This window comes from Elgaria multicarinata, chromosome 1 (assembly GCF_023053635.1).
Source record: "Elgaria multicarinata webbii isolate HBS135686 ecotype San Diego chromosome 1, rElgMul1.1.pri, whole genome shotgun sequence".
Classification (NCBI taxonomy): Eukaryota; Metazoa; Chordata; class Lepidosauria; order Squamata; family Anguidae; genus Elgaria; species Elgaria multicarinata.
The window spans coordinates 10,735,022-10,802,396 of NC_086171.1; the positions used below are offsets into that span (position 1 = coordinate 10,735,022).

Genomic DNA, 67,375 nt, shown 5'->3' on the forward strand with positions numbered 1-67,375 from the left:
GTGCTCCATTTTAAGAGGCAGGACTCCACAAGCTGCTGCTGGTGGTGAGCAAGACAGGCTTATTGCTTTCCTACCCTGCTTGTGGCCTTCCCAGGAACATCTGGCTGGGCACTGTGGGGAAACACATTGCTGGACAAGTGAACTTCCTTTTTTTGGAAATGAACAAATTCACACATTTAATCTCAGATTAGAGTCCTCCTTTAAATGGAGATCTCATTCAGCATAGATGAGCTTTTGCACATGCACAATATCAAAGGACATCTTGGGAGGTGTAATTTGGGATTACGTAATGTGTCATGATGCCAGCCGTCACCATGCTATGCACTCCTTCCTGATTGGTTGTTTCCATGCGGCCTCCCTATATGATGTGTACTTGCCTCCAGCAATGGGTATATGGAGAGATGATGGTGTCAGCATCCCTGCTAATAAAATATTGATGGTGCTCCATCCCTTCAAAGCTCTGGCTCCACTACACCACTGCTGCACAATCACCACTAAAAGGAAGGGAAGAGCATTGTGGAGACGGTGACTGGGTTCACATATCACACTAACCCCCTCTCAATGGTTAAATGTGGGTTGTTGTTGTTGAGCCCTTGGTTGTTTGTTGAACCATGGGTTGTTGCTGAACTGTGCGTTGTTTGTTGGACTGTGGATTGGTGTGCTGTCTGAACCCAGAACATTTTCTACAAGGTAGCTTATTAACCATGCAGTGTGGCTTGTTAGCCACCCTGAACAACCCAACAACAAACCATGGGTACTCATAGTGGCTTGTTCGAGAAAAATAATCCACACTGCATGGTTAACAAGCACCTTGCAGAAAATGTCCTGGGTTCAGACAACGGTTTAACAAAAAACACTGTTCAACAACAACCCACTGAGTGTGGATGGGTTAATGTGTTGTGTGAAGCCAGCCACTCTAGAGAAACATTCCAGGGAGTGCAAAGGTAGCACCATTTGGATTTCTGGTACCTGGGGCTAGCTTTGCTGCTCAGAAGAGCAGAATGCGGTGGCCCAAATCAGAGCCTTTGAACCTAAATGGGAGCTCTGCCACTGATTGCAGCAGGATGTGAATATTGCGAATCTGACAACTAGTCGCAGATGTAGGTGGAACAATTCCCACAAGTACTCTCCCCCACCCCCTGCTGCCAACTCCTGTTTCTGGTGTAGGAAGATGAAAGGGAAGGGAAGGGCTTTGCAGGCTGTTACTTTTGCAAAGGATCTTTTTCATTGCACTTCAGGAGAGAGAAGCTGGCTTGCTTTGGTCCCACACAGCCCACCACTACCATCCTGGAACAACATCTGTTCCATTCTGCCTTGGGACAGGAAAAATCTGCTCTTCTTCGGATGAAAACAGATAGTGGAGGCTGGTGGCTCCAATGTCAGTGGGGCAATGAATCCGCTCCATGAGTCAGAACTCTGAAGGAGCTGTCAGGCTGCAAAAACACCCTCCAAAGCATGTCTTTAACAGCTGCTCGAGATGCACATGTTCATCAGGTGACCTTGCCCAACTTCATTCCCATGCTGAGAAAAGCTGAACCATGTAGATTTCTGCCTGTCATGCAACTGCTATAAAAGTGCAGGTGCACTGCAGTTTTTAAAAGAATGGCCCTCACCTTCTTCATAAGAACATAAGAAGAGCCATACTGGATCAGACCCAAGGCCTATTTAGTCCAATGTTCTCTTCCCACAGTGGCCAACCCAGTGCCAATGGGAAACCCACAAATGGGACATGAGCACAAGAGCATTGTCCCCCAGCAACTGGTATTGAGAAGCGTGCTGCTTCTCAGGGCTGGCATCAAAGCTAGGCATGGTTGGGCACTTGCCAATAGCCCACACCCCAGCAGGCAGTGGCTTTGAAGACTTCAAGTCTAAAACATCTGGAGATCTACCTTCTGCCCATCCCTCCTGTAGGATGAGGAAGCCATGGATGGTGACATCTGGAGGAGGAGGAGGAGGAGGAGGAGGAGACTGTGTGCAACAAGACCCTCTCCCTAACTCATTTAAGGCCCAGTCTCGAATGAACCAGGAGCTAACTTCCTACAACCAAAGGGGCCTTTGGGGGATTGAAAGTTCAAAAGGCAGGAGTGAAGCCAGTTTGCATCTGGAAGTGTCTTCTGCTGAAACCCAAGGGACTTCCTGCCATGTAAGCAGAAAATGTCCCATACCTTAGTGACTGAACAACAACACCCGTACCACCCCCCTCAAGAATAAGCTTTGAAACACAAATATCATTGAGTTAAAGTGACCAGTGCCCCACCTCGGATCATACACACACCAGCCCTTCAAATCCACAAGTCAAGCCTGCACTATTAAGGGTGTGGGCCGGCTGGTTTCAGTATAATTGTTTAAGAATGCTCAAACGTTAAATGGTTTAATTCTAAACATCCTTTGTTCCACTGAACACAGTGGAACTTACTTCTGAATACACACACATAGGACTGAGCTGTGAGGTTGCAATCCTAGACACAATTTTCTCAAGGCTAAGTCTAACTAAAGCCAATGAAACTTACTTCTGAGTAAAGTTACATACAATCAGGCTATGAATATGATCACGGTCATTTGTGTGGGTGAGGATAAGGATGATGACATTTATATTTTGCCTCCTCTCTCTCTCTCTCTCTCTCTCTCTCTCTCTCTCTCTCTCTCCCCCCCCCCCCCCCCGAACCCAAGACAGATTACACAGCCCTCCTTCTCTCTACTTTATCCTCACAACAAAGGGTTAGGCTGTGAGTCAGTGACTGGCCCAAAGTGAGATTCAGTGGGGTCTACAACCCAGATCTTCTGAGTCCAATCTTCTAACTACTATACTGGCTCTAGTTTAACACACTAAGCAGAGGCAAATCTGGGTTTGCCATCAAGTGGACATTTAAATAGGGAGCTTCAGACAATATTGGTTCTTTGACCCGGGATGCATTCACACATTACATTTGAAAGTGTATCCTTAAGGCATCGTACACTTAAGAAGCCTACATGTGATGTGTGAAGTGGACCATAGTCCAGGTACTGTGAAAGCAGCCTCACAGGGAAACAGTTGGACTCTTTCTCATCTTCTAGGGCAGCCTTCCCCGACCTAGCACCCTCCAGACGTGTTGGAATTGCAACTCTCATAATTTCCAACCTATCACAGGCTGGCTGGGAATGATGGGAGTTGCAGTCCAACACATCTGGGTGGCAGCAGCTTGGGGGACATTGTTTTAGGGCCTAGAATCATTGTTTTAGGGCCTAGAATCTCCCTTGTATTCTTCAGAGGGGATGTCAGCAGTCAACAGCAGACCTGAGAGATTCCATCGTTGGAAATATTAAGCAGGTTTTCTGATTGTGGGAAGGTGGGCCATTCACTTCCATCCTAATGCCACTGACTTCAGCAGAATTTATGCTTAAGTAAAGGAGCTGAGCTGCTCAATCCCTAGGCATAGGTCCATTCAGAAATAAATCCCACTGTGTTCAATGGGACTTGCTCTCAGTTGAGCACGCATAAAATATTAAGCCTTGCTTTGGCAGCTGTCTACACTGATCCTCAGCCTACCTAAGACCCAGGCTTTCGATTTGCTGGCTTCTATGCCATTCCAATAGAGACTAGTGGCTCCGATTTTGGTGGGGCTGTGAAGCCATTCTGGGTTTAAGCCAGAACCAACCAGAACTCTTAAGGAGGTATCCAAGGTGCTGAACCCATTCCCAAAACAGGTTCAACATCTTGCATATGTCCCTTAGAGTTCTGGCTGGTTCTGATTGAAACCCAGCATGGATTCATGGTCCCACTGAAATCAGAGCCACCAGCCTCCATTGCGCCGATCCACAACTTAAGTTATGCTTTAGTAGTGAAAGAAAGAAAGAAACCACCCCTGTGATTTTTAGCACCAACGTACTTATGCCAAGCCTATGCTTCCTTTGGAAGTAAGCCCCACTGATTTTGATGCAGGTCAGTGTGCACAGAACTCACGTCTTATTGAAAGGAAGTTAATATATATTCAGGATCAGGGTACTGCTGCCAAGCACTTCAAATCCCAGGACTCTGGATTGTGGATCGGGCTCTTCATTTCGCTCTAAGACCGGCTTAATCCTCTAAAATAAAACCGTTTTAAAAACTCCCACCGCAAGTCCGGTAACGGCCGAATGATTTACCTGGAAGTAAATCTCAGGTCGAAATTGCTTCCAAGTAAGGATCGTAGCCTTAATGGGATATATATCTGTGGCTGGGAGAAACCCCGGGGAAATTGATTGTGTGTAATACACCCCAATTGGTGTTTGTGGCATAATTGTTTGGAAGAGCCTTCTTTTTAAGGAATTTCATCCTGATGTACATAGCACACCATCCTATTTTTCCAAGACTAGAAATCTTCATACATAAAGAAATAATGCAATAATACTTCCCCATCCCCATCCCCATCCCCATCCCCATCCCCGTTCTCTCTCTCTCTCTCTCTCTCTCTCTCTCTCTCTCACACACACACACACACACACTACACACATTAGGGCCGGCGGGCGCAGGGGGCGCCTGGAATAAACCTGGTGTGTGAGGATGTGGGGGTGTAGTAAGAGAAAGAAAAATAGATCGAAGGGAAGAAGAAGGGGGGCTCTCTCTTTTTTTTATCCGCTCTCATTTGTTTATCTCTAGATTTCCAAAGCAGCTCCCCCCGCCCCGCACACGCCCCACGTTCCCTACGAATTCATTTGAATAAGCTTTCAAGTTGTAAAATGGAAATGTAGCTCCTGCCCTCTATTTCAGCAGCAGTAGCAGCGTCCTGGCAACAGAGCAATTTTCTATCATCAAGGATAAATGGCATCGAACAGAACATTCTGATAAAAAAAAAAAGAAGAAGAAGAAGAGAAAGAAGAAGCGGGAGAGGGGGTGGGGGTGGGTGGGTTGGGAGAGCTTTAGCCCGAGAAGACCATGATTGCTGCCCTTCCTGTCTGTCATCCCATTACAAAACCTTCTCCTCCAAACCTGAGCTGCATGCTGTCAGAGCTAATAATGTCTCTGTAATAAAGAAGGGGGGGAGAGAGAGGGAGGGAGGGAGAGAAATAGCATTCAGGCACAATGTTCCCATTTATGACATAGAGCTCCTTCTTCCACACACACACCCCACCCCTCTCCGCCTCTTTTCAAAAGAAAGGGACCAAAATTGCAAATATATATCTTTGTTTGGCTGGCTTGCAAATTAAAATGTGGAAGTTGTATGATGCAGCTGTTCTTCATGTCATAGCAAGACATCAAACCCTCCATATCTGACTTCCAGGATCATCATCATCATCATCATCATCATCATCATCATCATCATCATCAAAAAATATAATCCCCCCCCTCTCTCAATGTATTTAAAATAGCCATTTTGATTCAGGATAATGTATAGGGCGGGGGATAAATGAGGATAGAAAGGCTTGTGATTGTGTGTTTAAAAGAAGATGATCCTAGTCGATGGGGTCTCTTTAGAACGTGTGATGTGGGTGACGTGAATGGCTCAGGAGTTCGATAGATACTAATTTGGTAATGGGCCGTTGCAATGCCCTTAAAGCAGGATCTCTGCAGTCTCTCGCTAAGGCAAAGATCCCAATTACTGGGCCTTGGATAATAACAGCCAGATTTGCGACAACACCGTTGGACTGGCTGGCGTTTAAATCGCCGGGTGGAGACCAGTTCACCAGACGTTTAGAGCTCTATCAGATGAGTGTTTTATTGCACGCTTGTTGCTGGGCTCTGACAGTCCCCCTCATGACATGGGCTGCCTCCTGAGTGCCTCCTGCCCCTTCTAGCCTTCTTCACGCAATAACAAAAAAACCCACCCTAGTAAGTCCGACTTATTTTTAAAGATGAAAGTTGCTGCTATCTCCTGCTGTGGGCAGCGGGATCAAAATGGCGCGCTGAATGGGCCACGTGCACGTTGTTTACTTCCTCTTTCAAAAGAGGAAGTAATGAGAGAGAAATGCACAGGCAGAAGCGATGGTAAGCAACTGGGATTTTCCTCTGTGTGATGATACTCTTACTCTAGGGTTTGTCTCGGAAGGAAAGCATTGGACAGTCTTAGGGCACAATCCTAGGCATGCTTAGGCAGAATAAAAAAAAGTCCTACGATTCCCAGCAATCCCCAGCCAGGTGGCTGGTGAATGCTGGGAACCGTAGGACTTTTTCTGGCTGGTGAATGCTGGGAACCGTAGGACTTTTTCTGGCTGGGGAATGCTGGGAACCGTAAGACTTTTTCTGGCTGGGGAATGCTGGGAACCGTAGGACTTTTTCTGGCTGGGGAATGCTGGGAACCGTAGGACTTTTTCTGGCTGGGGAATGCTGGGAATCATAGGACTTTTTCTGGCACGGAAATGCTGGGAATTGTTGGACTTTTTCTGGCACGGAAATGCTGGGAATTGTTGGACTTTTTCTGGCACGGAAATGCTGGGAATTGTTGGACTTTTTCTGGCTCTGGAATGCTGGGAATCGTAGGACTTTTTCTGGCTGGGGAATACTGGGGATCGTAGGACTTTTTTCTGTCCCAGCATGCATAAGATTGGTCCGTTAAACCTATAAGGCTCACGTTGGACATTCTGAAGCTGGTGTCAGTGAATACTTACTCCTGAGTAATAAAATAAAATAAAACATGCTACGATCAAGACCTCACTGAAGGGCCTGTGTGGCTGGCAGTAAACGCCAGCTGACTTGCTTATTTGTGAGTGCTAAAGAAATCATTGGCAGGGACTTATACCTCCTTGCCTTGTAGAGCTGGGTCGTCAATGAAAGAGAGCTAATCTGACTTCTCTGTAGACTAGGTAGCTAGTCCCTTTCATTTTATCTGATTCTGTATTTTAGATTTTGGCCTGCCCATTTAAGGCTTTGGCCCCTCCCACTGCTGGCATGCGCTCAGAAGGTTGATCATGAGATAATGTGGCACTTGGCTAAAACCTCTTTCCTATGTACTGACAATGATTTCAGTGGGCCATATTCTCAAGGTCATTTGACCTGCGGTTCAAGGACTTGTCAAGAAAGTTCTTTTGAAGTGAGTGTTCCTAGGTTACTTTGTGGAGGGTGTGTGTGTTTAATCAGGATTGCTGACTTACTCTGAGTATACAGTGCATCTTAACCTATTCATGACTTAAGTTGATTTCAATGGGTCTACTCTAAGTATGACTAAGCCTAGATCCAGCCAATAGTGTTATGAGTCTTATTTAAACAAATAATGTACATAAAATAAATAAATAAATAATAGTTGTGCTGCTTTGGCTCTCCAGATGAAAAATCTAGCAAGACAGAAGGACCATCTAGGATTGCATTGCTAAACCATAGAAGTGAATGGAGTTGAGTGGGAGTTGATTCCCACAGCTTTCACACGTGCCAGTACTAAACAAGTTACTTGGAATTGAGTTCCCACGGATTCCACTTCATTATACTCAAACACGATTACTTTCATTAACTACTTCAAGAGAAGTGGCAGTTCTTAGTCTCTTGCAACAGAAGTAACATACACAAAAAGCCGGGCCAAGTGGCAATGAAAAGCAGGAGGTAAAAAAGGCCTTTCTTTCCTATGCTAACACAATCTTTCCTATGCTAATTTCACACCCATAGTGCAGAGATTTAAATGGTATTGAATCCAGTGGAGCTTTTGTTTTTATTCACATTTGTTTAGGACCCCAGTGAAAGTGACATAGGAGAACATTCTGAAGTTAAGGTATTGCCTTTAGCTCTTGGAATGGTCTGCTTCTGTGCTGGGAAGTGTGTTCTTGGCTCTCAGTTTTATTTCTCTATAACAATCTTCCTTCTAGTCATTGATATCTATATCAAGATGAAGATTATGAGGCACTTTGAAAGCTAAACACACACACACACACCCTCTCTATATAACTAATAAGGGATTATCCACTATGTAGATAATACCCTTTCAAAAGTTATGCTCAACTTCCCAAAGTCTTCTGTCATTCCTGAAGATGACTATTTAATCCCTACTACACCTGAAAAGTAAAACAATTGTTTTCAGTGGGTTGTATCCAATGTTAGTCCTACTTAGAGTAGACCTACTGAAATGAATGGGGCTTAAGTTAGAGTAACATTGGACAAGCCAGTAATTGGATTTTAATCTACAATGACTAACTAGGATTTGTAATCCTAGGCAAAACATATATACGTATGCCCTTTTCCTAACAATGTCTCAAGGTAAGTTATCTTATATATATAACAAATAAAGTTAAAAACATAATAAATGATCAATGCAAGCCAGCAATGGAACCCAACAACAGTTATGTGGCTTTAATAAAATCAAACACTCCAACTATCTTTTCAGTTGCTCAGAAGCACATTCAGTTTATTTCAGCAGAACTCGCAATTGTGTTACTTGCCCAGGACTGTGAAAATTAGGGGGGAGGAGCACCTCAACACATGACTGGTGGGCTTAGCTGAACATGCTTTGCAAGTCTTAGCTCCAGATCCTATCTGTGAACCAGAAATTTAATGTCAATTATATTTTACCCTGCCCTTCCTCCAAAGAGTTCAGAGCATACATGGCACCTCCCCTTATGTTCACAACAGTCCTGTGAGGAAAGTAAGTCTGATAGTGACTGACCCAAGATCACCCAGTAATATTTGTGCTGCACAGGAATTTGAACCCAGTTTTATCCAGATATTCTACCCACTAAGCCATACTTGCTCTCAGAGGCTTTCTGTATAGGTAGGGTGACCATGAGAAAAGGAGGACAGGGCTCCCGTAACTTTAACAGTTGTATAGAAAAGGGAATTTCAGCAGGTGTCATTTGTATGCATACAGCACCTGGTGAAATTCCCTCATCATCACAACAGTTAAAGCTGCAGGATCCTTGCCCTCTTTTGTATCTGGTCAAGAGGGCAGGGCTCCTACAGCTTTAAATGAAATTCCCTTTCCTATACAATTGTCAAAGATACAGGAGCCTTGACCTCTTTTCCATATGGTCACCCTAGTATAGGGGTGAGTGAGATAGGGATTACAGAGCATTTCAAAGACTGGGTCTATTTGAGTTAACCTGGAGTCAGACAACAATGTCCTAAACACATTTTCTTAAACATAAGTCTTACTGATCTTTGTGAAAAATTTGCTTTGCCAACTCTCTAAGTAAAAAACCTGAACACAGACAACAAAAATAAAAACCAAGGACATATATGTGCTTTCAAGTTTTATGAATTATTAGAAAGTGAAAATGTGTGTGTAAAAGTATGGTGGTGATATCTATATTGCCACTTCAAGTCCAGCAAAGGTAGGTTACAATTCAGCACATATTCTTACAGTACAATCCTATTCATGTTTACTGAGAAATAAGTCACATTGAGTTCAATGGGGCTTATTCACAGATAAGTGGGCATAGTACTGCAGCCCTCAGCTGCAATGTCTGATAGTTACCTGGGAATGAGTCTCACTGAATTCATTGGGTCTTATTGCTGAGTAAACATGTATAGGCTTGCATTTTTATGTCTGTTTACCAAGATTTCTAAAAGAAAGAAGAGAGAATGAGTTAATACTATGTGGGAAGCCCTATATTGCATGTTCTGAACTCCTTCGATGATGAAGGATGAGGTACCAATATAGTATGTCTGGCCCTCCTGGAGTCCCAATCTTGAAGGCCACACTTCCCTTGGCCCTAAACCCTTTACTATAACCATACATCATTTGATGGTTCCCTAGCTTTTGTGCAGTGGATGTTTTTTTAAAAAAAATCCGTTCTAAAACGCTGAAATGTCTCTCCTAAAGCTGGCAGTAAGAGCTTCAAGCTACTGCTGGGGGCTGACTATATGCACAGAAAGCCCCAGGGTGTGTGTGTGGTGGTGCTGTGTCAATTATACCGTGCGGCATACAACAGCCACCTCACAGCCACCCCGAGGTTTTCCCGTGAAGCTGCAAAGAAAAAGAAAAAGTCAGGGACTTACCCAGACTTTTTTCTCCAGAGTGAGTTGAGTACTATCCGCTGTCTAGCTGTCTATCCTCGCTCTGGAGTTATGGCAGAGGTGTGGCTGGGTAGATGGCACCCTCTGATTGGTCACAGTCTGCCCAGGCAGAGGGCTGTGGGTGGGCCCCATCACCGAAAACCCACACTTTTGCTGCTGTGTCGGGATTAGCTGCTACCACCCCAAATCAGCAAAAGCACAGGATTTTGCTTCTCAAAGTGGCAACACGCCTCCATATAGGCAGCCCCATGGGATTTGCTTTTCATTTTGGTAACACCCTCTTTGCCATTGGTCCTACCTCTTTGCAGTGGCATCATGCACCACTAGAATGTGCTCCTTCCTGAACTTATCCAAAACTGAATCAGGCTTTTGGGCTGAAAAGGGTTCCCCGTAATGAAAACCATACATGTTCTTTGAAGGCGTAGTTATAAAAGTCCACACAGACCGTACCACAACTGAGATGAACTTCAGAGGCCAATTAACAACAACACCAGCATATCCTTCTAAGGAGAGAATTACTTCCCTGGCCTAGCCCACCTTTACTTGGGAAAGGGGGCAGTGCTTCCTGCACCTTTTCAGCCACATGGCCTTCTCTCTCTCCCTCTGTTTGTTCAGGGAGCTCTGTTTTTCTTGGCTTCTCCTTGAGAAGCAAAGACCACCCTATCATGCTTGTCTCCTATATGAGAGGTGAAAATATTTTCCCAGTTCCAAAGTCATATGCAATGCTAGACACCAGGTATCTGGGGCAGAGGTCACATGTTTCCTGAACAACACTATGCCATTCATGAAATGTTTAGGGCAATCTGTGATGGTCTGCAGACCTCATTTAGTTCCAAGTATGCACCGAAACATCATAGCCTGAATTAATTTAAGACTTAAATTCTAAGGCTTTGGTTATTATTATTATTATTATTATTATTATTATTATTATTATTATTATTATTATTATCCTCTTAATGCAATTTGTAGGGGTGTGCATGGACCCCCCGCTCCGCCCTGCGGGTCGATCCGAAAATTTCGGATCGGCCAGCTCCGCTCCGCACCGCTCCGCCCATACTCCGCTCCTCTTCGCTGCAGAGCTCTGGCTCCGAATCGGAGCTCCGCAGTGGAGGGGAGTGGCGTCAGGTAAGGCCGGGAGAGGAGAGTGGGGGGGGTTACCAGGCCCTGCCGCCATCGCCACCCATGCGGCGATGGTGGCAGAGCCCGGTAAGGGACCAAGGGGAGGGGGGCCTTACCTGCCTCCGTCCACGGTCCGTCGGCTTCTTCAGTTGAGCCCGCGGTTCAACCAGGAAGTCTGGGCCGCAAGTGCGGCCTAGACTTCCTGGTTGAACCGCGGGCTCAATTGAAGAAGCCGACGGGCCGCGAACGGAGGCAGGTAAGGGAGAGGAGGGGGGGTTTACTGGGCCCTGCCGCTGTCGCCGCATGGGCGACAGCGACAGCGGCAGGGCCCGGTAAACCCCACTTACCTTTCCGGCGGAGCTCCGGATCGAGGCGAAGGATCCGCCTTCACCTCGATCCTCTTCGCCACGCACCGCCGGCCCCGCAATCCTCTTCGCCTCCGCCTTAAGGGGAGTCGAAGCCCCCCGCTCTGCTTCTAATTCTCCAGTCCGATTAGAAGCGGAGCACATCCCTAGCAATTTGAATGCTCAACAGATGTTGGCCTGGTCTATGTATGCCCCTGTGCAGGAGACTGAGGTGGCTGAATACTGAGGTGGTAGGATGGGTGCAGGCAGCAGGTGGTGGGGTTTTTGAGTGCCTCCCCTGTGTACAAAAATCCATGGAATTAGATCACTAGCACAGCAGGGAGAAAGTGAATAAGTTTAGAAAGCAGGTCCATGTTCAGAAAGTCTGAAGAGCATTGGAGAAATGGTTACCAGTCCTCCTGCCCTGCCTGGTCTTAGACTCCCTGTGCTGGGTGGAAGCAAGGAGCTGAGATTCACACAAGAGAAAGAGTGGTGACAACAAGATGCAGAAGTCAGTAAAGAGATGGACTGCAAAAGGTTCGAGAAATTCTTCCAGCACAATCTGGTTCAATGACACCTGTTTTGGCTCAACCTACTAAAACACCACCACTGCTCAAGGCACCAAAGGGAATTACATTTGAATTCTAGGAACATTAAGAACACAGGAAGCTGCCTTATACCCTTGGCCTATCTAGCCCAGTATCTCTGACACTGACTGGCAGTGGCTCTCCAGGGTTTCAGGCGTGAATTTTCCAAGTTCTACCTGGAGATGCTGGGGATTAAACCTGGGACCTTCTGCATGCAAAGCAGGTGCTCTACCACCGAGCCACAGCCCCTGATCATGTCTGCTTGGAAGAAAAAGGCCCCAAGACTTCAGTGGGATTTTGATGATTTTTTTTTTTTTTAAAAAGACTCTCTTTCTTTTCATCCTGGCATGACCCTGACCCTGAAATAAAGCTGCAGCCACAATGGTAGGCATGTTGACTCAGAAAGTGCCAGCGTGGCTGTGGCAGAGTGGTTGGAATCTGGACTGGTCCCTCTTGGCCATGAAGCTCACTGGGTGACTTTGGGCGAGTCACTGACTCTCAGCTTACCCTCCCTCTAAGGGTTGTTGTGACTCACAAGTTGTGAGACTCAAGGCGGAGGATCATGTGCTTTGCATTGGGTCCTTGAAGGAAAAGGCATGTTATAAATGTAACAAATAAAGGTAATAAAAAAGAAGACCAGATGAGTTTAATGGGACTCAGTGGAGGCTGGCTGCTTTGATGACAGGAAGTAAATCCACTCTGGGGCCGAATCTCCACCAAGCAGGATATAGCACTATGAAAGCGGTATATGGTATGTGTCAATGGGCCCCAACAGTTGTCAGTGCACTTCAATACTGCTATAAAGCAGTAGTGTGGCTCCTGCCTTTTATATACCACTTTCATGCCATTTTCATAGTGCAATATCCTGCTTGGTGCAGATTAGGCCTGGCTTTCAGTCAAAACCAGCTAGAACTCTAAAGGAGCTAGCCAAGGTGCTGAATCCAACTCCCAAAATAGTTTCAGCACCTTGGATAGCTCTTTAGAGTTCTGACTGGTCCTGGCTGAAATCCAGACCGGATTCACCACGCCACTGACATCGGAGCCACCAAACTCCACTGATATTCCCAAGTATGTATGCAGCCCAAGGCTGCAATCCTGCTTCATTAAAATCAGCAGGACTTGTGCTGTTGTCTTCAAGAGGAGCTCCAAGAGCTGTAAATCACAAGTGAGCCTGTGCAAGGCCGGATCTACACCTTGTGTCAAATCATTACGAATGTGGAATAAAAAGCAGGGCATAACACTATGAAATGGTATATGGGATGTGGATTATGCCCCAGCAGTTATCTGTGCAGCTCGATACTGCTATAAAGCAGTAGTGTAGATCCAGCCAACTGTTTCAAGCTTTTCTACATCCAAAAGGCATGTAGGGAAACGGGCAGGCCATGTTCTCTGCCCAGTCGGTCTTTAAGAGGCAGCGCTGTGAATCACGGGAAACAAGCAGCCTTCCCCAACCGGCTGCCCTTCAGGTGCCTTGGACTACAATTTCCATCCTCCCCAGCCAAGCATCACTGACTTCAGGCATGCTCCAGAACCCTTTCCCTTTCCACCAGACTAACCAGATTCACTTTTTTCTCAGACAATGGTCCTGAGGATCGCGGTGCTGAGGACGATCTAGTGTGGTCCTCACAGGAGCGCTTGGAAAATTACAGCAGGGGAGGTCGGGGGTGGGGGGAGAGAGGAGGCCAACCCCCCTACAATGTTTTGTACTGGTTGCCTTAGCTACTGTGTTTTGTTTAGCTTTTTTTTTTTTTTTTTTTGCTTTTTTTTAACATAGCTAAAATTAGGGGAAGTCAGGGGTGAGTATTGTGGATTTCATTACAACCCCCCACACACACACTTTCTCTCTCCCCTACAATAAGACTAGCATTGCCATGGATATAATAAAAGGAGTTTCTAGTTCTTCCTCTATTAGGATTGTACTTTTGGGCTTTGAAAGAGAGAGGGTAATTTCTTGGCCAGATTGGTTCTGGGTCCAGTTCCCAGTCTACCCCGCCCCAAAGTATCCAATTTCGGTAACTGGAAGATTGATGGGGGTTTTCAGAGACGCTTGTCTTTCTTCTTCTTCTGTTTTGGGGGGAGAAACTGTCGACATAAGCAAATTAATACTGTTAATTACCCCTCGGTGGAGACTAACCAGATCCTTCCTTGATTGGATTTTGACTGCTGCAATTTTGAGCGGCTGTGAGGGCCAGAGGCACCGCCGGGTCTGTGTGCAATATCAACCCGTTGACGACCGGCGCTGGCTTTTCACGCTTTAAAATCCATTGGAGAAGGAGGCGCTCCAAAGTGGCCGCTTCAGCGGAGCTGCTTGGACGAGGTTAGCGCGGTTTGCTGAAACGAGGCAAAAGCGGCTTAAATCCGCGATTACTCTCCCTCCAGTTTCTCGCCGAGGAATGAAGAAAGTAAGAGCGCACCAAGAGGATTTGTGGATAGGGGAAAACCCTACACTGGGGTAGAGGGATGATTAAAAAAAATCAAAAACATAGTGCAAATAAATCGAGAAATACTTGGGAATGTAACTACAATTGCAATCCTGGAAGTAAACCCTATAGAACACCCTGAAATGGACATGCAATAAATAGGATCAGGTTGCACGTTTGCGCATGGACACTCACCTGAGCCACCTACCCCAATTTGGGACCCTCCAGATACGTTGAACTACAGATCCTATCACCCCATCCAACCTGGCCCATGCTGGCTGGGGATGATGGGACGTTGTCTAAGGCAGCTAGTGGGCTCCAGCTGGTGGGTGCACTCCTACCCGAGACTGTCAGTGGAAGCCTATACATATCTCCTCGGAAGTGAGACCCCTTGAATTCAATGGGACTCGCTCCCAGGTCAGTGAATATCGGACTTCCCATTGAACTGAGTGGGATATTTATTGGGAAAGAGGCTTTGGATCGCTCCGCACACGTCACGTGGGAAACGAGTGGTTCCCTATCCAGACCATGGACACCCTATAACTGCGGAGACCACCTTCAAAAAGGGATCAGGACTCAAGCCAGCTAATCTTGAGTTAGATTTTCCCTGCTCTCTTTTAAAGCAGGAACACCCACCGCCACCAAAATTAATACCACAGTTAATTAATTAATTAATTAATTACATTTTCTATACACCCAATAGCTGAAGCTCTCTAGTAGGTTCAACCAGCCAAGAAACGAATATCTTCCTTTTGCTCTCCTTTCCCTCTTTCCGACTTTGCTGTCTTCTGGAACAACATCATCCGCAGAGTTTTAAAGGGAAGGAGGGAATTTGTCACCCTGCGACCGACGTCCTCCCCCACCCCTGCAGTAATGGGGGCAAGGCCTCATTGGCGAGGAGAATAAAAACGTGGTGACTTCATGACCGGACGGACAATACTAGTGACCCCCCACTTCCACAAATCAACCTTTTCTAAACGTTTGCGTCCAAACGTACAGCTCTGAAACGTGACAGTTTGGATCTTGATTAGGTGACAAAGAGTCCCTAATAAATAAAATAAGGAAGACTTTAAAGTTTTAAAGGCTGTCGTTTAGAGGGTGCTCTTTCTCTGTGGGTGTGTGACTTCCTTGTTGTAAGAGGAAGAGAGGTGTGCAACTCGCAAGTCTGCAGATCCTCATATATTTACACGGTAGAGGCTGGTGGCTCTGATGTCAGTGGGCAATCCATGCTGGGTTTCAGTCAGAACGCTAAAGGAGCTGTGCAACGTCCTGAACGTATTTTAAGAGTTGAGTTCAGGACCTTGGATAGCTCATTTAGAATTCCGAATGGTGCTGACTGAAGCCCAGAGAAGATTCACAGCCCCACTGACATTGGAGTCATCAGTCTCCACTGTATTTACATTAACGGTGCTTGGTGGTGCTGGTGAACTAGCCAAAAATTGACGCTCAACTATTGCCTATATCAATCTCTCCCTCTCTCTCTCCTCTCTCTGTAGTGGACTATGGTCTTCAAAAGCTTACATCAGAATAGACTTAAGGTGCCAAAAGAGTCTTAGGTCGCAATCCTATGCAATTTACACACACACACACACACACACACACACACACACACACACACACACACGTCCTACAACTCCCTGCATTCTCAGGGCAGATTTTTCTTCTGTCTAAACATGCATAGGATTGCGCCTGTTCTTGCTTTCAGGGCAATAGGCTAGAACAGCAGCTACCCTTTGGAAATTATATCGAACTGTGTGTTTCCTTTATTCCAAATCATTTTGATTGAGATAAGATGACACACGCCTAGGATATTCTGTATATTGGCGGATGTATAAATTCAAATAAAATGATGATGATGATGATGATGATGATGATGATGAAGAAGAAGAAGAAGAAGAAGAAGAAGAAGAAGAAGAAGAAGAAGAAGAAGAAGAAGAAGTCTAAACAACATTTATCACACACTTCCTTGTTTTTAATTTTCCACCAGAAACCTTTAGAGTTCTGGCTGGTTCTGACTGAAACCCAGAATGGATTTACAGCCCCACCGAAATCGGAGCCACCAACTTCCACTGATAGAGAGCTGGATGGATGCACACCCACACACCGTCCCTTCCTCACTCCCTCTCACGCACTTGGGCAGGCCCACGCAGGAATCCGTCCTGAAAGTGTCAGAAAGTTAGCATGGCTGTGGAAAGGCAGGCAGGCAGATTTGCGGAATTAAACTGTGTTCAGCGGTAGAACTTGAGGTTGAACTGTCTCTCCTCTCAAAGCATGGCTTTAATTACATGCCTTCCGGCTTAGAACGATTACAAAAGAGATCTTAGCATGAAATGTATTTTCGCGAGGTACAACTAGAGCTACTTGAAAATGCAGTTACTTATTATTTGCATTTGGGAGAAGGGGCGCGCGATTGCAACTCTTACAAAACTCAGCAGCAACTGTATGTATCATCTCCGTTCTTAGACCTGGGTCTCTGGTGTGGGGGGGCGGGGGGGGGAGAAGTCCTTTATTAGCAGTGAGTATATAATGAAAGAAGAAAATATCTCCCTAACTTCCCAGGCCACACAGGCTGGCATGGTCAGAATGGACGGAAACCACAGTTGGAAAGGAATCCATGCACAAAGGAGTGTTCCTCCTAACCCATATTTCCAGTTGTATTAGGCCCATCCAAGGTAACGGGCCTAAATAATACTTCTTTCTTTTACTTTTTAAAAATTATTCTTTTGATTTTACATTTGTGGTTGGAAGTTGAATGGTTTCAGTGTTGTATTACATATGTATTTTTCACAGTGATTTTAAAATTTGGTATGTATTTTTGCACTGATTTTTTGCATTTTTGTTTTATTATTGTTTCCCCCCCCCCATCAAGTTTTATTAGTGATTGTAAGCCACTGGAAGTGCCATTTTTGCTAGAAAGGCACACTATAAGTCAAATAAATAAATAAATAAATAATTTAGAGATATTTTACTATATTTAGCAGTATGCAAGCATTACTAATTATTACGAAGGTCTCACTGCTAGAGATCCTGGTGGTCCTCCAAACAGGACAGCACCGGTAACCTAAGCAAACTTATCAGAAAATCCCATGATTTAGTTTTGAGTAAACATGGTTAGAACTGGGTTGCAAGGGCACCACGTATACCTCTTTTTCATGAAGTGCTCTTAGCATCCTATCACAACGAGGGATACGAAACTGGAGAATACAAGAAGGATATTTTGTCAGCATATTAACAGCAGCTGCTATGTTACTTGTTATACACTTGTTTTATAGAAGAGGTGCATATTACAGTATATACGATGGCACATACAAATGCGCCCCTAGGTGTTGCAACCAAGAAATGGTTTAGGAAGTCTGGATGCCAAGGAAGGTTTAAAAGGCCTTGGCCATGTTACTATATTTTCGTCTCAATTCCCTATCGACCTGCCTTAAGGGAAGAAAGGAAGAAGACAGACAGACAGACACTTGGGAGAAATTGTCCTGGCAGCACATAATGTACTGGAAGAGTATTTAACCAATGCATGCAAGACAATATGAAGTCACAGAGACCGATTTAGTCATTTGGGCTTAACGGGCTTGAAAGCAAACATTTTGCCTTAATTAAATTATGGCTTGCCTATTAATTTTCGACTTTCAAATTAGATATTTGTGGGGGTGTCGATAGAGATATTATTTTAGATATAGTCCTAGGTTCTTCTCACGCGCGCGCGCGCGCACACACACACATCTTCCTCTCTCTCTCTCTCTCTCTCTCTCTCTCTCTCTCTCTCTCTCTCTCTCTCTCTCTCTCTCTCTCTCTCTCTCTCTCTCCCTTGAGTTATTAGATAATGCATCTCAATGGATCACTTGAACGTAATTAAGTTTCACTCCTGTTATGTAGTCTACCGAGAACTCGAAAAAACAGCAACTCTTGGCTTAAGAGGAAGAAAAACGCGCGGGAAGGAAAGCCAAAGAGTTTTGCCCAGTATGGTCGGATCATTAGAATGTCCTGGGTTAAGAAATAAAAGTGGGAAAGGGGGGACTGGAGAGAGAGAGAGAGAGAGGCACACTCAAGCTATCTACACTAATTAAATAATTTCCAACAAAAACACCAACTTTGGGGGGCTGGGGTGGGGGGGATGTATCTAGCACAGTTCCCTTTGGCGCTTGGTAAATGCGTTCCATGAAGGAAGACTAAATAATTGTCTTGGGTTCAACTAGGGAAAACAAGGCTTTTGAAGTTCACTAAAAATAAACTGAAAGCAAAAGAGAAAAAGCTGAAGAAGTGGGGGGGGCGGGAGCGGGGGGGAGGAAGAAAGGAAAGGGGGGCATCTCGATGATTTGATGCAATTAAAGCGTCTGCTGCGTTCATTTGCCGGGGCGATCTCCCACCACCACCACCTTGTAGAGATGTGACAAACTCAAGGGATGCTGGCAGGGCGGGGCGGGACGGGGGTGGCGGCGGCGGCGGCGGCGGCGGCGTTGGTTCGCTCAAGCGCGACCAAGACGTTCGCAGCACGGCCTGAAATATTGATGGGAGGGCCGCAACTTGATCGGAGGCAGGAGGACAAGTACGGCCCGTCTTTGGTTCGGGGTTCCACTCCGAGAAATTGTAGCCTTGGCTCTCGCCTTGAGAGAGGCTTGAATAAATGAATGAGTAAATAAGCACATGCAGAGGTGGACACGGAAGTCTGGCGCTTCTGCCCAAGGGTGCCATGCTTAGGGAAGCGTTGGAATTTGCAGGCGGGCATCCCGATCTCAGGCCCGTCTCCTCGGAAGTAAAACCCAGTTGTAGCTTGATCGAATCCCCCTACCCTCACGTACCCTCTCCTCCTCCTCCTCCTCCTCCTCCTCCATCTCTCTTTCCCGTTCTCATTTCATCAAAGCCAAAGCAAACTTGTGGGCAGACAGGAATCCACCCAAGCGCCTGATCCCCCCGCAGCATTAAGAACTTGGATTTAGGCCGAAATTGTCCCATATCAAAGAAGGAGAGTGGAATGGTAACTAAAACACATCCTGCAAAGGGTGGGGGTAGTCTATAATACAAAGGAATGATGAGGCTAATGGGTCCAATGCTTGAGTTAATGGACTGGCCGCTAAAATGCTCACTTTGGGCCAAGCCTTCTACCTCACAGGGTTGTTGTGACGACAGAATGGAGGGAAGTCATGCAAGAGATCCAGACGGGTGTTGTTTAAAATAAACTAATTGATGATGGTGGGGTGGGGGGCGGGATAGTTGTACTGGTATTTAAGAAATGGCAGAGTGGTACGTTTTGAACTGCAGGTACTCATCATGACAGTCCCCCATAGCCACGCCCCGAAGGAAAGTAAACAATCATTAGGCGGCTATCTTATAACAACAAACCAGTTCTAGCAGTGTTCATCTCTGCCAGAAGCAGGTCTTTTGTAAAGTTCATGGGTCTTAATTGCCCATGCTGGACCAAAACTCCCCAAAGTACTTTATAACAAGGAACAATGCATTCTTGTTGGGGAAATGCATTTTCTCCCAAAGAATGTGAAGAAAGGAGCTAGGCTCGGAAGGAACAGGGAATTCTGAGGTTGTGCGATGGTGTGTGTGTGGGGGGGGGCAGATGACATCAGCGTCCCTGCTAATAAAAAAAAAGTGCTGACGCTGGGTTTCTGCGAGCCCAGTGTTCGCCCTGGGTTCTCCACTGTATTTAACATCATCAACAATAATAGCAGCAGCCGCAGCCACTGGCCATTAGGGTGACCCGTAATCTGCTTCAGGTAATATTTAGAATGAAACCGATATGAATGATAAAGTAAAGCGCTGTGGAAGGGCCCATCAACACCAGCCCTGGAGAAATAGGGCTGAATCCGATTGGCACCAGATTCTGAGCAGTGCATGCTACTTGGAAGTCAGCTTCCCTATTGTCTTCAGCATAACTTCCTTCTGCATGAATGGGAGACACACGAAAGTGTTGTTGTAGATCGTGTGATCACAGCGCTGAGGTTTAGATCCGTGGGGGTGGGGAGGAATCACCCAAATTCTCAGAGCCACGAGCCAGCGAAGGAGCTACTTGGTTCTTTTGTTGGTTTGGGTAAAATCCAACTAAATCCTGTACATTAGAGTCATTAAAGTGAATAGGACTGAAGTTAGTCATGATCCAACATAAGTCCTACTTAGAGTAGACCCATTAGAATAAATGGGTCTTAAGTTTAAAACGCATTTATTCCAATGGGTCTACTCTAAGTAGGATTTATGTTGGATTATGCCCTTTGTTTTCAAATAGAAGCAATGAAAATCCTAAACACCCCTACTGGAAAGTAAGATGTATTGAATTTCAGCGGGATGTTCTTCTCAGTGAGTATCTTCTGGCAATTTGGGTGCTCACGTGCTTCGGTGGCAGATTAGCCAATGTGGTGTAGTGGTTAAAGTGCTGGACTTGGGAGATCCGGGTTCTAGTCCCCACTGAGCCATGAAGCACATTGGGGTGAGTTCAGGCCAGTCACTGACTCTCAGCCTAATCTACCTCACAAGGTTGCTGTGATGAAAAAATGAACAGGGGGAAGACCACGCAAGCCGGCTCGGGTGCCTTGCAAGATGGGTGTGTGGATGCGAAAGGGGAATATAAACTGTAACAATAATAACAATAACAAAGCACCTTGTTTGCACTTGGGGAAGACTGCGCCACTTTAAGCGCACCACAAACTGCTTCGGATCCATGCATGGCATCCCCCCCCCCCTTAATGACACTCCTCATCGAAAGCATCGACCTACTATTACTAATTTCTCCCCTCACCCCAAAAAGATATTCTACTATACTCTGATCTGGTACCCAGATTCGTTCAACCCCCCACCCGCCACGCCGCCCGACATTCACCCCTCTACCCCAACTGAACCTTGCCAAGAAATCATTTTTCCTACCACCCCCCGACACGTCGTCCCCCCCCCGGCAAATGTTAAGGGATATCGGTTTTAAGGCATGACAGCAACGCGCTGCCTGCCCTGCAAAACACACATTGAATTCATCTGAGAGGGGGATCCGGTTTAAATTACACGACAAATCTGTACAAGAGACAGTGGCTGGGTCTCTGTGGATCTTTCCCTTCTGCCTTCGATTATTTTGACCCAGGGTACGCTAGACACGGCGAAGCTGCGTGTGTGATCCATCTGCAGGCTTTTCTCTCTCCCTCCCCCGCTGCCCCCCCTCCACTCCCACCCCGTCCGCCACTTCCTTCACACTAGCGGTATGGAAAGCCCTTGACGCCTGCCAGTCTGTTATAATGCTAGTGGGTTACAATCCAGAAAGCGAGGAAGAAGGAGGAGGAGGAGGAGGAGGAGGGGGGAGGAGGAGGAGGAGGAGGAGGAGGAGGGAGGGAGGGAGGGAGGGAGAGAAAGCGAGCGGGGGGGGGGGGAAGAGCGCCTCCTTTCCTTCATCCATTCTCGGACTGGCAGCGTTTAACTCCCTGCCTCTTCCTTAAAATAGTTCGCTTTCATATGGAGGAGGTGACCTCTTTTTGTGGGATCCTTTCCTTGGCTATTAAGGAGATGACAATATGACATCCTGGCGGCAGGAGATGGAGAGCGAATGTGTTTGGGGGCAAACAGGGCTTGGGGAGGCGCTGGAAATGTGATCAGCAGATGGAGAGGGAGGTTTGGGGTTCTAGCTTCCGAGGGAAGAACGGGAGGAAGGGAAGAAGGAAGAGAGAGAGAGAGAGAGAGAGAGAGAGAGAGAGAGAGAGAGAGAGAGAGAGAGAGAGAGAGAGAGAGAGAGAGAGAGAGAAAAGAAGAAAGAGTCTCCCAGCAAAGGTCTTGTTTTCCTTTGAGGGCTGTGGGAAGGAGATGGACTCATAATGAAGGGCTGAGCAGGCACCCTTTCATTCAGCCACTTCCCATTTAACTGCTCGGAAGAAAGCGGTCTAACAAGAAGGTTAGAACTGCCTTGCTGGAACAGAGCAAAAGTCCCATGGAGTCCAGCAGGCTGTTCCCCGCGTTGGTCAGAGAAATGCCTTTAGGAAGGTCACAAACAGGGCGTGCATTAAAGGGGGAGAGAGAGAGAGAGAGAGAGAGAGAGAGAGAGAGAGAGAGAGAGAGAGAGAGAGAGAGAGAGAGAGAGAGAGAGAGAGAGACCTTGCTCATAATAAGTAGGTTGCACATTGAATACATTTGGTTAGATCCAGGCCCAGTCATGCTTAGCTTAGACAAGTTGATATCAATGGGACAAGTCACAATCCATTTAAGTCCCATTTATTTCAATGGTTCTACTAAGTCTAGATCTAAAACTATATATATATATATATATATATATATATATATATATATATTAGACATCAGTTGTTAGGGGACTGATCACTAGTTGGTTTCATTAAAATAACTATATATATATATATATATATATATATATATATATATATATATACATACACACACAGAGACAGACAGACAGACAGACAGACAGAGATCTAATGTTCAGAGAGATCTGGCAATATAGGGTTGGATCCAGACTTAGTCATGCTCAGAGTAGAACAATTAAAATCAATGAGGCAAGTAAGTCACAGCTAAACATAAGTCTCACCTGATTTCAGTGTGCCTAAGTATGACTAAATCCGAATCCAACCCATGCTTTCTGATATTGGGCGTGGGGGTAGACCAGCAAGCAATACCCTCTCTCTCTCTCTCCCCTCTCTCTCTCCCTCCCCCCCTTCTCTCTCTCAGGGACCATATCACAGGATTATTTTGGTTATTGACATGGTGGATTCTGCGAGTCTGTGAATCGATTGGCCATTTGCCATTCACTGCAGAACCAAGATCTATAGATTTCAGTTGCCCTATAAAAGTAAATGGAGGCTCTTCTGAATTCGTAGTGTTTTTGTTAGGCTAGTGGAAAGGAGATTCAGGTTTTACCCACTCTTGGGTTAGGGTTTTCCGTCAGAGCAAGAAATTGTGACCTGGGCTTTATCCAATGTTACTCTTACTAAGAGTAGACCCATTGAAATTAATGGGATTTAAAATAAATTTACTTTGGATACAATCCATTGGATACATTCCAGACTGTTTTGTGTCCTGACTCTCTGGCACAGGTTAGGCTGCAAAGTAGAAGAAACGAAGGAAGAAGGAGGGAAGGAAATACTTATATTAAGTTATATAAAGTAGAAATATACATAAGCCAAGCTTTAGGGTTCGTCTTAGATTGCAAACAATATGTATCACTTCCATGTACGAGTATTAAATGAAATGTGTATATTTAAAACGGATAATATCAGAACAACAGGACGAAGCATAGAGTTTATCATCCACCTTATTATTTCAAAGGAAATCAAGAGAAGCGATATTTTATCTTTTTGGACCCATTTGAAAAACACTAGGCATGATTTTGTGTGAGAGAGAAAGAGAGATCTATCTATTCTTTGTTTTCTCTGTATATTCACATCTTTAGAAATGGAGGCTGTAGCCTAAGAACATTAGCAGGAAATAAATCCCCATGAAGTCAATGGGACTTACCTTTTAGTGATCAGGGATAGGATGGGGCTCTGATACAGCAATCCTCTGTGTAAGTCCCACTCACTATAACAGGGTTTACTTACAAGTAAACATGGATTGACTCCGGTTGCAAGATGCCCAGAAACTCAATAAACTATTAGTTTTGTGGGTGGGTAGGGGGTGATCTAGGGCTTGGGAGATGCGTAGATCGTATCATTTTAAACATGAGATGTTTTAAGCATTAGTGAACAAGACTTGCAGTGCAACTATATTCATGTCTATTTAGAATTAAGCACCACTGAGTTCAACAGAGCTTACTCTCAGATAAGCGTGGATGAGAATTACAGCCTTGGTTTAAAGCCATGGCAAAATTTCATCCTTTTCCTGGTAGCTGTTTTTACTACGAAAACTGGTGTACACCTTTCTACCACTGTTTTCCAACACTTTTTTGCTTTTTGTTTTTAAGCTGAGTTTCCCATCCCAATTGATCGTTAAAGCCCTAATAGGGAAATGTAGCACTTAATTTGTACACTTTGGTTTGGATCTAGGTTTAGTTATAATTAGAGTAGACCTTTTACATCAGTGGGGCTTAATTTAGTCATGACTTACTTGTCCCATTGATTTCAATGGGTCTGCCCTAAGCATGACTGGATCCAACCTATAAAGTTTTGGGGGACTTTAAAATGAAAACAACAGCAAGGACCTTGAGGACTTTTGCAGCACCTTAAAAACAAAGATGTTTATTTTGGCATAGTATTTCATGGTCCAGAGTCGACTTCATCAGCTGACTGCTCCCCTAACTCACGAAAGTTTATGGCAGAATAAATCTGTTAGCCTTTAAGATGCTGCCAGACTCTTGTTTGATTTTTCAGCAACAGACAAACACAGCTACCCCACCTCCCCTGCCGAAATTGTTAAACTGGGGCAGTGTCTTTCTTTAAAAAAAAAAGTCATAAAAAACAAAAACAAATCTCAGACACAATCCACCGGGGGAAATGATGATGATGAAAAAGATTTAACTTTCTATCCCACCTTTCTGCACTAGGCCTCCAAGGCAGCTAACAACACTAAAAAAAATTCACAAACAAGTTGTATACAAGTTGAAATGTTTCCATCAGTTCAAGAAATTTGGGGGGGGGGGGGTGCGGGGCGGATGGATTGTGTTCCCAAAGCCGAAACAAAACAAAGATAACATAGGTAATTTAAAAAGGGTCCCCCCCCAAATGCTCACCTATCCACTTTAACCAAGGAAATAATAATAATAAAAACTCCAACGTGTTGGATTAACAGTGGAGCAAATCTATGAGCGATCTCGAAGATGCTACCAAGCACTTGAATCGTGTCCGATTGTGCTTATATTGTCCCGATTTCCTGTTGTTATCGGAATGCGTGTATTATCAAAACCCCGGGCAGGGCGGGAGCAGACCGGTCGTGTTTCAAGCGTTCACACGCGACTGTGTGGTCCTCCGCTTGCTGTGCCGACTTTTTCAAAGAAGAAAGAAGAGATTCCCGGCATGTTCGGCCGGTCCGGGTCAAGCGCAGGCGTTGAGGCTGAGGTGGACAACGAGCTGAGATCCTAAGCGAACCGACAGCCTGAAAGGCCGTTCCAAGCGCATCAATGGGACTCCTTAAATAAAGTCATGTGTTTATGGTCTGCGAGTGCCAAGCAGGCCAATTGTGTTCAAAGAGAGGACTGAGATTTTGGTTTCATTACTGCGTTGTATATAGGAGATTTATTTACTTCGAATTTCACATTTCTGTAAGTTCTGATGCGATCAAAGTCCTCTCTCTCTCTCTCTCTCTCTCTCTCTCTCTCTCTCTCTCTCTCTCTCTCTCTCTCTCTCTCTCTCTCTCTCTCTCTCTCTCTCTCTCTCTCTCGATTGAGGATACAGGTGGAAGATCTCAGCAGGGAATAATAAACTGTGCGTGAGAATGAATGAACTTGTGGACTGACTGTTGTGGTTTATCTGCCCAGATCTGGCAGGAGCGATGGAAAGACATCTATTTCTCTTACAGCAAATTCATTGAAGGAGTTTGGGATGAACTAAGCTGTGGCACCGTTTTCCTGGTAGCTGTGGGCTTTTATTTGCCTATTGCTTGAAACTGCCAATAGCCGGGGCAGGGTGTATGTGTGTGAAAGAGAGAGGGAGGGGAGGGGAGGGAATGCACCTTAGATGAAATATTCATGGGGATCGTTTTCGTGGAAGGGAATCAGGCACATGCCTCGGATCACAGCTTACACCACCACCCGAAGAACATTCTACTGGCCTATTTCACCCCAGCCACCCCACCCCCACCCTGAGATAAACCCCCCAGCGATTGAAACCGACTTTGCTCCGAAGTTAAATGCATTTGACTGGTTGGGTTCCGCTGGAACAATTTGTAAGCACATTTCATCAGAAGTGAGCCCTGGGGAGTTCGATCGAACTTTACTCGGGAAGAAATCTAGCATCAGAGTATTTTACATTTAATATCAGTGCCTTTTAAATATCAGGGGATTGGAAGGGGACAGATTGTAAATGCAGGGCTGGTGGTTCTAAACAAAGTTACTTTGGCCTTGATTCGGGATTTGGCTGCCACAGGTATGTGGTGTGGGTATTGGGGGTGGGTATAGAGTCAGAGGAGAGAGCGAGAGAGCGCATGGCCTCTTTATTTAGGGGTATGGTTTGGCAACTGTTCTTAGAAAGCTGCCTCTTCAGCTTAATTATCTTAATTCTAGAGGAATCTTATTTGAAGGATGGTAGAGTAAAAAAAAAAGACATATATAATAAAAATAAAAATGGAACGTCGAAGCAATTCCTCCAAAATAAGTAGGGTCAAGCATTTTGTACGAGGAGGCAATACAGAAACAAGTGATAATAATGATAATAACCAGAATTGGCATTGAAGAGCCAAACCGGGTTATCTGCCAACCTGTGGAAGTATCTTCGCCACTCCATTTAAATACACACCATTTCAAACACACGCAAACACTGCTTTGACACCCAGCCCCAACCTATGGGGAGGGGCCTTAGCTCAGTGGGAGAGAGAGAGAGCGCGCATGCTTTGCATGCAAACGGCCCGATCCCTGGCATCTTCAGGTAGAACTGGGAAAGAAACCTTGGCGAGCCGCTACCAGTCCGCACTACGCACCGGTCTGGCTTGGAAGGACAAAGGTATTTCCTGTGGTCTCAAGCAGAACTTCCTCCCAAGCAAATGCTATAGGTGTGTGCGTGTGTATATTGTTAATGTTGGTAAAATACAAATATGGGTGCTTTACATTTCATGTACAGTTCCTTTCAGTCCCCAAAAAACACTGGCGAGAAAGCTGCAGGCTTTCTCTACTGCGCGATTATTTCGATACCCGTGTAAACAAACACCAAGTTATTCCTGCGGATTCAAAGACTATACATCCAGGTCTAATTTCTTTAGAATCAACCTTGTAACTGAGCTCATCTTAGCAACCAAACCCCCCCATCCAGGCCTTTCCTTGCAGCAAATGAGTGAGGCCTGAGTAAAGTCAGTAGCTCTTGGTAGAAGGGGGGAGGGGAGGGAGGGAGAGAGGGAGAGCGAGAGCGCGCCTGGAGCATTACATACATGTGTTTGTTTATTTACACGTTCACTTACAGATTTATCTTTGTAGCTTCTTAAACCAATGTATCTGAATTGAACAGATTCCACAATCTAAGCCCACCCAATGGAAATGCAGGGCTTACTGCATTCTGATGGGCACCTCAGGCTAAACAAAGTAGCGCATGATCCTTAAAGGAAATCCCACTGAGGGGGACTAACCGCTGACTTCAGTGGGACTTTGCATTTTAGTAAGTGGATTTAGGATAGCAGTTTGCTTTGGAACAAAAAATAAAATAAAATCCAGTAGATTTCCACGGAACATGCTTCGGCAGAGTCCCAGACACACCCAGGATTTCACAGTAAACCCTAACCTGAGTGGGGCTGGACAGAGACTCTCTTAGCTTCGAAACGTGCGGGTGTGTTTACTTCTGCGCTACTTACCAGCCAGTCTACAATCCTACTAAGCCCTTTGAACTGATTTAATCGGGAAGAAACGAAGTCAAGGAAGGGTAGAAAAAGAAGCCGCGTTCCGTCCCCGGGACAGGAAAACCCAGGCAGAGGCGCACGGAGAAATCGCGTTTCCGTGTGAAAACCTACCCACGCACCCACCCACCGGGGTCTTGCATTGCACAAGGAGCGATAACAGCTCCACCTGCTGCCATTTCTCCCAGAAAACCTGCTCACCTTTAGCTCCCTCGAGGCTGCCTCCCTCAACCCACCACCCCTGGAGATAATAAGGAGTTGGGGGGGGGGGCTTTCTTGGACAGGCCTGGAAGCCAGGACCCCTCTGGGAATGGGAGCCACAAAGGGGCCAGCGCGAGATCTCCTGTAGTAGGCGAGGAAAGCGGAGTTCTCGGGAGTCGGGGAGAAGCGGTCCAGGTCCTCCGCAGCCTCACCTGCGGCCCAGGTTTCTTTGAGCCCCACAAGCGCTGCTTCATAAAGGCGGTTTGGATCTTTCCCAACAAGACGCAAAACAATAAATATTTACCGCCGCCAGCGAGGCTCCTCGAAGTCAAGAGTCATTAACGGCAGCCAATGAGAGCTGCAGAAAGTCACCTCCGCAGCCTAATGGATCGGGCTAATTAAATTGGTGGAAATTGCCAGGATCACACTAGAGGTGTTTGACTGGTATGATGGAAATGGAAAACCTAGCCCTGGAAGGGGGGGGGGCGGAATCGCTCAAGGAGATAGAGAGTTTTCTGGCCATTCCTCCATCCCAGACTTAAGATCCACGAACGTGCACCAAATGTTTGGGATAAATACCGAAACAAAAAACCACTCCATACTGATTGTGCAGTTAGAGCTGTAGGTAACTCTATCAAACCGTTAACAAAGAGAAAAGGAAGCTATAACAGCTTATCGCAAGAGTCTCATTCAAACCACCTGGTCTACTCTGAAGTAAGGGCTGCAGCCTTACGGCCGGGCTGCTTCTATCTGGATGGCTCAGCTTGTGGCTTTAATGTGGGTTCCACAGAAATTAGAAGGGGGATTACAACATAAGTAGGGTGATTTCTTTTATTAAGGCTGGTTCTGAAGATGTGTGGGTATGTAGCCTTTCTAGATGCACAGAGTTCTTCTGCCTGATGAAGAACTTGCATAGCTCTTAAGGTGGCTTTTTTTAAAAAAATAGCTAGAGTTTGGTACTATAAAGAGATCACCTTCCCGATATATAGGCAAGCCAATGATGAAACAGATGAAGAATAAACATTTTAAATACAAAATGCAGATGGTTCAATTAAAATCAGGAAAATACATGTGGGAGTAGGAATATTCCATTCATATAGTGGTTTGTTCATATAGGTATTACACACTCTCAAGGATGTCAGAGAAAAGAAAAGAAAAACCAGATTAACGACCAATTCGTTTCGCCTAACGAAGTGCTTATGGCTCTAGCAGTCTATCTTTATTTGTCCTTAAACTCCCGAATGCCTGCGTTCCCCTCTCTAATTTTATTTCCTTGAAAGCATCGCTTGTCGATGTCACTTCCAGATAACCAGATCGTACTTTAAAAGATCGCGCGCATACACACACACACACACACACACAGCCCCAGCCCCAGCCCCAGCAGGACCTACATATATTAAATAAAACAGGGAATTCAGTATGATGTACTCCCAGGGAAGAGTGCATAGGAATTGCAGCCCCCTAGATATGTAGAAGCGGGGGAAAGAAGAAGAAACGAACACACTCTTAAAACAACAGTTCTTCAACCACAGGCAACTCGCTTTGGCGGTTCTCATTGCTACCGAAAAAGCAGGGAGAACGCGGCAGTTCCTAGCACCTGCAGCAAACCGCTCTCCTGATGGTTATTAACAGCACGCTGGAGGGTATATAGCAATAAACCTGCCAAATCTACCTGTACTTTAGTTACACCCTAGGAATACAGCAATCTCAGGGAACCGGCAGAAACATTAGAGATACCTTACTTAGTACCCCGTATCCACTCTAGAACCCCCCCCCCCCCCCCCCGTTTCTCTATATGAGTAGGAACTTGGGTATTTTGGGTAGTCATTGTAGAACGGTAAATGCCCAGCTCGGGTTACTCTTTCGCGTGTGAGAGTGGACCTCTTGTTAAAGAAGGAGAACAAGGGAAAACACTTGCGGAGGCATTCAGAGTTACTGAACCGACTCCAGAAGCTCAAGGAGTTAAACGCCGAGAAAGAAACAGGGAGGAGGAGGAGGGGGGGTTAGTAAAGAATACAGCCCAGCAGGTCTGAAAAGAGGCACACAGCCCTGCCTGTCCCACGAACAAGTTGCCCTGCAACAGTGCCGGGTTTGTGGGGAAGGGTGGGGGATGCGGGGGAAGAGACTCACCCTTACCAAATTCAAGTCGGCATCAAGTCCTTTTTATACAGCATCATGTGCGATATGGCAAAATCACGGTATTTCTAGTGCCAGTTCAACGTTTGTTCAATTCGCAAAAACACAAGATACACCAATAGCCGTCTTGACCGTTCAACGTGAGGCCTTAAAAAACAAAACAAAACAAACAAACAAAAAATCCCTCCCAGATCTGGACCAAAAAAATCATCTCCCCTTAAAGTCATGCACGGGCCTCTCTGTTCTGAATACCTTTCTCCCCCGGGTGTGTCCTTGTTACAACTGAACGCGTTTCTCAGCCTCTCCAACTTTCTCTAGCCTTTACCAATGATGTCTTTTCCTACCTGACTCCTCTTCTGTAAAGTCTCCAAAGATCTTAATTTTTCTCTTAGTGGACACCAGATTGTTATTTTTTAAAAACAAACAAAACAAAACCCTAAAGCAAGCAAACAAAAAACACATAGGCTGACTTCGCCCCAAAAGAGAACGCAATAGATCCTCAGTGGCGTTGCTCCCAACTTAATGTCTTTCCCCAGTCCATCTTTGCGAGAGATGTGGCGATACCACCTGGATGTTCAGCTATAAATCCCCTTGCAAATAATAAATGGATTAATAATAACAAGGTATGAAGTTCTTTTTATAGAAAAAATGGGAGAGAATTGAAACTAAATGCGGCAGTTAGACAACCATTTTGATAAGAGGATAATTGAGGCGACACTGGTGTATAATTAGAGGATAATTTATGCTATATCCACTTTTATTCCACCTCCCAAAATAAACCCAGTCCATAATCATTACAGGCAAATTGTTCTGAATTTTATAGCTGCAATTTGAACAAAGTAGTGCAGTTAATCATGGGAGATTTCCCCCCCTTTTTTGTGTATTCCTGATTAGAAGTCTAATTGCCTCCTTTCGGAAAGTAAAAATAACTGCGAAGCGACTCTATTTTTATCATTAACAATGTTGACAATAAATAAAATCAACTGGAATTGTAATCGAAAGGCAAATTTAGGGCGAAGGCACTTTTCCTCGGGTAGTTTATATTGCAATCAAGATTTGCCAAACCACTAACCGCATGTCTCATTTGCATATATTTGAAAGCATTACGGAGCTTGTTTTCAATAGGGGGTGGGGGGAGAAATGTATTACTGACAGATCTCGGAGGATTCGCCCTCGAGCAGGATGTTTATAAGCAGACAGTGGTGTATTGATCTAGGAGGATGCCCCGGCGTTCGAATTCTTTTTATTGAATCCTTCCCATGGGCACATGCTACGGTCTGGAAGTAGCTCATAGGAAAAATGCCTATGAACCTTGGGTTATCATCTACAAGTCATCTTTACCCAGGGGCAAGTGCGCTTATGCTTTGGCTCTGAACAGGACATCTGAAGGTTGTTGCGGATCCTAATGCACACGCATCTGAGTCTAAGGGTTTGTGAATAGAATGACACGCTGGAATCTGTCATGTCATCCATATTCTATCACGTCTTATGCAATCTTGAAATGAAAGAAGAAAAAGTGACTATTCGTGATATATGTAATTGAAGGGGTGCCTGGCTTTGCAAGAGAGGGTGCTGCTTCAGAGTGCACCTTTGTTGCGGTGTAGCACAACACACACACACACACAGAGAGAGAGAGCGCCCGCCTAGCTGGCTGGTTCTAGCTCCTCCAAGCTTTGAAGTTGTGCAGAAGGTGGGCTCGCGCAGACGCCAGTAGAACTGCCCGGGCTCGGTGACGTCAGGGGTTGAGTGACCAATGGGAAGCGCGCTGCCCTTTGAAGACAAACCATTCGACTTGTGGCGTTTTGGGGTGGTGTGTGTGAGAGAGAGAGAGAGAGAGAGTGAATGTGCGTGTGCTGTGTTCTCTCCCCCCCCCTTCCTCCTCCTCCTCCTCCTCTTGCCTCAGGCCTATGCAGAAGCTCAACTTGAAGAGATTCCACCTTAAAAACAAAAAACAAAAAAATCTCTGCTTTAAGCTCCACCAGTTTAAAAATAAAACACACACACACCTTCAACACCCCCCCCCACAACAACTCAAGGGCTAATAACAACCCCCAACCGAGCGAGAGAGAAAAGGGAGGGGTGGGAAAGAGAGAGAAGCCCCCAAGTTGCGAACGGAGGGGAAGGAGCGCGCGCTCGGAGGGGGGGGAACCCCAGGAAGGACGACGTCTGCTGCTCTTTTCTCGCTTCCTGGCCCCCTCCCCCTCCCCCTCCCCCTCCCCTTCCTCCTCCCGCTTCCCTTCCTTCCCTTCCCATTCCTTTCGCTCCGCTCTCCTCTCTCCCTCCCTCAGCTCCTCGCACACTCCTCCCCTCCACCCCTCCCTCAGTTAACAAGGCCCCTCTCCCCCTATTGCTCTCTCCTTTCTCCCACCTCACCCCCCTCCTCACTCACTCACTCACACACACACACACACACAGTCGCCCCTAAAAAAAAAACCGGGAATAAGAAAAGAGGGGGGGGGAGAAATAGCGCGCGCGCGAACGAGCGAGCGAGAGCCCCGTTGCTAATTCCCGCCCGGCGCAGGCTAATAGGCTCCCTCGAAGGTGGCGGGAGCGCGAGGGGGGCGACGAGCCGGCGGGCAGAGGCGCTCGTCGCTGGCTGCCCAACTTGGATGATGACCATGACTACGATGGCTGACGGGCTGGAAGCGCAGGACTCGTCCAAATCCGCCTTCATGGAGTTCGGGCAGCAGCAGCAGCAGCAGCAGCAGCAGCAGCAGCCGCCGCCGGCGCCGGCGCCTCAGCAGCCTCCTCAGCCGCCGCCGCCGCCGCCGCCGCCTCCAGTGGCACAGGCGCCCGGCGGCGGCTCCTCACACTCGGCGCAGCAGCAGCAGCAGCAGCAGCAGCAGCAGCAGAACTCGCCGGCGGCGGCCATGGCGGGCGCCCACTACCCGCTCCACTGCCTGCACTCGGCGGCGCCCGCCTCGCACTCGCACCCGCACCACCAGCACCCGCACCACCACCACCACCACCACCACCACCGCCGCGCCCTACCCGGCCGGCCCGCCGGCGCCAACTCCTACAGCCACCGCTCGCTCGCCGCCGCCGCCGCCGCCGCCGCCTACCCCTACGTGAGCCACTCGCAGCACAGCCCCTACCTCCAGTCCTACCACGGCGGCGGCGCGGGCGGCGGCGGCGGCGGCGGCGGCGGCGCGGGCAGCCAGACGCGGCCGGACGACGCAGGTGGGTGACACGGACACGCGCCACGGCCGCCGCCGCCGCCGCTGCCGCTGCCGCCGCGCAGGGCTCACGCCGAGGCCCCCCGCGCGCCCCCACCCCACCCCCCGAACGCGCCCCGTCTCGTCCCTTCCCTCCTGCCTCCCCTTTGTCTCGTTCTGTCTTTCCCTTCTCTCTCCCTCTCTCTCTCTCCCTCTCTCTCTCTCTCTCCCTCTCTCTTTGTCCCTTCCTCCTTCCCCTTTTCTTCTCTCTCTCTTCTGGCCTTCCTTCGCTTTCTTCTTTCCTCCTTCCATTTGTCTCTTTCTTTCGCTTTCTTGCCTCTCTCTCTTCCCTTCTTTCACTTCTTCCCCTTTCTCCTACCTCTCCGTGTCCTCCCTTCCTTCCGCCTCTTACCTAGCTTCTCTGCCTTCCTTCTTTCTGCACTCCCCCACCCCCCACCCCGCTTTCTCCTCATCCCTTTACACGTTTCCTTGGAAGTAAGTTCCCCGTAAATCTACCGGACGTTGCTTCCAAGTAAATCGGTTTCGGACCGAGATGCCTGGAGCGCCATCCAACCACCGCTCCCCACCCCCTTTCCTCCTCTGTGCGTCTGTTTGAAATGACATCTCCTCGCCCCGCCCGATCCCGGTGCATGTTTATTCGGAAAGTAACCCCCACTCTTCCCTCGGATCCATGGGGCTTACTCTCAAGTAAGGCTGCCTAGGACTTCCAGCCCTCTCCTGCTCCTTCCTTCCTTCCTTCCTTCCTTCCTTCCTTCCTTCCTTCCTTCGCGGCACCGGCGTGTCCCGGATCCTCAGTTCACGGACTTTCCGCCCGGATCCTTGCTCACACATGCCCAGGGCCTGGGCCGGCACCGAGGTGTGTGGGGATCCTCAGACGCGCGTTTTGTTTCGGGGACTGCGAGGCGTTTTCATTCGCTTGAGCGCTGTCAATGGACTGTGTGGATCGCAAGCCTGTGTGCTACAGAGTCAGACGCGCTAGCTAAGACCCCGTTGGCCTTCTGCAGTCCAGCAGTCCTGAGGAGCCGGAGTGTTTTGCTAAGGTGTTCGTTTGCGTAGCCCCTGATGCCCTCTCCGCGGGGCCTGCGCCTGCCTGCCTGCCTGCCCTGCAGGAAGAGCAAGCGGGCCGATTCCCTTCTGCCGCTGCACCAGCGGGCCACTGCAGCGCTTTGGGCACCAGGGCCAGGCTGCCCACGAGAAGGAATTCCTCAGCAGCCTAAGGCAGAAGGGCCCCGGCCGTCGCTCCTTTTGCTGCTTTACTCGCGATGATAAGAGGGAGTACAGACAAGATTAGCGCCTGAGGGAGAAAGGTCAGGCCTGCTGGTGGCTGTTGCGTCCTGTTCTACTGCCAGTACTAGAGAGAGGATGTGTCCCTTGCACAATTCCTCACAACTACTATGTAGAGGAAATACATGATAAATTCAGCCCATGTATCAATTGCTAATCCATCTATCTACTGGGCTATCGAAAGCAAATGTCTTAAGAAGCAAATGTCACCGAAGCAACAGGATGTGGCTATTTTAAATTAATTGTTACCTGTGCTTCATTGACTGGGGATATACGTCTGTCTGTCTAAACAGATCCCAGTGAACCTGCTGGCCTGTATTTATTTATTTATTGAGATAGATTTAGATTGAAGATTGATTAATATACAGGAGAGCAATTTCTATAGGAGATAAAGTATTTCTGTGATGTGTGTATAAAGACATCTATGTAAATATTAAAGGAGAAATTCAGAGAGTATATGATTGCCTTTGTGTATGGGAAGATAGTTACATATTAGATAGATGTAATCACCATGAACTAGTTTCCAGGTCTTCCATAAAATTTAATGAGTTGCATGGATTAGGGACTTGTGTTGTTCTCTCAAGTAGGAGTAATTTTTGGTTGGTCAAAGTATTGCTTGGCTGCAGTCTACTGGGGCATTATGAATTGCTAACGCACCATGCTGGCAAACCTGTCAGAAAAGCAAACATGACCCGTTTGCAGGTAGAACTAAATCTTCCATCGCAGAGGGCCGCTTCGGTGGCCTTTCTCACGTATTGCCCCCCACCTCCTTCCAATGCCTTTTAGTATTTTATGGAAGGGCATGGCAATAAATGGCTTTGTCGATAGATGCTGTTAAATTCCCCTCCCCTCCCCCAACTCGTAGAGCACCCAAAACAAAACTAGCGGTTTTCTTTTAGAAGGAACACACTCCCTTCCTTTCCAACATGCTTTTTCACGTTTTGATTGCAGATCAGCAAAAACCACAGTCATCGAAAATGGGGAGATCAGATTTAATGGGAAAGGGAAGAAGATTCGGAAGCCTCGAACCATTTACTCGAGTCTCCAGCTACAGGCTTAAACCATCGCTTCCAGCAGACCAGTACCTGGCGCTTCCGGAGAGAGCAGAGCTGGCGGCCTCGCTAGGACTACTCAGGACACAGGTAATTCCTGGTGATCCTAGATGAGACAAATGTCAGGGCAGCAGCACCACCCAACCCACAACCCCCCAAAACCCACCTCATGTCTTCCCTTGACGAAAGGCTAGAATAAATCTAGCACGTCTTTACAATAGGGCCAGTGAATTGCAAAAGCATATTCAAATGTCCAGAGTGAAATATCACTCGAACTCTTCTAAATATTTTTTCCTTTGCCATCCTATCTACCTGACGCATTTCGTGGTACATTTGAAAAGTTTGGGTCCACCATTTCCACAATGCGGCCATTTATCTATTTGTATAGTCAAAACATGAAGGCCAGAATAAGCACTGATAAGGGAAAGTTCAGAAAGAATTAGAAATAAAGAAAAAAGAAACAAAGAATGAAAGGAAAAAGGGGGCTGCTGCGAAGACAAACTCCCCATCCTGGTTTAATACAGTGGAAATATATTTAATATGGCACACAGCCGCTGGGCCCCAAGAAAGCACACCTACCTTAGTAATATTCAATAGTAAATTATCCTGGATGAGTAACTGGAATTCAGTGGGTGCCCTTAGGCGAAATGTACAAAAGGTGATGATAGAGCTGACGATCAAAGGGAAGCATGTACAAAATTAGAGCAAGTTAAGCCACAGTTAAATGTGGTTGGTGCGTTCTTGGTTTTCAGCAAATTTAAGCCTGAATGACACACGAAGTAATATTGACTTGGAAGAAAAGTAAAGCGATTAATTGGATTCGTGAAAGAAAGAAAAAAGGGTTTTTACAAAGTTATGGTGGCATTTATAGTATTTTGGATGGGGAGGGGAGGATAAACCCTGTGCATACATCAGTGGTTGCTGCCAATAATGTAAGGAAAAGAGAGAATACATATATGAATCGGGGATTTGGTGACTTATGGTGATAAGGCGACCTTGAAGTCAAGCAAAGGCCTGAAGCTGTATTTTATTAACCACACGTTAACATGTATAAATGAATATCTGAGTCTTTAGAGCACATAAAGCAGGGTAAGAGAACTAGACTTGCAGTACAAATGCCTATTTGAATGACATCCAATTCCACTACATCAGGGGTAAGAAACCTGGTGCCCTCCAGACGTTTAGGAATACAGTTCCCATTGATCCCAGCCACATGGCCAATACTTGGGTGATGATGGGAGTTGTAGTCCAACAACATCTGGCAGGCACCAGGTTGCTTCCCCCCTGTTCTACCTGATTGCAAAAGCTTTCTTCTTCAAAAGGTTTCCTTCTTCTAAAGTTTGGTCCAGTTTTTTAAGTGATTACCCCCACCTCCCAGTAATGTACAGATCATGGGTCTGCTCAGAGAAGCATTTCAAACTGCCCTTGCCTTTTCCCCCACACAAGAAAAGTGGGCTGCTGGAAGGGGGTCTCCTTATCGACTCATGTATTACGTCTTTATCAGCAGTGCTGGAATCCAACAAAATTGACATGTTTTGGATATATACCAATTTTAGAAGCCAGCTGCCAGTCAGTTTTGGAGCCTGATCTTAAGCTTGTTAAGTGGAAGTAGCTCCCCTTCCTACACTCATTTACTTGGAAGTAAGTCCAGCTGACCAGCAAAACCTCTGCCTGGTGCAGCACTTTTAGGATTGTACTTTTGTCCCATTGAGATTAATGACACCATGAACTTCAGCTTCAGGGCCTTAGCATGGGGTGCATCAGCATGGAGTCTAGAATCTTTGAGCTCCGTTTTAGAATGGTTCAATGAGCGGAAGGATTGGGAGATATCTCCAAACTACTTGAACAAGGTTGTGGACAATCTTTCAGTGTAATAATGCACTAAGGCCCTTTCTCTCTCCTTACCCCCTCCCTCCACATACATACCGATAATTATAAAACAGTAGTTGCATATTTATAATGATGCAGTATATTATAAGCTGATCCTTATCGTATCTGTGCTCGTACGCAAGGTACCTGCGTGCGTAGGTGCCTTCAATGGATGTGTGAAGCCTCAACGGGCAGAGGTGGAAGGTGTGCGTGGCAGCAGCCCCCACAGAAGGAAATGGCCTTTTTAAAAATGCAAAACGCAGTTGCCGAAGCACGTCCTAAATTGCAGGTGACTTAAACAATGGAAATGAAATAGAGAGGAGGAGGAGGAGGGCACGTCGGAGTTGCACCACAGGGCCATGTTGCACTACAGAGAGAGAGAGAGAGGACAGAACGCAGGCAAATAAGAAGGAAGTTGGGAAGATTTCAAAGGACTCCTCTCTCTCTCTCTCTCTCTCTCTCTCTCTCATCTCTCTCTCTCTCCTCTCTCGTCCTCTCTCTCCTCTCTCTCATCTCTCTCTCTCTCTCTCTCCTCTCTCTCTCATCTCCTCTCTCTCTCTCTCTCTCTCTCTCTCCCCCCCCCCCCCCCCGCCCTTAGCTGGCTCTACAGGCCTCTCATGTCTTCTGCTTTTGGTTGCAGGTGAAGATCTGGTTCCAGAACAAGCGCTCCAAGTTCAAGAAGCTGCTCAAGCAAGGCAGCAACCCCCACGAGAGCGACCCCCTGCCCGCAATGCAGCTCTGTCCCACGGTCTCCGGGCCTGCCTCCTGTCTGGGACGTTTCAGGCCTCTGCTAAAGGAGTCAACATGCCTCCCAACAGCTACATGGCTGGTTATTCTCACTGGTACTCTTCTCCACATCAAGACACAATGCAGAGACCACAAATGATGTGAACGGGCCAAGAGAAACAGCTAACTGGAGAAGCCGCGTCTCCAGCAGGGCTTCGCCAAGGAGGCCAGCTCGCGGGGCTCCGGGGTGGATGTGGAGGTGTGGCAAGCGAGACGGACTGGGGCGGGCCTGGCCTTTCCCTTTCCTTTAACCTCAGCGATTGATCTCGAGCAGAAAAGAGGCCATTTGCGTGGTGGCCCACGTCAGATGCTCCTCTTTGGGATGTTTCCATTGGGACTCGGAGGCACCAAACCTCTCTGGGAGTACAAGTCAAAGCAAAGCAAAAAAATAATAAAAATATTACAGACTCTTTTTCCCCCCACCAGTCCACGCAGCAACTTTAAAAAAGAATTTGTTTAATGAAAAAGAAGCTAACGAAGCGATCCTATTTTTATTCCATAAATCGAGAGTAAGATTGGGAAGGGAGCTGGGGTGGGGGTGGGGGTGCATTTTCTTTTCTTTTCTTTTAAAGGGAGAAGAAAACATCATTTGGAAAAAGAAGACAACGTGGAGGGTTAGGAATTTTTCTAAGCCAGTTAGAACACTTCCACGAAGCAAAAAACCCTGCATGCTTTCTCGAAGCAGAACTGACAGCGGCGAGGGCAAACCCACCCGTCTGTCTGCTTCTCTCTGTCTCTTTCTCTCTCTCCTCCACCTGAGTAAAAGCCACCTGTAGGGAACTAGGGCACCTGAAACTGACCAGACTCTCGTGCGCATGCCCCGTGTCAATGAATTGGAGCGGGGCACTTGCGCAGCCCTCCTAGGTTTCAGGGAGGCTGATGGAGAAACTTCCCCTGTGAATTATGTCCCAAGAGAAAGAGAACCAGGAAAGTAACCTTCTTAACCAAACAAAACCACACTCGATCCTAGGCAAAAATCCCGCTTCTCTCCCCACCCCCGCATGGTCTGCGACACGCTCTCGGTTTCTGAGCTACCGAGCAATCTTGTTGTACATATTGTTGAATTTTAGTTGTATATATACTTTGTATGTTTTGTCTCCTTTCATATATAGAGTAAAAGCCACAAAACGTCCAAGAGTCCTGCCTTTCTCTGTGTCTTGAAAATAGTCTTTCTTCCTCGCCCCCCCCCCCGCCCAAGTCTTAAAGAGAGAGGAGCGAGAGATTAAATACCCCAACCCTAAACGCGGTAGCTTGGTATTTGCTCATCTTGTCAGTAAGTGGTGCCTAGGATCGCAGCCTCACAGTACCAATGACTTCAGCAGGACCGCTCTAAAGTAATGTGTTCTGGATTATGCTGCCTACTAAAATCTAAGTAGAGGGAATATAGTCAAAAGGTTCATGTTAAGTTTTGGAAAAATGTGTGTGCGCACGTGTGTGCGTGCGTGCGTGTACACACCCATATTCATCTATATGTCCATGTAGCAGGTAGCAGTCAGTGATAGAAAGGTGAATATTATGTAACTCACTCACTCACGCATACCACTCATAAAATCGTATCTGTTTTGTGAGTGTCTACCTACCCAACCAGTAAAAAGTATATTTTCTAAGGAGACTGGTCTTGATCCACAACCTGGTGGATTTAAACCGTTTCGCATCACCTAAAGACAACTGCACTTGACTGGATCCTTTCTCCCTTATCTGCCCTGCAAAGCGAAGTCTTGATTTTGGAAAAAATATCGCTGGCATTTTCTTTCAGTCTCAACGTCAGTATCCTCGCCCGATCTCAGAGCCGCCACTGCTCCTTCTGGCTTGAAGCAGGTTCAGCAAAAAGCCTGAGAGGTCGCCTGCCTTTGTATGTGGGGTGGGTGTTGTCGATGTGTTTGATTACGCCCCCCCACCCCACCCGTTCCCCAAACGCCCAGAAGACGACTGGAGCTGCCTGACGTTCTCCAGGCTCTGCCAGCGCTGCCTGGTTCACACAATGCCGTGTCCAGGGCGAATGATATCCCTTCCTAGGCTGTGCAAAGGCGAGAAATCATAAAACATGAAAAGCCCCTTTCGTCACACAGCAGGATGCCCCATACTGCGAGAATTAATGGCTAGAGCCCTGGGCATCCTTCAAATTATGAACCTTGAAACCACTGAGCCATTTATCAGAAGTCAATGGAGATCCTCAGAGTGCTCCATATAATGACAGCTACATACAGTCGTGCAAAAGGACAGTCACTATAATTAGACACAAAAGCCAAGACTACTTACCAATATACCAGCGCCGGTTTTTTGTTGAGCAACTTCCACGCTCAGTCAGTCTTCGAATGGCTTAAAACCGATCAAGTCTTGTCATTTTCTACCATTCGCTTGTTACATAGGAGCGGGGGAAAAAATGTTTTCTTTTCTTTCTCTCCCCCCCTCCCCCATTCCTACTGTGAAACTTTGGGTTCAGCTCTCCCCAGGTTCAATTGTGAACAAAGCCCCCAGCTGCAGCGCCATCCAATTTGAAGCAGACATTGGGGACAATTTAAGGTTTTTATCCATAAGAAGTTTTTTTCCCCATTCTCTTAAATGCAGCCATAATTAGAGTAATTTTTCATGTAGCCCGCTGATTACAGCGTTTTTTACCGTCAAAGATAATTACCTGTAATTTTCTTCCACTTTTAATACTAAAAAGCCATCTTTATTTAGATTCAGGAACAGGAAAGGCGAAACAAAAGAGGGAAATTATTCTGTTATTCATACACAAATTGCAGAGACGTAGGACCTAAAATTGAAAATTAACCAAAATTATAATGCTAGGAAGAGTGGAAGAGGCTTCTGAGGTACAGCTGGTTGTGGGGTTCACTGAATTATTCAGATTCGTGTTAAGAGAGGGAAAGCTATCATACATTTAAAGCAAGAGTAGCCGTTCCTTTTGTGGAAGAGCCAGCTTATCCAGTCCCCAAAGATTTCCTGATGAAAGATAATCTCCCCCAAACCAGTGGAACCACAGGAAAATGGGGATACTAAAAGCGAAGCCACAATCCAGTCAGTAGGACTAAAGAGAGCCCAATTCTCAGCAAGCTTTCTAGAAGTGAGCGCCACTAAGAGGAACAGGCCTTACTGCTAAGTAAGTAAATGTGTCTCTAGGATCAGGGCGGGGGTGTGCACGGATGTAGGTCTCAACCTCCTGAAATGAGTGGTAAAACTCCTGTGAATTTTAATGATTGTTATATTTATTTTTTAAGCTTAAATCCGCTTAATTCTTAGACAGTTTTGTTTCGTTTCGGCTTAACTGGGTTCTGGAGTGGGCTGTTTCATCCATTCATCCTCATACATGCTAACCCCCACTCAAGAACAACCTTTCCCAAGCGCTCCTCTCCTCACTCCCCTCCACACACAGGCACAAGGCAGCAGAAACATCCAGGATGGCACATTCACCTTTTCTGGGTTACCCCAATTTCTCTGGAGCCTCGGTGGCTTTGTCTATTTGGCTTTGCCACCAACTTCCAGTTCTTGGATTGTATGGGTGGGAGTGGAAAGCGATGGGCAGTTGTATTTAACTTCTCCACCCAACCCCATTGTGCTGCTTTAAGTCTGTTTAGAAGTTAGCCGTGGAACTAAGATGTGTATACACACACACACACACACACACACACACACACACACACACACACACGCAGGTAAAAAAGGAAAGAGAAGAAATCTCCAGCAGTAGGTTTTTGCAGCAGCGAGGCTGGTGAACTTCACCACCAGAAAGCGTCACCTGAGGCCCGCTAATGGGGAGAGACAGAGACAGAACCCAGATCACGAAACAGCGTCATCTATAGATAGGACTTGGACAATCCTGCCATTCAACCAGAATGTAGGGCCCCTCGAAACCTGGGTTTTCTCTTAGCTGTTCATGACCAGCAACCTCTTTCTGTCACATAGAACATAATGCCTCCCCTCTTCCTCAAAACCCTTCGAAAATAATACCCAGTTCCCCCACTCAGGATTCTCATAGGGGTACCTGGAAAGGTGAGGGGGTGAGAGGGGGGACGCTGTTAGAAAGGGCGGGTGGGGGGAGCCCTTGCGGATCCGGATGGTTCCGAAGTAATCGGGACCTCAAAAAGTCACTCATCAAATCAGGCAGAAGTCAAGCGAGGGGGCGGGGGGGGATTCTGCAGCAGAACAGGAAGAGAAGCCCCCATAATCCAGCCAAGCCGAACAGATTTCGGCAGTCTGATTAGCAAATCCGGATTGAAATCTGTTGACAACCCCCACCCCCCTACCCCGATTCTCCGCCAGCTTTTTTAGAAGTGGTCTCCAACAGAAGATCGCGCGAACGCGGTGTGGAAAGGTTTGTCGCGGGGCCAGAGTAAAAGCAGCACGGACCTTTGGAAAGAGTGGGATGTATTTATTTCCCATCCAAATGCTTCGGATAGGAGAGCAAACACCGACAGAAAAAGTACAATTGGTATTTTCCCGCGTTACAAGTCAGTCCAAGGGGTGTCCTAGCTGACCATTTTGGAAGAAAAGGATGTCCGGACAGGCCTCCAACAGCTTGATCCGAAGTCAATTTAACTGGGAGAAAAACCAGTGGAGTTTGCAGCCCGATTCTAGGCATGCATGCTCCGAACTGCTCCATTGAACTTAGTGGATTTACTCCTAAGGAAGTATGCACACATAGCAACCATGCGTTGCAACCACAGGAAAGCTGCAACCCAGGCACACCCACCCACCCACTCGCACACTCCTCCACCCACCCACCCACGCCAGTTTACACAGTGGATTAGACCACTGAGAGGCAATCAGATGACTCAGGATTGGACCACCTCATAATACAGGTCTAGAATGTAAAACTCCGAGGAGAAACTGGAAGGAAGTGAAGTTACCTCTTAGAAATTCCTTCCGAAATGACATCTCATGGATGTTGACAACATAGCGAACCCCCCCCCGCCCGCGTTACCCGGTCCGTTTTGAGACAACCCTCCTCTCAATACCTCCCCCCCCCCCAGTCTTTCTGAGCCTCTGGGTGAGTCACCGAACATGAAAATGTCGGGGTAAACGGATGGCGAAAAGAGATGGGAATTTCGGGGCCACCCACCTAAAGCCCAGTGCGCCCAGAAGAAGGTTAGCAGGCAGGCAAACAAACAAAACACCCTTGGTCTAGTAAGGAAAAAAAGCCCGAGAAATCGTCAAGAGCAGGTTTTAAAGTAAATAAATAAAAAATAAAAGCAACTATCGTTAAATCGTGACGAGTTTCCAGCTGAAGGGCTATGCGGAAGTCGAGGGGGATTTAAAACAAAACAAAAAGGGGGGGGGGGGGGAAGCCAAACCAAACCAAAACTTACCCCCGTGCAAATCTGTTAAGCAGAGAAGAGGGTCTAAAGAAATTTTAGAGTGCAGAGAGCAGTAGAGAATATTTTTCTGAGTCCCAGGGCAGAAGCTCTGTCTCTATATTCTTGGTTGACTGAGCATATCCAGGTGTGAAATTGTTTGCACACCCCAGCACCTCTTATATTGCCAGCAAAATTAGCTGTTATTACTGTCACTGTTTAGTGATGGTTAGCTTGATAAAAAAAAAAACCGCTGTAATCAAGACCTGGCGCATCTTTGCAAATTACAGATAATTGTAAACGTCCAGATTATGATAATAGCATCCTAATCCAGCCTGCAATATAATTATTACAGAGTGTTACATCTGAAACTGTCCAGTAGGGCTAATTCGGCCATTATTTAGACCCCTTTTTTAATTATTTTTTTCACTCTTTCTCTCTCCCTCCCTCCTTCCTCCTCCTCCTCCATCACCACCACCACTCAATGAGTAAAATGTAATGTAGGGGCAGGGAAAGGGTAGAAAAAAAAAAGGAGCGATCAAAATAAGGGGGGGAATACAGAAGTGAAATGTGAACAGGAGCGATCAAATCAAAATCGGGAGGACAAAAAAAAATGGAAGGAAGGAAAGGGGGTATAAGAATGAAAAAATAAAGGAGTCTGGGTTGATTTGCGGTGTGGGTGTGGGTGTGTGGGGGGGAGATATGAAGAGCGAGAATTAAGAACAGAGCAAATCAGGGGAGAGTTACGTGTCCGCCAAAGCTCGGCGGCGAGCAGGGAGGCTTTGTTGTCGTGTATTCAAGAGTTGCTGCCACTGGCCCTGCTTTCTGGGCGCGTGCGCGTCAAACTCTCGTTCCGCGATCCGCTCATCCCTCGTTCGCTGCAGCAGCCGGAGATACCCAAGAAGGAGAAACAGGCCTCGGGCCCAGCTCCTCTCCACCCCCCACCCCCCCAGACGCTCCCCGCGGAAAGCCAGTGACCAAAGGAAGAGAGGCCATTGGCAAGCTCGGATTGAACCATAAACCGGTGGCTATTCTTAACCTTCACGGAGGAAAACCTAGCTGGGTCATTCTAGACTCCGGGCTACACCATTTATGAACGCCAGCCCTCGCTTTGGCTCGCCACGGGTATTACTTCGTTCATCTCCAAACTCTGTAAATCAACCTTGCTGAGTTTGTTCGCTCTTCCCTCTCCCTCTCCCTCTCCCTCTCCCTCTCTCTCCCGGGCTCCCTAGATTTCTGCCTTTGGAGTCCTGCTGTAAGGACACCGCTCAGATCAAGGCTCTATCCAACCCAGCATCTTGTCTCCAACAGCGGACAGCCAAAGGCTTCTGGGGAAATCCACAAGCGAGGCACTTTGTTTATTAAATTAATAATACTCCCTCAACTGGGAGAGGCTCTCCGGGAGGTTCACCGTTATCAAAACAAATAAACAACCCCCAAACAACAGTAAAATGCATGAAGGTAACAATCCCCCTCCCCCACAGCTGTTTGGCTCCAGCACCTGTACTTCAGAGGTAGTCTCTCTAAAATAGAGATCTCAGCTAGCTGTCCTAGTTTGCCATAAATTCCAACGGACCTTCCCCGTTGCTTTCAATTATAACCAGATCCTAATCACATTGAATGGTGTGAGCCATCCGTTTCAAAAGCGCTTATTTCCAAGACAGCATGCCTAGCTGGGTCTGAAGCTTACTCCCAAGTACTGTGAGCCTCGGAAGTTGTACTCTTCATTAAAAAAAGTGGGGCGCATATTTATTTGAACAGCAGTATCTAATATTGTCCTTGATTATGCTGTTATTCTTACAAAGCCAAATAGAATTTCCTTGAGATCTGCCTCTACCTACCAAAGACTCGGGTTTGCCTCCCCCTTTCTTTCGAAGTCTCCTGTTGGACAAGCCCTTGGGAACCCGAAAGGCAATTAGCCGGGCAAGGTCTTAATTGCAATCAATTAAACAAAGCAGCCCGTGGAAGATTAACGCTCTCATCTATTGTCTCTGATGTTTAGTAAATGATTCACAATGCAAGGATTTACTTCGGCTGTTGGAACCATCAAAGGAGGTACTTGAGATATAAACCACTCGCCCACTGATACATATTCACTCACTCACTCACACACACCACAGCGATCCTAACCCACGTCTACATGGAAACAGCTTGATTTAAATCAAGGGCACTATTATTTGTACGTTGGACATAAGGGTGACAGTCTCGCATCTTGTTCCTAAACGCACTACTAGGAAGTCAAGTTATGATCTATTCAGCTGCCCTGCGCAGCGTTACTAGGAAGTAAATACCATTGAAATCAGGAGGAATAAGTCTGTATCACGAAGTGGGTTGGTGGCATTATCTGAACAGCAACATTCTTGAAAGGAAGCCGCTGGATAGGGACCTGCATTTTAGGCAGAGAGTCGCTGTTTTCTCCTCCACCCACAACTTGCTTTCAAAGTTTGTTTTGGACTGTAGTGCCCCCCTCCGCCCCCCCCCCCCGCCGCCAAATGTAGAGAAAACGCTAGCACGGGGTGAGGGAATCCTATGGCCCTCCAGATGTCGTTGGAATACAAGTCTCATCAGCCCCAGTCACGATGGCCAATGGTAGTCTAGCAACACCTGGAGAACCGCCCCTGCACTACCAGCTTCTTCGATCTTTTATGCGCCTGGCCTCCAAAGGCCAGGTTGGCGGCCTGCTTTCCTCCTTCCAGGCCTTTTTGGAGTTGCCTTGCACCGGGAGGGGCTTGTTCTGAGAAGGTTTTATGTTAAGAGTTGAGAGGGAAGCGAATCACGTGGAAGGAGCATATCCACTGGAGGAGACCCCCCCTCCCCAATATCCTATGCACGTCTACTCAGAAGCAAGACGTGCTGAATTCAGTAAATCTTGCTCCCCAGTAAGGATATCCTGGGCTGCAGCTAAACGGCGTCAGAAACTGAAGCGCAGCAGTGCCGCTGGATGGAGGCCGGAGCTGGTTTTCCGGGTGATTACACCGTTGCCTTTTCCTCCTCGCCTCCCCTCTTGCACCGATCAGGTTCAGGAGAGTGAAGGTTTTGTTTGGTTTTGTTTTTGTTTTAAAGAAACAGCCGACCCATCAGAGAGCCCGTATTGCAGACCACGAAGCTTGCAAACTGGCAGGCCGCAGCCGGCGCTTTTGCGCAGAGAAGGCATGAAAGGTTTCGGGCTCGTTAAGGTGTTTTCATTTGGTTAAACGGCCGTCGCGCCTGGCATTTGGTGGTTTGCTATAAAAGCTCGCTTCGGGATGCCGATCGGACTGAAGAAGACGTGTATAGGCTGAAGCAGATGGTCAATGTCTTAAAATAATAAAACAAACTCATTGATCTGTAACGCGAGAGAATTTCTGAAAACACACACGCAGGGGCCTCCATCTTCATTGTTCAGGAATGACCTATAAAGCAGGTTATTGCACGAATCCAGGTTCTGCAATTATGGCTGCCTACGGAGAGGGCTTCTCCACCACCATCATCTCGCTCACTTTGGTGAATTTGCCAAAGTGCAATAACAACCTATCATTCTACATACCAGCCCCCTCAATGGCAACCCCCCCCGCCTTGTGGAGGAGGGGAGGGGATGTGAGCGATTCTTTCATCTATGTGCCCACAGTCCTGGGCCGCACAAATGTCCAGGCAACGACGAGCAGCGCCGGTGATTTGTGTGTGTGTGTGTGTGTGTGTGTGTGTGTTGATTGTCTGTGCTTCCAACGTTGCAGAGGTCTGTTGCAGAGGGAGGAAGAGGTCCCCAGCGAGCAGTACTCCAAAACCTCAATGCAGGGAAAACGGGCTTATTGGTGTCCAACCATTGCTGTTGGTGGTGCTGCTTGTTAAAGAAGCAAGTCCACATTGACAACTCAATTCAGCGTAGCTTTAGCGGCGGTCCCGGATGAAACTGCAAACTGCGTGTTTTTCTGGCTGTGTATACGGGAAGCAGTCGTCCCCCTCCCCAAATTAAAGGAATATTGAGCTCGACGGGGGGGGAATTTACATGGGATCTAATTAGGATCTACCATGGCGAGGAGGAGGAGGAAGCGCTGGAGGGAGGGAGGGAGGGAGGGAGAAAAGGTTACACAAAAGCCAAGAAAGAACTGAAAAGGAGAATCACAGGAGCTCTGTAACCGGTGCTGTCGGGGGAGATGCGGCAGAAGAGGCGATCGCACAGAACAAGGGCAAAGCTGGGGTGTCTTTGTACATGCAAGCGATTGTGCTTACGTGTGTGTTTGTGTGTGTGAGTGAGAGACAGAGAAGAGATTAACTCTACAGCAACGAACCCCAACCTGGCGTCCTCCAGATGTGTTGGACTACAACCCCCATAATCCTGAGGATCCTCCTGGGGATGATAGGTGTTGGCGGGACCAACACATCTGGAGACGCCAGGGTGGTTTTTTTTGGTGGTGGTGGTGGGGAAGGCGGCTCCCCATGTTCCAGAGGTGAAATTATTTTGTCCTGCAACTTGAACGCCCCTCCCCCACCCCGCTTGATTCCTTGAAGGCCACCGCGGAGGGAAAGTGGTTCCCGGATCCAAGCACTCAGTCTCTCGGGCTGCGTGGGGGTGGGGGGGATGCCGAGAGCGCGCGTGACCTCGCCTCGCCTCGGCCTTGCCAAGCGAGAGCGCGGCGGCGGCGGCGGCGGCGGCGAGCAGGGTGGATGATGCGCCTGTGGGTGGCTGGGTGGGTGAAGTCCTGGGTGGAGCCCGAGCCCAGAAGAACCAGATCAAGGCAGGCGAAGCTTGCGGGCTGCGCGCTCTCTCCGGTCTGTGTCCCTCTCGCAGGGCCTTGTGGTTCAGCCCTGGAGCCATTCGGCACCCACAGGAATGCGTCTCCTCTCGGATCTCCACATCGCGGCCACCCCCCTCGCCCGCCCCCTGCGCTGCCCCATCGGCTCTTAGAAAGGGCGGCGAGAAGGGAAGGGCGGCGGCGCACTCTTTGCAAGGTTAAGCAGTGGGGGCTGGTGGCTCCGATTTAAGTGGGGGCGGTGAACCAGTTCTGGGTTTCAGCCCGAACCAGTCCGAACTGTAAAGGAACTATCCATGGTGCCGGACCGTATCCCAAAAATGGGTTCAGCACCTTGTATGGCTTCTTGAGAGTTCTGACTGGTTCTAGCTGAAACCCGGAGCAGATTCACCATCCCACCAACATCGGAAGCCCCTGAGGTTAAGTCTACCTAGCACAGTTGATTATATCTTTTTGCTAGGGAAGACCCAACCTCCCTCCCCACCCCAAGAAAAACATTGCCATCCTCTGCAATATATAACGTAATATACGCGTCAGGGCACCACGCAGCATATTTCCTTTATCGGAACAATAAACTAGGGGGGAATCGGCACAGAGACTCTGCTAGACAAGGCAGGACTTGTGGGAGACTTCAGTTTCTTCTAGGACCTCCCCCCCCATCCAATTTAATGATCACGTTGTCTGCCGTCAGGGAAAAGACAAAATCATGCGGGCTAGCGCCATTCTTAGATAGGAGAAGGGGGCGGAGCAGAAATCAAATCCCAGAGAAAGAGCTGTCAGGCCTCAAATCGACCGGCATAGTGCATGATGGTCTGGTTGGGGGAGCTTCTCCCTTGAATCACAAACTGGACAATTCCACACAAACATAAGCAAGCATCGAGGGCAAAAAAGAACAGACCGCCCCGCCCCCCCCCAAAGGGGGGTATTTTAATCACGTTATAAAAATCGTTACACCCTACCCACAAGGCACGCCTACATTTTTCGAAAGATTCTCACCCCCCCACACACACCTCCACCCCCATCCTCTGGGTATCACACAATCAGGTTATAATACAATCGAGCAAAGTACATTGAGCAAAGACACATGCGGAGCGGAGGAGAGGGTCGTTCCAAAGGAATTCTTCTACTGGAAGACAGAAAGAAAAAAGAAGAAGAACAAGAAGAAAGAATGCCAAGCCATTCGAAGGGTTATTTTAATGGAAAGCAGGCCACAGAACAGGCCAGGTTGAACAATTTTAGAAACAGGGGGAATCCCCTAATGCTTAACAGGCTGCAGAAGATATACCTGTTCGATATACCTGCAGAAGATATACCTGTTCGGCTAAATACCCACAGCAAGAACAACAAAAAGAGTGCGTGCGTGAACCATGCACATCGAAGGAGACCTGGGGGTGGGGGGAGGTGAGAACAATGGAGTCAGACATCCTGTGCATGGCTTCCTCCATTTACACGTACACACACACACACACACACACACACACACCAGGAAAATTCCAAAAGAGCAAAGATCTTCTTCTATTTTTACACATTTTTTTTTTTAAAAAATCAAATCATCAAATACTGTTCACCCAAACCTGTTACAAAACAACCAGGCTTCGTTCCTCTTAATTAGAACGAAAGAAAAGACACAAAAGATGACAGGGGAAAAGAAAGAAAGAAAGAAATGGGGAGGGAGGAATAAAGGGCGAGAGATTAGAGACAGGTAAATTTGCTCGCGGCTATCAAACGTGCCGTTTCAGGTTTTGCCTCCAAACCCTGAAACATCTCTTACTGAACTCCCTTAGATGACAAAATGTAATTTTTATGGGTTTAAAAAACGAAAACAAAAAACTCCCCCCTAATCCTCTGTGGTTGTTGTTGTTGTTGTTGTTGTTGTTGTTGTTGTTGTTGTTTAAAACCCCCCCACAAAAACCAAAACCAAAACCAACCCCCTGTCACATGTATTGCTGCTATTTTACCTCGAGAGTTACGGCACGGAGGTTTCGGAGGAACACGAAGACAGGCGAAATGCAAATACAACACCCACACCCGCACACCCACACCCACACACACACACCAGTCGTTTTTCTAACGTGGAACCTTTCTAAATACGCTCTTCCAAAAGGAGCTGGATGAACCCAATCGTGATTACAAGAAAGCCTAATCAAGTTGAGCGAAGGGGCGGGGGAGGGGGGGTGAGAAGGGGAAAAGAGAAGAGGGGGGGCTTCTTTGTGTGCAGCACCATCTAAGGCTCGCGTTCTGGGGGGAAAAAACCTCGCCATCTTCTTTAGGCGGATTCCCTACGCTTCCTGCTCCCCACCCCACCCCACCCCACCCCACCCCGGCGTGCTCCGGGATGCGCCGCGTACATGGCCTCAGGCGAACCCTCTCGCTCGCCACGTGCCCTCCCCCACTGCGCCCTCCCCACCCCCAGCAGAGAGCCAATGATGGCTCGTCCAGAATTTAATTCTGGTGGTATTGTGGGTGGGGTGGGGTGAGGGTGGAAGAAAAGGAGGCTTTCAATCAGGTGGCGGAGATAAAAACAACGATCGCTTAATAAAAGCCCCCCCCCCCTTTGTAGCTCCCCTTTGTTTTCAACCCAGGGCAGGGAGAGGAAAAGGCTCGCTCTATGCGCAGCCGCCTTCTAAGCATCTATTTTTGGGGTGTGGGTCTGCTCCTTTCGGAGGAAATGTCACTGGCATCCTGGATTCCTCCCCGAGAATTGCTATTATCGTAGGCTCAGGAGGGCATAAAGAAACACAAGAGACACAGGGAGAGATCCCTCTGCTCTTACCCAGGGGCAGATTTGTGTGCTGTTGTTGTCTTTCTTTCCTCCACATTTCCCCCTCCCCCACCCCCGTATCCCTTAAGGTCATTTTCCTTGGAAAGTTGCTCGCCTTGGTAAAGGCCTTACTGAAAACAGTCCACTGCCTTTAGCTAGGACGGGCGCTTTAACAAGAAGCGGTGCCTCCACCCAGCCCCATCTTTCACAGACCCCCCCTTCCTCGAGCCTGCATCAGCCCCTAATAGGCTTTCCCAGCCGATATGCGAACTTTTGCGTTGAGGGGGTGGGGGCGATACATTATAGACCTTTCCCCCCAAGGAAGTGTGCAATAGGGCTGCAGTCCCAAACAAGCCCTGGTGGCCTTAAGTAATTTCAGTGAAGGATCATCGGAGGAGCCCCCCCACCTTTTAGATTGTAAAGTGCACTGCATCACTTACTTCAGAATGGGGCAAGTCACCCCCGATGCGTTTAGGGCCCCTTCCTGATCAGTCTGCTGAGGAGCCCCTCGACATGGGCCCCACAGTCCTCCCTGACGGTACCACTGAAAATAACAAATCGAGAAGCGGGGCGGGGGGAGGAAAAGCAGCAGGAGTTATCCCTCCCCCCTCCCCATCTAATCCCCCTTTTGAGAAACACGTCTTTCTTTCTTTCTTTTTTTTTCTTTTCCTGTTCTCACGGTGGAAATAATTTTATTTATTCAGAATATACAGTTTAATTCCTCTATCTACACGTATGTACAGGGTTAAAATGACATTGAAAAAAAGTCTCTGGAAAAAAGTTGAGGTCATAAGATTTCAAGGCACCTTTGAAAGTGTCCACAGTTGCTGGGGGACGGGGGGGGGGAGGGGAGAGAGAGGAAGCAACAGCCTCCCCCTCCCAAATCAACAATAACCCCAAAGTCCGTCTGCTTTTTTCTTTCTTTTTTAAAAAAGAAAAAACGAAGGGGGATTTCCTTTGAAATGCAATAAGTTACATGCACAAGGTTTATACATTTCATCCTGTATAGTTTTCTTTCCCATAAAAATAAAAAAGCAACCAAAAAGTCCCCCATATGATTTTCCCCCCTTTATGAACAAAACGCCAGAGTCCAAAAAAAAAGAGATGTTTGTTTGTTTGTTTTAAAAGGCAACCCTATTCTAGTAGATTGTCCCGGAAGCCAAAGCCAAAGGATGCTGTAGCGAAGCGTGTTGCAAGTGGCCGCTGAGAGAGTTACCGCCCGAATACCAGGAAGGGGAGTTCTCCAGATAGGCGGAGGCGGGGGATGGATTGGAGTTTGCCCCATGAGCGTGGGGGTGATGGCTGAGAGACCTGGCGGTGCCCTGCGGTTCCCACACCGCGGGAGACTGCGGGGAGTTGCAAGCCATGGGGTCGCTGGCGCTCGGGCTGTGCTCCGGTGGCATCTCGCCGTTTTTCATGATCTTCTTGATCTTGGATCTTTTGTTCTGAAACCAGATTTTCACCTAAATGGAGGAGGTGGAGGAGGAGGAGGAAGGAGATGATGTTATGGAGGATAAGAAAGGACTTCATCAACTAGCTTGGTAAATAATAATAATAATAATAATAATAATAATAATAATAATAATAATAATAATAACAATTTGCAGATCTAAACACATTTTCCTCGCCTGAGTTCAGTCTAACATGCGTATCTTCTCAGAAGTTCAGCGAGGTTTACTTCCAGGAAAGTTTGCAGGAGATTGCCAGCCTCACTTCCGAAGTAAATGGGCTTAGGATCTCAACCCCTACCACATCCAATGTTAGTCCTACTTAGAGTAGACCCATCGAAATGAATTGGAGTTAAGTTAAACTAAGATTGGATGGAATTCGTTGGCTACAACCCCACGATTCTACGCAAATCCCCTGCATGCAAGTCCAACTGCGGCCAATAAGGTTTTACTCCCAAGTAAATGATTTCTGTGGAAATAATTTGGACTTTCTTTCGAGTAAGGCTGCAACCTTAAACACACTTAACCTTGAGGGAAACTCCACTGAACGCAAGGAGACTTACATCAGCGTGGACATACAATTGCACAATCGATGTGTTTCGAGGGTAAAAGCAGGGATATAGAATTAAGCTCCGAGGATTATAATGGCACTCAATAAGTGCTCCCGAGCACACATACACGGGAGTTTCAAGCCTCCCGACGACCAGTGATCTCCCGCAATGGCCCAACTATTTCCAGCTGCCACCTTGCTACCCTGCTAGATCTTGCGTCTTTTGGGCCACCAGATATTCGAAGGGCAGAATCAGGGCCGCCATCGTGCTAAAACACCGCCATTCCCATTCTACTTATTTATTTTTGCACAGGAGGCCTGACTTTTGCACCCTGCGGTAGCTGCCAAGAAAGAAAAACCAGCCGGAACAGAGGCGTAAAACCGAGAGCCGCGCAAGCGTCACCGTTTGAGTCCATCTCTCAGCGGAAAGCAGCGCACTTTATGGAGTGGGCGGGTGTCCTTTTGTGCTAAACAACAGTAGCCCCCAGTCGAGTCCCGGCATCGTTCTCTCTGACCAGCACCGCCTCCCGGGTCCCACCTGTACCCTACAAGCTCAGAACGCAGAAGATCCACCCACGTGCAGTCGCTTTCCCCTCCTTCCTCCTTTGTGCGACGAGGTCGAAAAGCCTGAAGGCAGACTTAGAAACAAAACAAAACCCTGCCCTTGGTAAACACATTTGGAATTAAGCCGGAGCGCCCTCGGCTCCTTATCTACGCGGGAGGAAGGGGCACGACGAGGCAGACTTTCAAATTCTCGCCCCGATCCTAAGTATGTTCCCCATCCCCCACGGCCACCCCACCCACCCCCTCCATCCCAAGGAGATCTGGTTGATTTCAACGGACCCTGCTTTGAAATCGTAAGCCTGGAAGCTACATTCGTCTGCAATCTTACCGAGGGAAGAACTAAATGGAAAAACAAGACAAGACAAAACACGAACTATAAACCCCTTCCTCGTGGGTTCTTCTGGCCTTAAGAAACACAAAAGGGGAAGGAAAGAAAGAACCCGATTTCTAAAAGAATCAGAGAAATAAACAAGCCGCTTTAGGAGCAGAATTTAGGCCTTTACAGTAAGGGGGGACGGAAAACGACCCGGAGGCGTTTCCACCCGGCGCTTAGACGACGCAGAGGCTGCGTTTCACTTTGCCAGGGCGGCGGATGGATCCTCAGGCCGCGGCCTTACCTGTGTCTGTGTCAGGCCTAAAGACGCAGCCAGCTCGGCCCTTTCAGGTAGGGCTAAGTACTGGGTTTTCTGGAACCTCCTCTGTAAAGCCGCCAGCTGAAAACTGGAGTAAATAGTCCTTGGTTTGCGAACTTTCTTTGGTTTGCCGTTCACCATCCTCACCTCCGGCTCAGCCACTTCTTTTTCTGAATAATTTCGGACCGGGGAAGGGGGGGGGGGGAGAAAAAGAAAAGAAAAAGAAAGAAGTTTAGAAGGGAGAGGAAGAAGACGCCAGCCTCGAATGCAGGAACCCCAACCAGGTGGATAAGGCCAGGGTCTAACCCGCTGACCGCGACGTGGCAGCAGCCAAGTTTACAAACAAACGCGCAATGTTTGGTCTGCGGAGACCCTGGAAAATGGGGAGGGAGAGGAGAGGGGGAAATTGACAAGCCAGAAACCGTGATCTTGTCAATTTCTTACCAAGGGAAGGAAGACGCTGGGGGTTGGGAACTGAAGCCGTATCTTGCTTCCTACCGAAACAGGACTGTCTGTTTTTGTCCCACAGGGTCTTTTATTTGGCAAATGGTTTTAGTCAAAGAGAGAGGAGACGACAATGGGGACCCAGGTTAGTTTTAAAAGTGTCATCTTCGCGTAATTAAAAACAATACCGCAGTGCCCGGTTGCTCCCAGCCACAATCCAGCGTCTATGGCTTTTTCATCCACACAGACAGACACGCACCCTCCCCCCCTCTTTCTCTCTCTCGGTTTGCATTGGAGTTTCGTTAATCCAGCACAACTCAGGCTTCATAGGCTGGGTTAAAGGCATTTTTGAGGTTTGGAGAGTTCAAAGTCTCCCCCCCCCCACGCCCAAGAAAACGGTTCCCCTCCATTTCAGCCGAAAGTAGCCAAATCCGGCCCAGACAGTGAGGCGATTATACAGAATAATCTCGCCGCCGATCGGTCGCGGGTGGGGGAGGGGGAAGGAAGGGAAAGAGCGGCAGAGATGCTTCTGGTTGCTTTACAAATACTTAACGCGCCATTGCCGTTTGTCTTCTCTTTTGAGGAGAAAGCGACAAACAACCTATTTCAAGAAATAAAGAGTAAGAAGATCCGGTCTTGTGAGGGAAAGCAAAATTGTGTTCGCGCGTTTGTGTGTGCGTGTTTGTGCATGTTTGTGCACGTACACACACACACACACACACACACACACACCATAGTATATAGTATGTATTATATATAGCATATATAATAAAGACAAATCTTCAAAACTGGAGAAATAGAAATAAAAACGTGTTAGGTACTGACGACTTGATGGGCTGCGTTCAGCACAAACTACTCCGGGGTCGCATCCGACTGGCAACAAGCGTGTGTCACAAAGGCAGTGCGTGTGTAGGGGGGAAGAACTGAGCTGCCTCCGGTATAGCGCTGCTTTTTCCTGAGTTTGGTTCCTGAGAGGGAGCCACAAGGAAACAGCTTAACCGCGCTTCTCTGTGTGTGGGATTAGTACTTCATCCCAATGTAGAAGTTAATATTAGCACAGTTCTCTAGTGGAGGGTTTGGGGGGAGGGGGGGAAGAGAGAAGGCATGAGAGCGAGTCCTCCCCTCCCCTCCCCGCGTTCTCCCCCCAAAACTCGGCCTGTCCTCACGGAGGGAATTAGAAAAACACCACGACATTTTCCAGTCCTTTGCAATTACAGTTTCGTGTGTGTGTGTGTGCGCGCGCGCGCGCGTGTGTACGTATCTGGCGAATATCTATCATCTCCCCCATTTACTTACTTTTTAAAATAATAATAATATTGCTGCAGCACCGGGAGGAGGCACCCCAGAGGTGCTCCTCTTTCCATATTCCTAATTTGCTGCCTTCCAATCCGGAGCGAGGGACAACAAAGAATTCGGATCGAATTCTCTTCCTTTCTTTTGTCTCTCTCTCGCCCTCTCGATTCGCTTGGGAACGAGGAGTTTGCGACGTCGCAGTCGGAACATTCTTCGCCACCCAGAACTCCGTATTAATCACGGGGGGTGGGGGTGGGGGCGTTGAACGCGCGCCCCAGGAAGGGGCCGCGCCGGGGGTGTTTGAAACCGCATCCCTACTAGAAGGATCCACGGTGATCCAAGCCCCCCCCCATTATGCGCTTCCACACCTCCACGCGCGCTCGCGTCCCGGACCCGCTGCCACGCAGGCTGCCCCTGCCCGCCTCTCACCTGGCTGGCTGGCTGCGCTGGGCGCTCTGTTGTAAGCCCCGCTGTACTGGTGATAAGGGCTGGCATAGCCGTAGTCGGCGTAGGCTTTGGCAGGGTAGCTCGCCGCCGTCCCGTTCATGCCCTGGTACTGGTACTGGTACGGGTGGAGCGTCTTGCCGTAGGACGCCGAAGAAGGCGAGCAATAGCCGTGCGGGGCTCCTCCGGGCGAGCTGTAGTAGTCGGGGTCCGTCGCCGAGGACTCGGGCAGAGTGGGCGACTCCTGGGGCGGGTGATGCATGGTGGCGGCCGCTGCAGCCGCCTGAAAAGGAGCCTGGAACTCGCCGGATCGGATGGCTGGGACTCTTCTGTCAAACACCCCTGTCATGCTTGGGAGGCAGGCAGGCGGGCGGGCGGGCGGGCGAGCGAGCGGCTCGGTCTTCTAGGCAGCCATGGCGGGGGGAGGGAGCGAGGGAGGAGGAGGAGGAGGAGGAAGAGGAGGCGGCGGCGGCTGGGAGCTCGCTGGGGCTGGTTATGGCTCTGGCAGACTGCTAGCAGGGAGCGTAGAGGCTTGGTTAAATCCTTAATTGCGCTCTTACGCACAGCGGGGTGGATCGGGTTCCATTGGCCGAGCAATGAGGAGCAGCGACACCCTAACTCGTCCAACTAGTTTAGCACAACAAAGCTCTCTGGGCGCTCTCTCTCTCTCTCTCTCTCTCTCTCTCTCTCTCTTTTAAGTTCCATTCAAGCTCCCTTAAAAAAAAAAAGAAAGGAAGGAAAGAAAGAAAGAAAGAAAGAAAGAGGAATACGACCAGCACCATTATCTCGGGGTTCTCTCTCCTCCAGCCAGTGAGGGAAGGGGGGGGGGGAGGGTAGTGAACAAAAACCTGTCCAGTTTTTTGTGCACTACCCAGAAAATAATAATAATAATAATAATAATAATAATAATAATAATAATAATAATAATAATAATAATATAAATCTCGTTTTAGAGGCGACGTGGCTCTCCCCTCTTATACGTGTGAATGTGTGGCACCTGTGTTTCGAGACCAAGATATGCAGCTCAGGCTGGAGAGAGAAGAGGTCTGGCTCCGATCTTCTGTGCAGTTGGAGGTTGAAAGCCACACAACTCAGGCAGCCAGAGTCGCTCCTGTTAGGCGGCTCCTGGCGATTGTTACTCGGGGGTTCTTTAATGGTTCAAAGCAAAGTCTGCCAGTCATGTAGATGGCCAGAATGTAATGGCTGGCTGTAGAAGGGCGACATACCTGAATTCAGTCTCTCGCCACCCACCCGAGCGGCCTTGGACAAGACTCGCATCCTCAGTATTCCCATCTGCAAAATGGGGATAATCTCGCTAACAGCTAGGTCAAAGATTTCGTAATGGAATGCTCGGGATTCAGCCTCACTGTAGTCTTCGGCACACTTACTCCAGATTTCAACAATTTAATCTGGATTAATCTTTTTAAATGTGGTGGAACTAGTTCGAAATAAAATAAAAATCAAGGACTACATGGAGACTATATTCTCGACGGAGTACTAACCTATATTAGCCTGTGCCTTAAAATGTGATGTGTGCACCCTATGCACCTCGACCTGAGCTGGAAGTAAGCTCCATTTGTTTCAGTGGGGCTTGTTCTGAGTAAAGACTTACAGGCATGGGACCTGGTGGCTCGGGATGTCTTGTCTCGGTGCCCTCCCCACCACCCCCGGGGGATGTACCCGGAATATTGGGTACCAGTGTGTGTGTTTGGCAGGTCAACAGATCACAGTCTGGCTGCTCTATTAGTTCTCCAATACCAAGGGAGTTGAAGATATCCAGTGACATCTATGCATGAAGTGAACCCCCCGCCCCCCCAATCTTTACACTGGTCCAAGCCTGAAACATAATGCAACTCTCCCCACCCCCGCAGTGAAACGTAGAGAACAGTTCCACAACGTAACCATATAGGCTGCTCATTCATGATGGTTTTCAGAAGTGCTGATCTGCGCAAAATTGGGCAGGAAAGATGTGTGTGTGCGTGCGTGTGTGTGTGTGTGTATGAGAGAGAGAGAGAGCGAGAGAGAGAGAGAGAGAGAGACTGAGAAACAGGTAGAACTGGGCGTATTGACGCCTTCTCCCCAATATTCTTGGCCCCTTTCAATACCATCCATTCTTTGGGGCTGCCAGTCACGACTATTACTGCTAGTCCTGATGGCTATGTGCTACCTCCCGTATCAGAGGCAGTAAGCTTGTGTGGACCAGTTGCTGGGGAACATGGGTGGGAGGGTGCTGTTGCACCATGTCCTGCTTGTGGGTTCCTAGTCGACAGCTAGTTTGCCACTGTGGACTAGAATGCTGGACTGATCCAGCAGGGCTCTTCTTATGTTCTTATGTTCTTACTGCTTCTCCTTCATCTCCTCTTCATCTCCTCCTCCTTCTCCTCCTCTCTATCTAACGCAGCCTCCCTCAGCCTGGGGCCGTGCAGATATCTACAACTCCCATCACCCCCAGCTAGCACGGCCTCAGGAGATCTCTACCTTCACCCAAGGTAACAGTTTCCCCGATGCATCCCATCTGCCCATTAGGATCGGGATGCCAGGCTCAGGTTGCCATCCTGCTTGGGCAGAAGGCCCCTCCACATTGGCGGAACGGGCTTCCGAAGGACCCCGCCAAGCCAGGGACCCGGCTGCGCAAGTCCTTTGAAGCAATCTACTCTAGGCAACCGCTGCCTTTAAGGCGAGGATATCTAACAAAGCAGGGGTAGCGTGAAGCATCATGGCAGCCGAAAGCAACTATGCCATCCTACGGAGCGTCTCTTGCCCATATCCAAATACTCTCCCCATCCCCGCAAATGCTTGTAGGGTGGGCGGAGAGAAGGAGGTCGAAATGGGGGAGTTGTTACTAGACCTCAGGCAACAAACCCAGGGCTTGTATTTCAGTGGCCTGGAGCGCAGATTTTTCTCCAAGCTGTTTACTTTCCAGATTTAGACTGTTTGCTTTCTGAAGATCTCCTAGGCAGCTGCTGGGTAAAAACTCCAGCTCTTCACCACTCTGCAGTGGGGATCTGAGAGCAGGGTGATTTGTTTTGGAAAGGGCCACCACAGCTCTTATAAAATCACATTAAGCAAATCCCTAACCGGTTAATTATAGGAACCACTTTATCTAACTCCATGGCCAATCCCCACCCCCGTTTTGATACCCCCCCAACCTGCTAATGGTGAGAGCAGGCCCCGTTTAATACGGGGCTAGTTGTGCTACTGATGACGGTGAGGCACAGTTTATTAAAATGTCCATTTTACAGTCCTTTAGTAGGAAAGTGGCTTTTTTTTTTAAAGGAAGGAAGGAGAATGAGAGATCGCGAAACGGATGGTGCCATAAATCCTGTTGATGTGTATTTTAACAGGCCTGTGCAGAACAGCACAGAACTGGAGATGGTGGATTCTTTGGCCTTCACAGTACTGAGCTATTCTATCAGATATGTTGAATTCACCACCTCTAACTTTTCAAAACCCCTCACTGGTCAATGCCCATTCAGTGTTCAGGGGCATTTGCTTAAGCGTGCCAGTCCCAGCTCTGGCAATGGCAGAAGCGAGCGTGCAATCCTAAAATACGCTTCCTGCTGGAGTGTAAGCCCCATTCGATACAAAGTGGGAATAACTTCAAAGTAAGGTTGGTTTGAGTTGCACTGCACGTAGTTAGAGAGCCAGATATTCGAAGGGCAGAAAAGGACTGACTCTGGATTAAAATGGTGAAAAGGAGCGTTTCGTCGGTAGCCACTCCGGTTTAAGCGCCTGTATTGTCGGTTTAGGAGAATTTGGATCTGAAGGTGCATTACGGGATTGGTGCGTAATAATGAGAGACACAGAAAGTTTGGTTTGATTTTTATTTAAAATTAAAGGCAAAACCCACGATCCTCTTTCAATGTAACAACAGCAGCAGCAGCAAATATTTGTGATGGCGCTGCTCGATTTGACACGTGTAATTCGTTCTTCTCGGAGGATCTTCTCCTGTTCCATCTCCTCCCAACCCCAAACCCGATTTCTGGACTCTCTCGTTTGCTTTACGCAGTGGTTTATATTTGGCACATCCGGAGCGGAGAGTCCAGGGAGCTTTCAGTAAGAAAGCCGGAGCCGGTTTGGTCTTGCACAATCTGCTCATTGTTTAGGACTCGGGGATCGGAGGCGGGGGGGTGGGGGCTGCTGGCTGAAGTGGTCACGGCAGGAGTCTGTGGCGGCGGCACTCTGGCCTGGAAAAGCATTCAGATAAACCCCAACTCGTGTTCTGCTGAGTTTGTAGTTTGCCTTGTTGGAGCAGGCAGCCTCTGTTGCTACAAATAAGGATCCTGCTTAGGACAGGAAGGAACCTCAGTGCCATCCCAGCGGCATGACACGTAGGAAGAATGGGAGTCATTCTTTCTTTCTCTTTTTAAATAACATTTATTTTCAGCATCACCCAACGCGGCGCAACGAGATGGCTGAAGTCTTTACTAAGAGTGCCATCTTGTGGCTTCATGCAGGCTTTACAGAAGGACCGGAAGTCGGGAGTAAAGGAAGTCGCTGGTTAAGGTACCTGAGTCCGCTTTATCCGGTGGCAGGTGCACCTATTGACGGTCTGGTTAGGCACCTCAGGCAATGACATGGAGAAAAACAGTTGTGACTGGTTCTGACTGACCCCCGGAAGCACCTTGGAGAGCTCCTTTAGAGTTCTGACATGAAACACACCTGATGATTTTGGGCCACTCCCTGACTCTGAGCCTAACCTACCTCACAGGGCTATTGTGAAGATAAAATGGTGAGGAAGAGGTGGACCATAGACAGCGTCTTGAGTTCTTTGCTACAGAAAAAAGAGGGCTGCAAATGTAATCAACCAATAAATAAAGACGATCCACCAACACCAATAATAATGAGACTCACACGCCAGCTTAAGTTCCATTATTTTATTTATTTATTTGTGGCATTTGTATCCCACTGAATATAATAAAATCTTTCAGTGGGAGAAAGGCATGATGTAAAGGGTTAGTATTTAAAAATAATACAAGTGTTGCAGATATAGGCCGAAATGTATCAGGCTCTTCAACCTACAAATAAAAAGTTCAGCATCCTGAGAATTTGCTTCTCCCTTTTCCCACCTGATTTGGGTGCTTCCCCCACCCCTGCTTTTGATTCTGTTCATGGTTCCAGCCATGCTGGAACCCGTTCCACCCTCAATGTTCAGTCAGTATTCTGTGGAGTCTGGTGGCTCTGTTGCCAGTGGGGTGGTCAATCTGTTCCAGGTTTCAGTGAGAACTAACCAGAGCCGTGGATAGCTTTGCATTTTGGATAGCTCCTTTAGAGTTCTGGCTGGTTCCAATTGAAACCTGGAGTGGATTCACCACTCCACTGACATTGGAGCCACCAGCCTCCATTCTCAGTATTCTGTGGTCACTGAGCACAACTAATCCTTACCGGTCTTCCCACCCCGTTAGTTTTTTAAAAAAATATTCCTAAAGATTTTTTGTACTTTTGTGTACCTTGGGATTCCCCAAAACCTGTGGCTACTTCCCTCTCTTGTGTGGGTGAGACCATTTGGGCAAAATAAACAACTGCACTCACAGTCCAGATGTTGGAAATAGAAGGAATTGTGATGATGAATGATAGTTTGCCACCTGTTTGTGGCATCTTACTGGTTTACTTAGGCAAAGTAGACAATTCCCTGCCCTCAAACAGCTTACAGTTTAAAACAGGTCACAGAGCACAAAACAGAGGGGGAGGAGAAGGAAGAAAGAATGTGGGTGAATGTAGTTACATGCATTTAAAGGCTTTCTGTAGTTGGGAATGAAGATTAAAATGGGCCCCTAGTATTTTTGGGCCTGTGGGCACCTTTGGAAATTTGAAACGCTGTCATGGGCACCACCACAAAATGGCTGTCATGGGGGTGTGGCTGATTCCAAAATGGCTGCTACAACTAAATTTTTCTACAACTAAATTTGTGTAAGATTTGAGAAAGTTTTTTTAAAAAAATCCCTCGCACGCTCACAAAATCCATGGGACTTGGGAAAAGTGACTGGGAAAAGCCAGTCCACTGTGGAAGATGCAGGTTGAATTCCTAGAAATCTGAACTCATTTGATGCTGTTGCAAATTTCTCCAACATCCCTAATCCTGTGGATATGAAGAAATCTGTCAATCCTGGATATTCTTACCAGAATTCCCCATTTGGTATGTGAGTGGCATAGGAAAGAGTTTTCTGTCTCCAGAGGAGTGGGGTAGTGTGTTGGCTGGGGCCAGATGATGTCACAGGAATCACACGAATGGAGGGGTCCAGCCCCTTTGACATCATCCCGTGTGCTGGCTTGGTCCAGGGGAACAATTTGGCCTCTGTAACAAAAGTGGTTGCCTCCCTCCCACACTCCAACCCTTTCAGAGCAACCAATAAACAGGCATGACCCACAAATGACAAACTTTCAATTGATATTGGTAATGACTGTTTCTTAATGGGACTTACTCACGAGTAAACACTATTGAAGGAGTTGGGTTATGGCAGAAGGGCATTACTGGAGAATTATCAGGAGCCGCTGGATGTGTGTGCTGTTGCCTCGTGTGGTGAACCACTGAACTACAGGTGGCAGAGTCTCAAGGATGTATCTTCTAGGGGTGTGTGCTCTGCAGTGAAAATTAGGGAGTCTGATGGACCTCCGACTGACCTCTGAAATGATGATGTGGTTAGGGGGCAGTTTTAAAACCATCAGAAACCCATGCTGCAGTTAGAAGATCGTTCGGAGCCCTGAATGAATCTGTAGGTATCTGAAGGTTTTTTAGACAACGTGAGGGCACGTTTCATGTTGATGTTTCCATATTAGGAAGATGCTGTCACTGATGGGTGAGGGAGGGGTAGTTTTGAGATTGACATCTGTGGCTAACCAATAGCCACAGTGTCCTCTCTGTCCGACCCCCCAAACACAGCGCTTAGGGAGCAGGATTGCAAATGATATAACCCATTTTTCCCTGCCCAAGAACTCATTTGTTTGCTAGCTCGTGGAGCGACAAAGAGTCCATGTTCCACTCCCCATGTGCACTTCATCTTCTCTCAGGAGAGCTTGCAGAACTTTCAGAAACTAACCTCCTACAAAAATTGAACTCCCCCATGTGTGTTGACTTGGAAGGTACCATATATTTAAATTATGTGAGCTCTGTCTAAACTAGAATTAAGCTACAACCAATTTTCTTCAGTTCTTGAAAAATTGATGATGGCTGAAAGGAAGGATTTAGGAAAAATTGCTGACATTATGAAAATAATGAAAACAACAAGCCATGAGTTCTCATGGTGACTTGTTCAAGAAAAATAAGCCACACTGCATGGTTAAGAAGCCACCCTGCAGAAAATATCTTGGCTTCAGACAACATACTTCAACAACAAACTACACTCAACTACTGAAGTCTAATGCAGCTCCGAAGTGTAGTGTCATAATTTTTAGAGTACTCTTCCCTGGTTCCCTTTCACATTTCCCCTACTTTATTTAATTTGCTAAAGCAGAGGGTTGATTTGATAATTTCATTTGGAATATTTTATGATGTGGCCTTTTAGTAACGTATTTTTGTTTGCTAGGCTTAATAGATCTAATTAGAATATCTCTGCAGTTTATTTTGCCATCATAAAAGCATTTTGGTTGATATCAGGCATAATGTATTTCTCTCTCTCATTAAAAACAATGCCTTTGAAATAATGTTTAAAAAATCTCACGATAGCAAGTTTGGGAGAGGGAAGTATATGGCATTTTGTTTAAAAATAATCACACACTGAATTCTTTGTCAGTTAAATCCATCATTATGTATCACACAAAATATTCATCCAGCATGAAATACAGGTACAAATGCTGTCAAAAGAATAAGAGGATTGTTTAGCAGGTAGGATATATGATCTAATATGAAATCAGAACTTCTATATCTGTCTATCTGTCTGTCTGTCTGTCTGTCTATCTCTATCTCCAAATACCTTTTTGGTTAGGGACATTGGCTGATTGGCGATTGAGAACAATCTTCCTCCTTGAATGGCTAGAACAGCCTTCTACCACCTGGTGCTCTCTAGAAGTTTTGGACTACAACTCCCATCATCCCTGACTATTGGTCATGCTGGGTGGAAGTTGAAGGGAATTGTCATCTAAAACATCTGGAGGGTGTTAGGTTGTGAAAGTCTGGGCTAGGAGATACCTGAAGGCACTGAAGTTTTTCAGCAGGACAGAGGAAAAGATAGAGGCCTCATTCGCACAAGTGGCAGGCAGGTAACAAGCTATGGTTTGCTAACTATGCTGCAAGTGCTAAGTCCAACCAAGGTTTTGGAGAAACGGATTGATCTTCTGTTACAGCTGCAGGCAGGGCCTCTTGCATGCAATCAAAATGAGCATCAGAGCAGCCCTGGTATAGCGAGAAGGTAGAAAAGAGGATTCCGAGGTCCTCTGGTATAAGAAAACCTTACTCCTGGGCCCTGAGAAGCTTTCTTCTTTCAGACACATCTATTTGCTTCCTGGGTCCAAGTAGCTTCCAGTCAATGGAGGCTGGTGACTCTGATTTCAGTGAGGCTGTCAATCTGTTCTGGCTTTCAATCAGAAGCAGACAGAACTATAAAGGAGTTATCAAAAGTGCTGACCCTAATTGGGGTGTGTGTTTCAGCACCTTGGATAGCTCTTGAGAGTTCTGGCTGCTTCTGACTGAAATCCAGAATGGATTCACAGCCCCAACGAAATCGGAGCCACCAGCCTCCATTGCTCCCAGCTCATTCCAACCCATTGCTCACCATTCACCTTTGCCTGGGTAGGTTTTGCTCAACTTGTCTAAATCCTCTGTGTGACAGTGACCATAGCTTGGCCTAAGCATTGCTTCCAGGCTTTGCTTCTGTTCGTTGTCCCAGCTAGGGTGGTCAGATGCAGAAGACAGCATGTATTGTATTCCGGCACAATGTATGAACAGTACAGTACAACCCAGCCCCCTCTCTGCCTCTATCCCTTGGTGGTGGTGGTGGGGAGACTTACTTCAGCTCTAGGGCAGAAGTCAGTTTCAAAGAAGCTGTCTGGGGCTGCAAGCTGGTGGTGGGTGGGGTGAAGACCGAGGGGGCAGGACCAAAAATACAAATAAATAAATGCCAGCATATTATAGCATAAAGTTTCTGCTGCCAGTCACTAAGCCTTAGGAGAGGCATTTCAGCCTTTTAGAATGGGGGGAAACCTGCACAAAAGTCTGGAAGCCACAAAACTATCCATGGCTGGTGGGTGAGGAAGGGGCTTGGCTTTCTTGGGTACCCTAGGGGGATGGATTGGAACTGCAGGAGGGCCAGATTTGGGCTCTAGGCCTAAGGTTTCCCACCCCTGGCTTAGGGGCAAACACTGCTGCAAGCTTGAGTGAAGACTCCTGACATAGGGAACTGCATTTTCTGTAAAAAGAAACAGGCACATTGTAAAAGCCCAGGCATTTCAAGCTCCTCCATTCATACTATTTTATATTTGTTAGTGTATTTTTAGTTCTTTATACTGCTATTATTATTTTTTAATTATTTTGGTCTTATACTGTGGTTTCAATCTTCAAAAAGTCTTATATTATGTTTTATTGTGTTGCTGCATTTTATGGTTTCAATAGTTGTGAACTGCCCAGAGAGCTTTGGCTGTTGGGTGGTAAAAAAACTGTAATAAATAAATAAATATTTATTACATTTCTAGGCCACCTTTTTTCCTCCAAGGAACCCGGCGGCTTACATGATCCTCCCTTCTCCATTGTACGCTCACAACAACATCCCTGTGGGGTAAATTAGGCTGAGAGTCTATGACTGGCCCAGAGTCAGCCAGTGAGCTCCGAGGCTGTGTAGGGATTAGAATTCAGGTCTCCCAAGCCTAGTCCAAGACTCTAACCACTACACCACACTGATTCTGTATATTGTATATAACCTAACATACTCATCGAAATCAACCTGACATAAGTTATTCCTGACCTACAGGAGGCCCATTGATTTCAATGGGTTTGCTCTAAGTATGACTAAATCTGGATCCAGCCCATTAGAAAAATGTATCAATTCTATAAGAAGGTGTTTTTGTATTTAGCAATCTTTCCTCAGCCCTCCAGATTGCATTTAGATACTTTTGGTTCATGAAAACAAAAAGGGAATGAAATCATAATAATTATTAATAATAAACCTTCTACAGCTGTGTTTACGAGCTTACATGTGTGTCGTCATGTCCCCCCGCCCTGCCCCAAAGCAGGGCAATCATCCTGTGATAAGAGGTTCCCCTGCTGTGTAGTACAGCATAATCAGTTGCACACACAAGCCCCACCTGGCGTTTGCTTAAGTCCAGCAGAATATAGAAGCAGTAGAATGGGATAGTCAATAGCTTCCTCAGCAAGGGACAACTAAGTGGGTGAGAGACTCACTTGTGGTTTTTTTTTTTTAAGGTATAAAAATGTACATAAGACCTTGAAGTGTTTGTTTTCAGTGGGAGTCTTGATTGTACAGGAAATAAAGAAATGGGCGATCAGTTCTTTAAAGAAATCACATCTGTTTCTTAATACATCCGTGACCTGAATAATAATGTAAGCCTTTGTTGTTACTTTGTGTGTGAATTTTGGCATTTTCAAAGTTGATGACTAAAGGCACCATATAATTCAACTTGGGAAATGTATTGTCATAACATTGACATTTTGAATATTTTGTGTGTGTGCATGTATATGTGTGTGTTTTAAATATACTTTTTTGTGCACAAGGAAAAAAAAAGACTAGGCCATGTTTTTGATGGAAGAACCCCCACCCCCACCATATTTTAAAACCAGTTTCAATAATATGAAGCTTAAAGCACGATCCTATACATGTCTGCTCAGAAGCAAGCGCCACTGAGTTCAATGGGGCTTCCTCCCAGGTAAGTATGTGTAGGGTTGCAGCCTTCATGAACTAATTTTAATCATTTCCACACTTCAGACCTTTTTGACATTACTGATGTT

General features: G+C 47.2%; 2 protein-coding genes across 2 annotated transcripts; one reads left to right on the forward strand and one right to left on the reverse strand.

Moving 5' to 3' along the window:
- The first annotated feature begins 32,763 nt into the window (after positions 1–32,763).
- On the forward strand, positions 32,764–38,704 carry DLX6 (distal-less homeobox 6). Its single transcript, XM_063116959.1, is given in 8 exon segments — positions 32,764–33,334; positions 35,111–35,116; positions 35,571–35,666; positions 35,669–35,689; positions 35,692–35,756; positions 38,176–38,261; positions 38,263–38,317; positions 38,319–38,704. Coding segments are annotated over 8 exon segments (1,008 nt in total). The 3' UTR covers positions 38,427–38,704.
- A 13,281-nt stretch (positions 38,705–51,985) lies between these two features.
- On the reverse strand, positions 51,986–56,978 carry DLX5 (distal-less homeobox 5). The gene is made up of 3 exons (XM_063117088.1): positions 56,467–56,978; positions 54,286–54,470; positions 51,986–52,569 (listed from the first exon to the last, which is right to left on the reverse strand). The coding sequence occupies exons 1-3, from the start codon at positions 56,828–56,830 to the stop codon at positions 52,246–52,248; spliced, it is 873 nt and encodes a 290-aa protein (XP_062973158.1). The 5' UTR covers positions 56,831–56,978; the 3' UTR covers positions 51,986–52,245.
- Between the last annotated feature and the right edge of the window lie 10,397 nt (positions 56,979–67,375).

Coding starts and splice junctions, on each gene's coding strand:
- DLX5 (XM_063117088.1), bottom strand. CDS start 56,830: ATGACAGGGGTGTTTGACAGAAGAGTCCCAGCCATCCGATCCGGCGAG. Junction 54,471..56,466: donor CAGCGCAGCCAGCCAGCCAG/GTGAGAGGCGGG, acceptor GAAATTATTCAG/AAAAAGAAGTGGCTGAGCCG. Junction 52,570..54,285: donor TAGGCCTGACACAGACACAG/GTAAGGCCGCGG, acceptor TCCTCCATTTAG/GTGAAAATCTGGTTTCAGAA.